At 39.3% G+C, this 51,133-nt stretch overlaps 1 protein-coding gene across 1 annotated transcript; it reads right to left on the bottom strand.

Moving 5' to 3' along the window:
* Positions 1 to 4,867: 4,867 nt before the first annotated feature.
* LOC124872360 (lipoxygenase homology domain-containing protein 1-like) lies at positions 4,868 to 46,387 on the bottom strand. Its single transcript, XM_047372252.1, has 42 exons — positions 45,656 to 46,387; positions 44,304 to 44,418; positions 44,075 to 44,086; positions 42,734 to 42,814; positions 41,196 to 41,380; positions 38,749 to 38,847; positions 37,670 to 37,818; positions 37,446 to 37,569; positions 37,038 to 37,288; positions 36,825 to 36,960; positions 36,544 to 36,704; positions 36,338 to 36,424; positions 34,414 to 34,549; positions 34,133 to 34,287; positions 33,881 to 34,041; positions 26,109 to 26,185; positions 25,802 to 25,998; positions 25,530 to 25,722; positions 25,297 to 25,457; positions 24,081 to 24,414; positions 23,805 to 23,956; positions 22,850 to 22,983; positions 22,362 to 22,510; positions 22,054 to 22,158; positions 21,848 to 21,976; positions 21,599 to 21,766; positions 21,330 to 21,511; positions 21,072 to 21,188; positions 19,925 to 20,087; positions 19,601 to 19,755; positions 17,932 to 18,141; positions 16,743 to 16,866; positions 16,448 to 16,656; positions 16,122 to 16,307; positions 14,769 to 14,896; positions 14,544 to 14,661; positions 12,596 to 12,773; positions 8,592 to 8,777; positions 7,413 to 7,583; positions 6,493 to 6,625; positions 6,134 to 6,289; positions 4,868 to 6,039 (listed from the first exon to the last, which is right to left on the bottom strand). The coding sequence occupies exons 1-42, from the start codon at positions 46,371 to 46,373 to the stop codon at positions 5,559 to 5,561; spliced, it is 7,266 nt and encodes a 2,421-aa protein (XP_047228208.1). The 5' UTR covers positions 46,374 to 46,387; the 3' UTR covers positions 4,868 to 5,558.
* Between the last annotated feature and the right edge of the window lie 4,746 nt (positions 46,388 to 51,133).

The following is a 51,133-nucleotide window of genomic DNA, read 5'->3' as shown; positions in this document are numbered from 1 at the left end:
TCTGCAGATACTTAGGAGAACAATATGTTCTCCTATTTAGCTTCTTTGTCAATTGCTACACATGAAAAAGGGAAGTATTTTATTTTATTTGTCATTGATATAGAATAGTCTTCGTGTATTTAATTATTTATTGGGGCAATATGTAAGCTCAAAATGCGTACAGGGATGAACTGGGAAGTCATGCATTAATACGTTACTAGCAGGGTTTTTCGTGGATACTTCCAGTTTTGATTCTTCAGCCACAGTAGTTTTGATTCCTCGTTTGTTTGTAACATGAAAACTGAACCACCAATCACTTGTTGAAGCCATAAGCTAAACTTTATGTGGTAATAAGTTCAGCTATGAACAGCACCTCAAGTATTAGAGCTTTGCATTGATATATCTGTGTGTGATTATCAAAGGAGACAAAAACAAATATAAATTTAGCTTAATTGCAAACTAGTAACTTGAAAAATTTAAGTTTGCTGTACATGATTAGCTACCAAAACAAACCACTTCACTTTTACGTCCCTGTGTTACCAGAAGTTGCAGTCACAATCAATCCTACAGCAACAGCACCAGGAATAAAGGGGATAACAAACTGATATCTGGTTAAATAAGCCATACCTGCTGCTGTTATAAGGCCAGTATTTGGCAGCTTAAAAGCTGGGCTGTTCTAAGTTTGCTAACTGTAGTTTTAAAACTTCTTGTAAGCAAGGAAAAGTTGGTTATATATTGCTGCATACCGACCAGCAGTATGCAACAATAAATAAGAGAAGGGGAACACCACTGAGCTTCATTATACGCATCATCATAACCTCTTGGGCATTTTATTAAAATAACTTTTGACTGTAGGATGGACCTTTTAGCAGTTTTGAAACTGGAACCTTTTAAAACCTTGATACCAGAGACTGGCCCATGCCTACTATGCACCTCAGATGTAGGTAGAAGGATTTAGTTGTCTTTCTACCAGCATTTTCACCTGGAATAGGTCAAATGGCGAAACAAAGTGTACTAACAATGCATGTTTCATAGATGATTTTAATTGTCAAGTTGGGCAGCCTTACCTTAGAAAGGGGTGCAAAGATTCCTACGCATGACTTAGTTAATCTGAGCTCTGACTATCTTCTCAATGCTAACACAAAATAAAAAAGGTCAGTCAGAGGCTGCTCCCGACTCGTAGCTTGTGTTCATCCTGTGCCCTTCGATGACGACGACGGGATTCTCTTGATGTTTACCTTATTGCCTATGAAGAGCAAGCACATATGACAATAGTTATAGCAACAATATGTTCTCCTTGGAATTGCATTAGATATAGATTCATACAGTATTTAGATGGGAGAGAAGCTTTTTTTACATACTGATCCTGTGTCTTTGTGTGACAGATTTCCCTTTGTGGTTGCTTTGCTGGTTGCTATGCTGTACTCCTAGAACAAGTAGGGCGTGAGGCGACGAAGGCAGCCTCACTCTTGCAGTGCACACAGACACAGGGCGACGCAACAGCAAGAACAAAATCACTTCTATCCTTTTTCTTTTCCTTGTTTTGCTTCAGTTCCACAGAGCCATGTGTTAAAGATCACCTTTAGGACCCGCATCGTCCTATGCACTGTGATAGCAAAGGATTAGACCTTTCAATTCCCGTCTTGTGCACTGCGAGTGTTGACACTGCCTCCCCCTGTAGTGGAGACATCTGTGATGAAGTTTTCATAGTTTACACAGGGCGTTGTCAGCTGAAATGCCTTAAGTATTTAACAATCATAATTTATTACTAATTGTAGATATTGTGAGGATGTATTTAATTTTATAGAGTTTTTGAGAGAGTGACTGAATCATTATTTATTTATTTAGAAATAACAAAAAAAGAAATGCTATGAAAAAAACTATTACCTCATTTTGCATTGTTTTAAATAGGAATGCTTTGCATGCAGTTGTACTTTTTGAACACTAAAAGTATATAAAAAAAATACAAAATTCAAAAAATAGCCTTGCTGTTTGATCTCCACAAGCTGGCTATGCGATGTTTACGGTCCCGGACTGAGCTACTGAGCCTGTTCTCTGTCTGTCTCCCATGTGGTGCTGTGGATCTTAGTTACATTCCATTCAATGCAATCTCTCTGATAGCCCATGCTGTGATGTGGACAAACTGCAATGAAGTGAACTGGTCTTTTAGTTTGTGATCTGTTTTTGCACTCACTTGTTGATACACCGGATCCCTCTCACTGGCAAAAAAAAAAAAAAAAAAAGGTAGTTTAGATGAATTAACTGGCTTTAACTGTGTATGCCCTGCTTCTTACAGTTCAGTGTTATAACACCTTATTGAAGCATGTTCCTTTTTGCCACTTTTGTATCTGTCTTTGATTTTAGCAGTTTTTCTTTCCAAAAAACTTTGAAGACATAAGCATAACAAGTGCCTCGCTTTAGATGTTCTGAGATATGTCCATGACACTAAAACCACTAACAACAATCAGTCCATGAAGTCACCCTGCCTTATTGGTTGCATAAATAATTGAAGGAATGGAGCTTAGACATGTGAAAGACATTCTACTTAAAGCGATGGTTCAGACTTTGTTGAGGTGGGGTTCTGTGGAGAGATTTTGAGTAGATCTTAGCACCTTGTACAGTCTCATGTCTGTTCACTTTATTTTTCGGCACCTAAGCATTCTGAACCAAGTTCACTGTAACAATATGAACTAGTTCTTGGTCATATTTTAAGCTTGTTATAAAATAAAGTCTTAAATAATATATAGATCATGTCTGAAATTTACCTTTTGCCAGCTTACTTATATCCGTGTAGTTCTATGCTCTTTTTGATTACAACTGTAAAGGTATCCCTCTTTTAAAAAAATCCTAAATCTGTTTGGTCATGTCAGCTGAGAAAATTCTTACGTAACTTAAAGTATAAAGTATAAGTTAAAAGGGATTTAATGCATTAAGCTCTGACATTATGCTGAGTTTTACTTTCTGCCTACAGGAGGCTCACAGACATCAACAACAGAAACTAGCAGCAATTTAAATGGTTTAAAAGTCGTGAAGTCTGGCTGGGTATGCTTGACGCGAAGCACTTTTGGTTCTGCACTGTGAACTAACATGTTAGTAGAAAAAAATAAAACCCCACAGAGCTCTATTTAAATAATTGTCAACAGAAAAAAATTTTAACTAATTTTGAAAGTTGCGTACTGCAAGGATAATAAAAAAACGTGTGTAAAAATGCAACAAATTTATGGTATTTACCCAAAAGTTTTAAACAAAAATGTATAACATGATCTAATTCATCTCTTTTTAAACAGAAAAACTAATATTTTTCTTACTGTTGTTAATATAACATATTGATAACATTTTAGTTATAGCAACAAACATTTTAGCCATACCATTCTTCATCATCATTTATATTATTATACAAACACTTTATGAAAAAAACAAAATAGCAGTAGTTTTTAAAAGTGTATGTTGCATATACTTACTAACGCATGACGTGCTAATATTTGCTCATTAATTGGGCTAAATGCACAAGTAACTAGCCCGCAGTCAGCTGTTTAACAGACATGCCACGTTTGCAAACTGAATAGTCTTACCTTGCCACAAGTGATAGGCAGCACTCCTTTGTTTGGTACATTGTGATTGTCTGTACTTTTCATAACCAGAAACATTTTTAAAGACACAAATTAGTCTTGGTTTTAAACTAGGAAAAATTGTAAAATCCTTCTTTCAGCCAGCTGCACAGCAGGGGGGAACTACTGGAAGTGTGGTACCACTGCATTATTATGAGCTTGATATGGCCAGAGAAAACTTGCTCACTTAAGGACTTTATCTAATATCTCACTAAGAAGACTTTAGTTTTTCTGAAACTGTAACTTTTTAAAACCTTGGCGTATCTCGGGGCCTCATAACCTCTCCAAAGAACCTTGCTTCTAAAAAAGAAACAAAAACAAAACTTTCTTTAAAACTTTTAATCAAACTGTTGAAGTCATAATGCATTATTTGTAAAAAAAAAACTGTTTGAACAATGAAGAGGAACTGTTGGGTTTTTAAACACTACAGTGTGGTTTTTAGTAGATTTTTTCCCCATCTCCTATGCTTCCGATTCCTGTATGTTTTTACTCCTCCCATTCCTGTTAATTTTCATTTTCTGTCCCTCCTCATTCAGTCTGCTCCCCTTCTTCTCACAGTCTGAGTGAAAAGACATGGATTACAAAGCACAACGCAACTTTTTTCTAAAAATGCATGTTTTCTCAGGTGCCAGTACAGTCGCAATGGTTTAATAGTATATTGTGAAAATATATACAGAAAATATGAATAAATATGTAGACATTTTTTTGCTGCTTGAATCTGAAGAACAACCGCAAAGAGAAAATAAGCCAAAATCTGCCAGTGAAAGGGCTGCCGCCATCCTTGTGTGAACATCTGCTGTTTAGCTGTGACTGCGCAGTAATTCCAATATAGGACATTTTATCTGAAAATAGAAGTATTTATCTTTAATATTAAAGCAATAGTGCATTAACGGTGATGAGTGTGCTGTTGACGAAATGAGTGAGCATATTAGAGGTAAATGTTAGATTCACATGTGGTGGAATTTTGTACTTTATTTATTTATACTACTAATAATGACATAATGATTTCAAGGTTTGCAATGCTAAGCCCAAACCCTTTTTTTTAATTATTATTTCTAACTTCATTTCATGGCTTGTACATTATCCTTTTTTTATGTGCTCTTTTTGTAATAAACTGGATTAAATTCAAATGTTTTTGTTTTGTGTGATGTTTTTTTCTCTTGGATTTTCTTCAGTAGCATCAAAGCTACATTAATATCAGAATCCTGTTTGGTCAAAAAAAGGATAAACATTTTTTATTTTGGTTTATTTCTACAGTATTTCATTGTGTCTGCCATCAACCTATAAATATTCAGCAAAACAGTGTGTTCATGTAGTTTTGGCTGAAGAAGAAACTGCTTCTTGACTTATAATCTGCTTCTAAATTCAATAAGGTGTTGGTGGAAGATCTAACTAACATTATCTTTTTTGCTCAGTTGCTCCAGCTGTTTCTAATCCATCCATCCATCCATCCATCCATCCATCCATCCATCCCAAATAGGAATAGGACTGGGACCCTGCAAACTATATATGAGAAGACAAACAGAACCATCAAAGCAATTTGCTTATTAGATACTAAAATACTCCCACAAGAAACTAGTATCTGTTCTTTACTGGGAAGAGCTTTCATAGCAATATACTTTTATTCATTTGGAGTCATATAAAATTGCTACAGCTGGGATTTATGACTCCACAAGAGATCAGAACACATTGGAATGATTTTTAAGGTGATTACAAAACAATTTAATCTTTCATAAAACATATATTTACAAAATAAACATTCATTAGACCAGGAATTTAAAAAATGGCACATTCCAGTTTTCTTTTATCAAAGAAAACATTAATTTTACTTTTCCACAATTTAATAAATTCTATAAATGAAACAATTCTCTGTTCCTGAGACATAAACTTACCCGAATTAGAATGGTTTTGGTTATTTAATATATAAGGTAGGTCCTACTGTTTTTGGCTCTTCCAGAAATTATTTAATTGTTAGTATTTTGGGTAGAGCACCCTGGCAATCTGTCCGTCTGCCCTCTTGGTGTCCAGCCACTTCCCACAGAGGAAAATTGTGGTGACGCCATTGGCTGTGTTGGTGATTTCCACCCTATCGAGCAACCAGCCGGGGCAAAGACCAGAGTTGTCATGCTCCACTCGAACTCTCTGCAGATCGCCCATGTCCAGCATTTCTACCACAAAGCGATCCGTCTGCCCCCGTTCGAAGAGGTTTCGTAGCCTCTGCCACAGTTGCTGGCTGCCTGAATCTCCATTGGAGCCGTAAATAGTTATAGAAACATTGGCATCGGTTCCTGCTCCCTTCTCATCACCAGTGGTGATGATGATCTCATACTTAACGGGCACCAGACTGCGAGCTTTACTTGCAAAGCTCTCAATGGTCTTTGTGCACTCAAAAGTCAGGTATTCATCCCTTTTTGGAGAGAGCGGGATGAGGACATTGCAGCGGAAGATGTATCTAAACAGAGAAGGAAGAAAAAACGGGAGGTTTTTAGTGTACATATAACAAACTAGAAACCAAATGATTCCTGAAGTTGTAGCAGTTCTCTTACTTGTTTCCAAGTTCTTTTTCAGTCACAACAACCTCTTCTACATGCCAGTAAGCCTCCCCTTTCACTTTTTTCCCATCTTTGGGTATGTGGCCCAGGCAGATGGCAGCAATATCACCCACATTCTTTGAGGAAAACTCAAATCTGTCAACATTTCCCCTGAAAACAAAAGAGTTTTACTGAAATTGATTGAAATACCATAATTTATTTTCATGCCGCTTTCATTTTTGACAGCATACTGTAATACTGCAATTAAAGTGAATAAGTTTGGGTTGTTTTGCAGGTGGGATTAACATAAATTCAAAGCAAATAGAGACAGCTTTACCGGCAATAGCTGCCTAGCTGGTCGGGCAACTACTTACCGCAAAAACCTCTTCTTCTTTGAAGAGTTTTCCATTACAAATTCTTTTGATCTACACTTCCTCCCCTCCAGTACGATCCATGCATTCTCCTTGGTTTCTTCTGCGTCTCCAGTTGTAATGCAAATTTCATACTCTTTTAGAGACAAAGCCCAGAACAGAGTCAGAGTACATTTTTTCAAGTGTTGTTCAAGCTTTAATATACAACACCTTTCACACTTATTTATTCCCTGTATAAGGGTGTGTTATGTCTCTCTGGGTCATCCAGAGGCCTTGGTTTTACTTCATGCTCACCTCCCTTTAGCTCTCCCCACAGGTTTTCTAAGGGTTTTAGGTATTGGGGCTGAGGTGACCATGGAGGAAATTTAACATTGTATCATTTTTATGTTGATTCACTTTATGTTTTGGATCTTTATCCTGCGTATCCTGCTGAAAGACTTGGTGATGACCCATTTTCAAGTTCCTAGGAGAGGCCACCAGATTTGTCTTGAAAAATATTCTGGTATTTCAAATAGTCCATGCAGTCTAACAATATTCCCAGTGCTTTTGGGAGAGCAACTGGCCAACAGCTTCACAGAACCTCTCCTAATCTTAACAGTGGGAATTAAATGCTTTTCTACATATCCATCCTTTGTTTCACATCAGACCCACCTGTATTGTCTGTTGCTATAAACTCAACCTTAGTCTAAATTGACCAAACTGCACAGTTAAAGTCCCCACTAGTGTTTTGCAAACTGTTCATGTTTATATTTGTGATGGTAGGACAGAAAGGTTAGCCTTTTTCTGACATGCATCTCAAACAAGGGGTACCAATAAGCATGAAGGGTGATGTATAAATACACACAATTCTGCATAAAAACAAATGATGAAATGATTGTAATTGACACCAAATAGACTCGACTGGTGTCATAAGGTAAGCTTACTTGTCTTCTCGCTGAGGTCTAAATAGTCATTGTTTGCACAGGCCAGCTCTCTCATTATCTGCCCATCATCGTCCTTCTTGGAAAGCCAGCGGTCACAAGGAAAACGGAAAGTTTTGTCCATGAACTCATCCTTCACATCAATGTGCTCCAAGTGCCAACCTGGAGCAATACCTGCATAATGAAAGAAAAAAGAATAAGTGACAATAACCTGTCTAATTTTAAATGGTTTGAGATAAATTAATAAATCAAAGGCTCTAATTTTGAAAAGCAAAAAGTACAAAAAAATATTTCAATTATTATTTGATTGGAAAATATAAAGTGTTAATTGATGGAAAATTGTATGTAACGTCACGTCATACAAAAGCTCTGACTGGTTCAAAAACAGACTAAAAGCGAGTCAACATTATCAGCTGATCTAATCTGAGTTAGAGTGGAGAGATAAATGCCCTTATCCCTGTTGCCAAATTTTATGATGAATCAAATCTTCCATTGCATTTCTTTCTTTCTTTTAGTTTTTAAAAGAAAATCAACTTTATACAACTGATTTATAAATTTTACTCAGTCAGGTAATTTTTACCCAGAAAGGTATTTTTGGACTATAGCTCCACTCCTTTGAAGAAGGAGCAATGTAATGTAATGTAAATAATGTGTAATAAATAAAATAACAGTATTTATCCATAACAATAAATGCCTTGAGTTTGTAAATACCATGGCAACATGAAAAAAATTACATTTTGAAATAAATATTTGTTTTTTCAAATACATTTTTTTATTATTCAAATATTTTATTACTTACATTTATTAGACAAATATGTGTATTTAGTTCTCATTTTTGTTAATTTATGACACATTCAGTAAATAATGTACGTATGTCTTAGTTATTTTTTAAACCACAAAATTATAACCTGCCTTGTAAGTGATGCTTTATTCATTCTGCACATTTATAAAGTGCTGCTCTTAGTGCTTCACATACACAACACATGTATAAGAAACACATGTATAAGAAAGAACACTAATCCCCCAATTAATCCCGTTGATTTGCAAAAAAAGACAGATAAAATACTAAAATAATTTCAGCAATATGAGACAAAAGGTGAATAAAGTCAGAACATTCACCAAATTTCAGGTAGTCCGATTCCAGCAAAATGTATGAGATCCATCCAATTTCAATCAGCTCACCTGTGTTGTCATGCCAAACTCTGACTTTAGAGAGGTCTCCAAGGCTGAGGATATCAGGGAAGCGAAATGTGTCCACCTGCTTACGTTCAAACTTGTTGGATTTACTGGACTCCTTCAGTGCCAGAGTCACTGTGTCACCGTTCTCTCCGAAAACAATGACCCACACATTGGCGTCGGTGCCTGCCCCTGAGCAGAGAGAAAGGAGAGTTATAAAGAACATAGTGCTCACTTTTATTTTGATCTTTTTTTTGAGCGTCGTTTTTAATAGGGTTAGCCAATCAGGCCATTTTAGAAGCATGACGTGTCTATTTCAAAGCCAGTTTTAAAGTGTTTTTGGGATCTTTGTCCTGTTCATTCTGATAGGTATACATTTAAGTTTGACTAAAAACCTTGCAGGTACCCAATTGGACAGTTGGTTTGCTGGTTGGTCAGAGATGGTCTGGGGAGGCATATCCATCAAGGGACCCACAGACCTGTACAGGATAAACAATGGCACCCTGACTGCCATTAGGTACTGGGATGAAATCCTTAGACCCATTGTTAAACCCTTTGCTGGTGCAGTGGGTCCTGGGATGATAATGCCTGGACTCACGGTGGCAAGAGGTTGCAGGCAGTTCCTGGAGGATGAAGGAATTGATGACTGTCCTTCACGCTCCAGGGCTCAAATTCAGTAAAACATCTCTGGGTCATCAGTTAGGTCCATCTGATGCCACCAGGTTGCACTTCAGACTGTCCAGAAGCTCAGTGATGCCCTTGTCAATATCTGGGAGGACATGTCATGGGACACTAGCTGTCATCTCATAAGGAGCACGCCCCGACCAAGTCAGGCATGCATACAAGCACTTGGGGGCCATACAAACTACCACCATATTGAGTTGCTACAAAAACATTTTAGCAAATTGTACTTTCCTGCCGCATCAGTTTTTAAGTTTAATTTCTCTGGGACTTCAAATTAAGCCACGTGTTGCCATCTTTGTGTTACTAACACATCACCCATTCCATATCAGTACTGATGTCCAGCATGATTTATTTTTCCATTGAGATCTGATGTGTTTTCAAAGTGTTCCTTTAATATCTTTGTGCAGTGTATACAAGTTTCTGTAAAAACTGACCAAAGCTTGTATTTTCAAAGTCCAGTTGTGTTTTAAATACATAGATATTATCAAAAGTGATTCTAAGAATTTATTTTGAATTAGTTTGATGATTTTGCCTCCACAGTTTGTGTTCAAACTATATTTTTAACCATATTTGCATTATACATAAATACAACCACAAACAGTATCTAAAACCCCTCATATGATTAGAAAACACAGTTTCTGCATCACCTATATCATTTCATTAGCATGCATGCCTGTGTCTCTATCATGCAGGCAGCTTTTCTTTCCAGCCTCAACCTTTGGTGCAGGGCTGCATCCTTGTTTCTAGTAAATGCTAGAGGCAAAGAGCAGTCTTTTAAAGTTGGCTCAGACGTCTTGCTATGCTATCATATTGATCAGCAGTGCAAGTGTGAAAATACCGCAGAAAGAAGAAATGACACAGCAGTGTGAATGACTTCTAAACAGGATTTCTTTCATCACATTGTGGGAGTCAAAATGCAAAATATAGCAGTTTTTCCTCCTGCAGAAAAACCCCTGAACAAGAAACTCGAGAAAGAACGTGAAACACAAATATCTAACTCAACCGTGAGCTTTTGATTGTAACTGATAGGATGATAGGTATTTCGGGATTTTTTCAGGAGTGATCTATTTTAGAATTTGTTTGCATTGGGGGGGTGATATAAAAAAAAGTGATATATAAACTAAAAACAAATTGGCACACTTGACAGATGAAACGTTCGTGTTAACTTGGAATCTTCCTGGAGGAGCTGAGGGATGTTAGTGATGAAAGAGGTTGTCTGAGCTGCTGCCCTCAGTTTGAACACCCCAGAACTTAACCTGGTACTGACCCTGAGATGAAAGGCTGGCTGGATGGATGACGGTGAGCCTGATAGGTAGACCTGAAATGGCCTCATACGCTGTCTGCCTCTGGGTCAAATCAGTTCTTTCTCCTCTCAAGCGTGATCAAAATGTTAAAATAAAAAGTGTTCCAAACAAATTCATCTATGATTTCATCAAAATGCTTAAACCTTTAGATCAGTTGCTTACAACTTGGAACTTGATGGTTTTAAACATATGGATTAATAACTTAACAGTAAAATAGGCTAAATTAAAACTGTGTTTCATTTATCCCTCTGAATTAACAGTGCTGTGCGAAAGTATTCAGCCCCCATGAACTTTTCAACCTCTTGCCACATTTCAGGATTCAAACATAAAGATATAACATTCAAATTTTTTGTGAAGAATCAACAAGTGGGTCACAATCATGAAGTGTAATAAAATTTATTGGATGTGTCAAACTTGTTTAACAAATCAAAAACTGTCTTCATGATGCGCTCTGCGCTTTGAACAGAACCCTGAGACTATCACAGAGCAGGTGCATTTATACGGAGACTTGATTACACACAGGTGGATTCTATTTATCATCATCAGTCATTTGGGACAACATTGGATCATTCAGAGATCCTCACTGAACTTCTGGAGTGAGTTTGCTGCACTGAAAGTAAAGGGGCTGAATAATATTGCACGCATGAAAAATGGTTGAAATTTGTGAAAGCAAATAGGTAAAGAGTGGAAAACACTTTTGCCACAGAGTTATAAAACAATTGCAAATCTGGCTTTAAGGGGAGGATGAAAGCTGAGGGACAAGGACCCAACAAAGTTAATGCCACAACTACATCAGATAGCTATAGCAATGAGAAAGCAGCAAGACCATTGGGGTGGTCATATGTGTTGCTTGTGAGCATAAGGATTCTAAGGTAAGCACTGTTTAATGTTGATTTTTACTTTTTAACTGTGGCCTGTCAATATAAAACATCTTCTGATCGCATTGTTAAATTTAATTAATAACCACTCCCTTCAAAATGCTCAACTTGCATGTTTACACAGCATGATTAGCTGCAGAAGCAACTTATTTTCTCAGTGTCTGACCCACATCAAGTACAGATTGTATATCAGTGTTTTTGCTTACCTACCAATCAACATCTGTGCATTAGCATGATGTGGCTTTTCAGTGCAAAGCAACATGGTTGTAAGAAAACTATGTATAGATGGATTTGAAGAATTTTAGTTGCGGGACTGAGAGTGTCCTCAAAACAGTGTTTGACAGTTGAATGCAATAGTATAGTGAAACAATCACAAGCATTCACTGCTACTAGAATTTACACAACAAAACTCACAAATCCAAAGTATCCTGGTGACACAGTTGCTTGGAGAAATGCTCATGTGGATCAAATTAACAAAGCTGGTCATCAATGGAGTAGAAATTACATCTTCCTCAATCCTGTCATAATTTTAGCTTTTGGAAATAAAAAAAAGATTTTAAGTAGTCAATTGCCATTGTGGCAAGTTATTGGCAGACTTTGCTCAACCCAGACAGGTTCTTAATTCCTGGGTAGGGTGCTGGTTTGTCAGGTCTCCATGCCAATTCACTCAGAAGAATATTCTTTAGACCTCTTCCTCCTCACTGGATAAATCATCAAATAAATGTTCAACCTTATGAACTCACATTTGAGATGAAGACAGTGATGTCCTGGCTTTATTCTGTAGCCATTGTGCCATACACTGATGCTTGACTTTGCTGTTAGTACACAACATCAACACCCTTTTGGTAACTTTAGGCTAAGTCCTTGGCTGCCTTGTGCATATTTCTTGACCTTTGAAACTAAAATGAATATAACCTTTGTGAGCTACTATCCTGAACACAATTAATAGGAAGAACTGTAAATGTGATGAAGTAAGACCTCTAGAGCTGGATTTACCAGCTTACATTCAGGGTTTCCTTAAAAATTTATATTAAACTATGTCATGTACTCAGAAACTTTAAGCGAACAAGTGCAACTCCTCCTGCTTCTCTTTGTCTCTGCTTGTGGAGAGTTTTGAAACTCCCTGGAAGGTTTTGGAACTTACCTGAAACATCACTCGTCTTGACTTGTATGATGTAGGTGGTGAGCTCCACCATCACTTCCTCATCCACCACAGCAGGCATCTCACAGATCATGGTCTTCTTGGGTCCACACGTCCTGGACAGCCACTCCTCATAGGTAAACACAGACACCTCCTCTGTGTTCAGGTTACGCATGAGCACCTGGATTCACAACGGTTACAGCAGGTTTTGAAATTAGGCCGACATTAAGCAGGAAAGCTGTCAGTCAATGTAAATGGTGTCAGAGGATGTGACATTGGATTTTCTAATGATGTTTGCATTAGAAAAGAAAACTAAACATTAATTCAGTACTGTTAATTAATCTGAATGGGATCAACGAGAAATGAAATATTTCCAGCAATAACCAACATCTGGTTGTTGGAAATGCACCACTATTTAAATAACAGGGTTGAATTATTGCTAGATTGTGCCATGCATATACATGAGGACATTTATCACTGCAATGTCCTCTAAGCATTTATTGTTAGACAAAGACTTTGCCCACACAGGCTCTCTCTATTAGCTCAGCTTTTTGCATGTGTATTTGGGCTGATTACTATTCTGGATGTTTGCTCAGTCAGCCGTTGAGTTCATTTCAACACACAGGCCCAGCTTTTTCATAAAGGTAAATTATCTGCTTGTGATGCTGAACACACAAGGCTCTGTGCATGTGCAACTCAAGGAGATGCTCACAGTTGCAGAGTCCCTGGCGCAGATGGACAGGGCATGGGATTTATCCCGACTTCTCTTTTGCCCTGCATGCACCGTTCCTTTAGCAGAGACAACGATAGCATGGGAGAGATGTTCCATCCTATTAAAGCTGTCAGCCTGCAAGTTCAAACAGATTGGGGAGGTGGCCGCTGATGGTGTTCTTGCAGGGTAATTCAGGGAGAAAACTATTTTTTACTTGTGTGTCAATGCATGAAAGGTATAGCAGGCAAATCTAAATTATTAAACATCACACAGAGTTGTATTGTGTTTTGCTAAATTATTCATACCCCTTAAATGTTTTCTAATTTGGTTATATTATAAAAAACTACTTTTAGTGTATTTTATGGGGTTCAACACAAATTAGTGCATAAATCTAAGAGTGTAGTCCCCATTTAAATTTACCTTCTTTGAGTCAATACTTTGTAGTGCATTAGATTATCAGTTGGATATAAGTCCGGACATTGATTAGACTATTTTAAAACATAAGCACGTTTTAATATAAAACATTTCATTTGCTGTATGTTCAATGGTTGATGTGCTGCCAACATGGGATAGTGTGTCAAGGCTGTGGGGGGTGGAGGGACTTGTGGGTTGGTGGCTTGTTGCAAGTAGGTCCAAAATAAGTATTAAAAATGGAATGTATCTTTTTCTATCCATTTCTTAATGATGAGCTACTTTGTCTTAATCTGTCACATAAAATCCCAATAAAATACACTGAGGTTTTTGATTGTGATGTGACTAACCTGAAATAGTTAAAGAGGTGTTCATTCATTTGCAAGGAGCCCTATAATGAAACCATTACGCTATGAAATACTGGGTCTGTATGAATGTTTTTGTCATCCTTGCAAAAATCTAACATTAAATAAAATGGGTCAATGTGCTTATCCAGACGTTGTGGTTCCCACTGAATATGTATGTATGCCTTTGCGTTAGTCTGAGTGATATAACAGCCTGGATGATCCTGTGACCTAGAGCCTGCAGTTGTAGGATGAAAATGTGAACTGGCTCTGTTATATTGATTTGGAAAGAAGCTATGAATTACTGTTCTGGTTTTATTACTCCTGTCGTTTTAGTTTTATCTTCAGGTTCCAATTAACCCTGGACAAGAATAAAGAAGAACACAATGTCTCCAATGAAAAATATCTGGTCCCCTGTTACTTATTGATGTGCTGAATATGTATGTGTGTGTATCCAGACGCAGGGCCTGGTATGTGAGCTGACCTTGTCAAGAAACCAGTCAGGTCGACTGCCGGATCCGTCGATACGAAGCCTTATTTTTTTGAGTGGGGCTATGTCATCAATCTCCATGTTGAAAGTGTCTTCCTGACCACGCTCAAACCTGTCTTCCACAATAAATACCTCACAGTTCATAATACTGAGAATTATTTCTCAGTATAATAATAGAAGAGTAGACATTTGAAAAGAAAATAACTATATTTAGGTCACCTGTCCTCATTCTTCTGCAGCAGAATCTCTTCCGTGCTGCCGTTGGCACCAAACACAGACATGAAGATCTTGGTGTCTGTTCCTGCATTCTGCACATCTCCAGTTACTACTGTCAGCTCATAAATAGTCTAAAAAATAAAACATGTTTCATAATCAAATGACAAAACAATGCCCAACAAGAATCAAGATATTTTGTAACATTTAAAGAGCTGAGAAACATCACTCCAAATGGCCCTGACTGTTGACTCATTGATCCAACACTCTAAAATTAGACCTTTGAACACACAATATGCAAACGCTACCAGGTTGTACTGCACTGTGGTTTGGAAATTTCTAAGACAGAGTTCACCCTCCGTCTGTTGTAGAACATGCTGGGTTTGGAGAAATTGGAAGCCTTTTGGAAATCTCAGAGCTAAGACACCTTTTCTAGGGAGTACTAACATGGACTGCTGTTTTCATAATGCTCGCTGTGCTAACTGAGCTAATTGAGCTACAAATAAAGAGTTTAAAATAGCAACTTGTAATCACATAGTCCCTTTAAAACGATATTAGTAAAACTCTGTTTTACAGCAACTGCACTCTCTCTCAGACACGGTACAATGTCTCTGCTCCAAATACAATAATTAATGGCTGTTCATGACAGAAAGGGAGGATTAATGATTTTGAATGTTGTTGTTACAGCTTCTTATATTATAATTTATATTCATGTTTCATATATGATAGCAACATTAGTCATTTTATTATGAAATTATAAAAGAGTGAAGTACTGGAAGTATTTGTAGACATAATTGTGTCTGACAAAATTAGATAATTTCCCAATGAAAAACAGTGGATTTGTTTTTCTTAAAACACCTATGGTCAGAGGAGAAGATTGTACCCAAGTTCTGTCAAAAACTGATTATGGCACCCAATGAATAATTTATGACCCCAATGACTTTATTAGTCATAAATATGCCAATTAACTGTGATGCATAGCCCCATAACAATAAAACCTGTAAAAATAAACATGTCAAATTACTGTTACAGGACCCATAAATAATAAACATTGACATACTAATGACAGATAAAATCATTAAAGGCCATAGAAAATTAGTAAGTTCCATATATTACTGTTTGACAGAACAACACAAATACTTGTAGCAATCCCTGTAAAAATTGAAAAGGTTTTGAGTTATATTATATTGAACCATTCACTCTGCTGTTCAAAAGCAATTTTGTACTTGTACTCATGCTTAGGGGCCACATTACAAAAATGATTTACAAGTTATGTAATTATATACTTGAGGAAGGGTGAAATTAAGAATTTTATTTGTGAAGGTATAACTGACTGTCATTTTCTCTCCATTTACAAACCTTCTGGGAGATAGCAACGGCCTCTGCATCCAGTACATTGAATACTCTAGCAGTCAAGCCATCTCCTCGATCTTTGGCCAGCCAGCACTTGCAGGGAAAGGCGTATTTGACCCCCTTGGTTGGCACAGCAACGGACAGCTCGTCAACGAGCCAGCAGCTCTCTGGAGTAGCCCCATCGTGGCCCAGCTACAGGGAAGGGAAAGAACAATCACTTCAAACAACAAGGCTTTATTTTTCCTGCACTTTGGTGGATGTGTGGGTGTGTGAGAAGGCATGGCAGTGCCAGTTCCTGACTAAATGTCTAAAGGCTTCACCCGTTTACTCACCTCTACCTTTTTAATCTCCCCCACATCTGACCCATGGGCTTCGAAGCTCTCTAAAGAGCCATCCTGAAAGCCCTTCCTTCCATCAAGCAGGTCAAGCCACAGCCTCTCTGTCTGGGTGTGATCAACCCCAATGATGATCACATATGCCCTGCTTGTGGTACTGGCATCACGCTCCAGCCCAGTGCAGATGGAGATGTGGTATGGTATGACTGCAAGGTAAATACAGTATATTAACTTCAGGATGTGATTGATCCCAGAATGATAAGGGAATGGTGCAGTTGTGAATATGTCTTACTCGGTAGCTCGACGTCTTTGTCTCTCTTCTTCTTGTTTTTTTTGTTCATATTACTATCAACACTCTTCACTGTCAAGGCTGAGGTCTTTTTACTGTTTAGGCTCACTCTGACACCTTCATAACCCTAAAACATAAGAGAGAAACTATGTGATACAGATACACAGAGATACTGCTGCTATGCAACAAGGAAAGTAACAGTAATAAAGTAAAAATATATGTATTTGTAACTGCCAGTTGGTAGAAGACAGCACTAGACAGAATGGCTACTGATGTCTTACTGAGCGAGAATTGCCAAATGTGGGACAGATTGCTGCATCAAAGCAAAATCTAACTATGACCGACAGCATTGAAAGATGCAAAGATGGTCATTTTTAAATGCATATTCCTAACAGAAGCAAGAAAATATTTTGCTATTTTGGTGCTAAATTGAAAGGTTATTTTAAAGAGTCTAGAATGCTTTTCACCATCTCTTGCTCAAAATCTATCATATTTATACTAGTCAGAACTCAACTGGATTATTCTGCACTGGACCAAGGTAATTTAAAACACATCTTGGGAGAAATGGAACCTTTCTTCTATTTGTGAGATGAGTGTGAAAATCACGATTCATAGACTGGCCAAACCTAAAATGAATTTTGATATAATAGGATAATAATTGCAATATGGCCTTCTGCCCTGGGTGGAGGCCAGCGAGGCACCATGGGAAAAAAAACAAAAACACATATTTATCAGTTGCGCAATGAAGCACACTGTTTGATAGCAGTGGCACGTGGTGTGATACAATTTAAGTACTAGTTGGCACTTTTGGAGTACCCAGTGTTGGTCTGGTGGTACATGGTGGAATGATAAATAAATATCTGGCCATTGGGACTACCATATTTCACCACTGGAGATTAGTTTTTGAACCTGTCAGAGCCTTAAATTGTACATTTTCATTTGAGATGAATTTTCTACTGTGGTTGTTCATTTAAACAAGAGTTTAGTAAATCAGAATTTATTGATTCCTTTAGAATACATAAGATGAATCAATCAAACAAAGAAGTTACCTAAGGAATCAATATTTTAAAACTAAGGCACAGTATGCACCTAACTTGAATAAACTGTCCCATTAATAACTTGAGATTTAAGATTATACTTTATTTCATTTGTTTGCATAATTTGAGAGGAGTCCAATTGCTGTGCATGTTACCTTGATGTAGAAGACTCTCTCTATGAGTCTGTCCTCCCTCTTTCTGGAGAGCCAACGCTCACATAAGAACAGGTAGACCTCTTCGGTATCAACATCGAACACCTCCACTTGGTCCAAGTACCAATCAGCATTCAACATGCTGTTATCATGGCGGATTTTTATCTTAAAAACCTGGCCAAGGTCAACTGCTTCTATTGTGAACTTATCAACCTAGGAGGAGAAGATGATCATAAGGCAAATATAATAAATACAGAACCGATTCATATTAATACCAATTTAACTTTTTCACATTATTTGGATTTTATGTGTTGGACCAACACATCAAAGTGCACAATGATAAAGTGTAAAGCAAATTACACTAACAAGTTTTCAAAATGTTTGCAAAAAAACTATGAAAAGCAGGATGTGCTTTTGTATTTACTTCCAACTTACTCTGTGCAACCAGCTGTCTTCAGGAGTCACCTATGTGTAATGTAATCTCTGTTAAAATGCAGCTGTTCTATGACAGCCTCAGAGCTTTGTTAGAGAACATTAGAGAACAAACAACATCATGGAGTCCTGGAAACACACCAGACAGGTCAGGGATAAAGTTGAGGAGAAGTTTAAAAATGTGTTATGTTATGACCAATTGGGTTATGAATATCTCACAGATCACAGTTAAGTCCACCAAATGGAAAATGAACTGCAAACCTACCAAGACATGGGTGTCCACCTAAACTGACTGGCACATAGCCCATTAACCAGAGAAATAGCCAACTGGCTCATGGTAACTCTGGAGAAGCTGCAGAGACTAGCAGCTCAGGTGGGAAATCTGTGGCCAAGTAGTAGTCATGCACTCCACAAATCCTCCTTTATGAAAGACGGGCAAAAGGAAAGCCATTGATTTAAGAAAGCCATTATAAGTCCTGCTTAAAGATTGCCATAAGCCATGAATTTGACTCGGCAAACATGTGCAAGAAGGTTTTCTGGTCAGTTTTGGCCAACAAGTATCAGTGGGATGGAAAAGCATCCTGCTGTATGGATGTACTTCTTCAGTAGGACAGGGAAGCTAGTCAGACAAGAAGATGGATGACACACCATACAGAAAGAAATCATGTTAGAGCCTCCAAAAGATTTGGGACGGGGGCAGAATGTTTCTTTCAAGTAGGAAAATGACCCTAAACATACAGCCAGAGCTACAATGGAATGGTTTAGATCAAAGCACATTCATGCATTAGAATGGCCCAGTCAAAGTCCGGATCTTAGTCTAACAGAGAATTGGTGACAAGATTTGAAAATTGATTTTCACGGATGCTCTCCGTCCAATCAGGCTGAAGAAGAATGGGAATAAAATTAGTTCGTAGATAAGCAAAAGAGGCATACTCAAGAGACTTGCACCTACAATTTCAGCAAAATGTGTTCCAACAAAGTATCAACACAGGACAGGGGTGGGGGTTGGACTGGGGGCTGTTGTGGGGTACAAATGCATATTACACTTTTCAGATTTTTTAGTCATGTATCATTTTCCTTCCAGTTCACAATAATGGTCTGCTTTGTAGCCCATCACATAAAATCCAACTAAAATACATTGACGTTTGTGGTTGTAATATTACAAAATGTGGAAAATTTCAAGGGGTACAAGTACTGTTGAAACTTGTCAAATACTATAGGTCAAAAAATGCTTTCTTACACATCCCCTTTCAAACTTGTTGGTGTTTGTTTCAGACTTTCTCAGCTTTCTCTCTCCAGTGTCCCCTAGGTCTCCATAAATTGTGAGGAAGACGTTAGCATCAGTTCCAGCCCCGTTTACATCACCCGTCATCACTGACACGTTATATGTGTGAGCTATGGAGGGAATAACAGCAACAGACAAGCACAGAACACATCAGTCTGAGGGATTTTCAACATAATATACAGAATGAAAAGCAATTTACCATATTTTGACACAGCTGACATGACAGAGATTTATTAAGGGAAATAAGCAACAAAAAAAAAAAAGCAGGACGCAACATACTCTCCAGGGCATCTTCCACTTCAACCTCAGTCACTTTCAGGCTCCCATCTCTGGAAAGTTTCTCAGTGATGATGTCAGAGGGCTGCAGCTCTCGCATCGTTTCTCCATCATCTTCTGACTTGGCAAGCCAGCGCTCACATGGGAATATGGCAGTTTCTGAACCCTAAACAGAATAAGAATTATTATTCCTAAGAATGTATATTAGTGTCTTAGAGAAGACCTTTCTTAAATCTGTGTTTTGAATTGGTATTTGAGATCATAGTAAAACCACATTATTGGAGTACTGTCAGTTTTCTATGTGAAGAACATCACCACCTGCTGACCAGAAATAGAGCTGGATTTGAAGAAGAAAAGGCTGGCAAATGTAGGTCTACTGCTACATGAAACAGCTGCCTTCTGAAAGCAGCAACCAGGTTTGTTTGTATTAGGTCGACCAGTGTCTACACAGTGCATAGGGTTATTCTTCAATTCAGATCTGTGAATTAAATGTTTTACAGAAACTTGTACCAGTGCTTAACATCAGATACAGTTTTTTTAAAGCAATTAATTAACAGCTCTGGCTACTTCTTAGTCAACTGAATCATATATTTTTTAAAGCCCCTCAGATTATGGCTGAATGCCCTTTTGCCCCCAGTTCTTACCCGTTAACATTAGAGGTACGGTGTCCACTCTGTTTCAGTTTGAGAAGAGGAACTACTAAGGGGAATGACTTTGCGGCCCTAAAACAAAGACTTTTCAGGCCCACTCTTAGGAAAAAAGGGTTAGGAAGGCATACACTCACAAATGTATACATTTTCTCACTCAACTTAGGTTTTTAACAGGCCAACAATCATTGAATTGAAATGTTTATATTTATATACTCGTCATTGTATATATCTAGCAGAAGGCAACAAGTACGAACATATATATATATATATATATATATATATATATATATATATATTTATATATACTTTATATATAACTTTATCCTATATATATGAAGTCTTGAATGGACATGGGGAGGAGAGATTGCTGGGAGAAGAAGTTAACATTGTAAAAGGGATTGTAAGGCTTACTATGCCTACATGCAAAAAAAAGTATTGTTGACCAGATTTTACTGATATAAAAGACATTTCACCACTGTGGCAGTCACCCGCAGAAGTACCTTTCCCTTCCTGAGCAGGCGTCTGATCTCCATTCTGTCCAGGTGCCACCCTGGGTTGACCCCCCGGTTGTCATGGCCGATACGAATCTTCTCTATTACATCCCCCACATCTTCTAACTACAAAGAGAATAAAATGATTTGCTTATCTAAAGGGACATTCACCACAATGAGCCACAAACGGACTAATGCTGTTTTAGAATTCCAAGAGATTAAAGAATCCTAGTTTATTAATGTATAACTTCTCATATTTTAACTTACTTCAACAATAAACATATCTTCAGCTCCTCTTTCAAAGTACATTCTCCTTTCCCTCTTGTTGACACACAGAGATTTCTGCTGAGTGCACACTCCATCTCTTCCATACAGAACAACAAAGACATCTGCATCTGTTCCAGCTCCAAACACATCGCTTGTGAAGGTTTTAATCTCATACGGAACAACTAGAAACCAAAAAAATCAAAAGTATTTTAGGAACATCTGAAAAAAATCTCTTTCACGCAACTGCAATGTTAAACAGTGAGTATTACATGGTGTGTAAAACTCTGTCTGAAGAGGGTTAGGAAAGAGGTCCCTGACAATGGCTCCATCATCTTCTCCTTTGTCCAACCAGCGGCCGCATGGAAAGCGTAACTTCTGCCCAACAGACTGGGCATCAATCTCTACCCAGTCGAGGAACCACCCTGCAGATCCTCCTCCTTAAACATTCATGGAAATGTTATCATTGTGGATGCATTCTGAATCTATTTGCCAATATTTACAAAATTGTCTTAATGTACCGCAGTTGTCATGTCCAATACGTAGCTTTGACAAGGGTCCAAGGTCCACAGCTTCCACTGTAAATTCATCAATCATGCCCCGCTCAAACTTATTTCTATGAGTCTTTGACGCCTTCAAAGTAATCATCCCTGCAGATATGCACATAATAGCTTTAAACATTTAGATACATGCAAATCTAACACAATATAACAGATTAAAGTGTCACCTGTGTCATCTTTGGTGCCAAACAGGGTCATGAAGACATTAGCATCTGTTCCTGCATATTTCTTGTCACCGGTTTTTATCCTGATTGTGTACGTTGTAGACATGGCTGTAATAAAGAAAGTAAGTAAGTTATTTCTCATTCAAAGTATCTAAAATACAAAATAACACAAGGTGAAAAGAACTATACAGTAATAAATGTCATGTGTAGATCTTAAAATGTACAATTGTAATATTGTTTTTAGTTGAACTGCCAGGTCTAAGCTGTCAGATTTCTGAGTTATATCTCATCTTTTCAGTAATTGCTCTCACCTTTCTGTTCCAAACCAAGTGTTGCTTCAGAGTCATCTTCATCTTCATCCCCCTTTTTCATGAAGGCTTCATCCACAGGAACCAGCTCTCTAGCAAGCTGCCCATCATCTTCATCAACAGCAAGCCACCGTTTACATGGAAAAAAATACCTGAATCCAAGTACATGTTTTGTTCTCAATATTTTCAAGATTCGAAGATATTCAGATCTTTTCAGTCATCACATAGCACTGGTGAATATTTTTATCCAAGTCAAATACCATTTCACACCACATAGTGGAGCTCTACTGACATCCTATGTCCTATCTGTTGTATGAGCTAATGCTGTTTTTCCAAACATTCTATTAAAAGTTACCAAACGTCTTCAGTATTGTTGTCCTTATAAACATTTTTCAATTGAAAAGAAAAAAGAAAACTGGTTTGTGTGAAAGACCAGACACCTAATATAAATAACTGACAGATGCTCTCTTTCTATTGTCCTCATGACTCACGTAGTGTCATCTTTGGTGTCTACAATTTCCACTCTGTCCAAAAACCAGCCGGGGCTGGCCTGGCTGTTGTCATGTCGGATCCTGAGCTTCTTCAGGACTCCGAGATCAACTGCTGTGAGGCTGAAAACATCCTCCTAGGTCACACACAAACAATGTGTTGACAATGGATAAAAAAAACGGGGTGAGGAGCTGGACATGTACAAAAACCTTGTTGCAAATGTAGCTAATCTTTTTGTATTCCTGCAAAACTCATGAGATGCTGCATGATGAGGGATCAAGCTATGGTAACACTAACTCATTAAAAAGTAAGAAAATTTGGAGAAACAAAACCCAGTCGCACTTTATTTACATTTTATCAGAAAATGTCATGTCAAAAAATATTTATATCCTTCTCAATAATCAATAGAAAAATCGTTACTGATATTAAAGCAATCAAAACCAGCCAGCTGCATGTTTTCACTGGTATTTTGATTATTTATCTTTGGTGATGAGCTTTTGGTGTCTGAGATTGGAAGGCCTTCCTTGTCATCACCTTAATCTTTAGCTACATCCTTAAAATAGTCAGGACTTTGACTGGGGCAAATGTTACTATTAATTCCAGTCAAACGAAACACGCTGGTATAATGTCTTGCCCACCAACACAAATGTAAATTTGTGAAGAGATTATACTTAGTAGAATGGTCAAAGATCCATCTCTCTGTGTGCTCTAACTGCTGTCTTAGTGGCAACGCTGAGTTGTATAGAGTACAAACAACTGGAGTGAATTCCCATTCAGAATTCAGATTTTTTTATTCACATTTTAAAACCAGGCTAAAATCTTGAGATAATTTTTTTTAACTATTGGATCATAAGCATAAAATAACAACATTCAAATGGAATTGGCAACATTTTCCCTTGACAACAAAAGTCGAATGAAAATTCAAGTTAAAATCAAGTTCCACTGAACAAAATGTACCTGTCCTTTCTCAAATTTATTCAGGTGATTGGATTTCCTGAGCCATCGCTCTCCTGTATCGCCAATCTCTCCATAAATGGTGATGTACACTTTGGCATCAGTCCCAGCCCCCCACATTGTCCCAGTGTACACATAAACTTCATAAGAGTTCACTGTAAGGAAAACACTGTAAATCTTCACTGACATTATAACAATGCATGTAGTGGCTAATTACACTACTTCCTGTCAGGCTTGACATATTAGTAAGTGAGCAGAGTACATTCATGCTCCACTTACTCTCCAATTCCTCGCTGGCCTCAGTCAGCAGCTCAACCACAATCTCTCCATCCTCCTCATCCCGGGCCAGCCAGCGGTTACAAGGGAAAGTAAATGTCTCCACCACTTCTTGCAGCTCCTCAATTATTTCCACCTCCTCCTCCTCTTTCTTTTTCTTTTTCTTGTCCTTTTTTTTGTCTTTCTTTGTCATCTCCTCTCTTTTTACCTCAATTTGCACCATTGCCATCGTCAGCCTCCTGATGTCCACCATTTCCAGAAACCATCCATCTCCAATGCCCTTTCCATCATGGAAGATTCGTATCTTATAGATTTTCCCGACATCCAGAGCTTCAATCTGTATTTTAAGGGAAAAGTTAATGTTCAATCTAAATGCTTCAGTCTAATATTCTGTGCCGTGTATTTATGTATGTATGTATGTATTTATATATGTGAATTTATGAGGCAAATCAACACAAAATTGTCTAAATTGGGGTAAAATGCACATTTTTTTTCATTTCTTTACAAATAAAAATATGAAAGGCATGTGTGAGCAATTTTAGTGTAGATCCAGCTTTTCTGCAATTATAGCAGACTGATTGCATCTAGAGACTCAAGATTTTGCCCATTCTTTTTTGCAAAATAGCCTGAGCTAAGTTATATTGGATGAAATGTGTCTGAGAACATCAGTATTAAAGTCTTACCATGGATTGGTTTTTCATTGTGCCATTATAACACATTAATATGCTTTGATCTAAAACATGTCATTATAGCTCTGGCTGTGTGTTTAGGGTTCATGTCCTTATGAAAGGGGAATCTCCATCCATGTCTCAAATGTCTCTGTTTTCCTGTCACTGCTGAAGCAAGGCATGCCCACAGCATAATGCTGCCACTATCATTTGCCACCATGGGGATGGTGTGTAAGGGTGATGTTCAGTGTTAGTTTTCCTCCACAGATTGCTTTTTTTGAGTAGGTCACTTTTATTTATACTGCAACTAAATTACACATATATGGACTTCTGGAGGCAATTGGTTACACTTGATTTTATTTAGTGGTATCAAAGTTAAGAGGACTGAATATATAGGCCACACTTTCAGATATATTCGTAAAAAAGTTTGAAAACCCTTAATTATTTTTCTTCCACTTCACAAGTGGTTGTTGTGCGACAGAACGTTCAAGTGGTATGAATATTTATGCAAGGCACTTGGATGTTACAATATCTTGAGGCTTAACACAGACCTTGAAGATTTCAGTGGTGCCTCGTTCAAAATTGTTGGAGCGGCTCTTCAGGGCGAGGATTTCAGTTTTCCTTTCATCTCCATATATCTGACAGAAGACGTTGGCGTTGGTTCCGGCAGAACGCATATCACCAGTGACCACTGTTATTTTATAGTTGATCACTGTTAAAGAAAAGCTGTGAGTTCACTTTGACAAGTTGAAAAAAGGCTATGTACTTTTTATTTTTCATTTACATTTTTCAATTTCCAAGACCTCGCTGGGATAGATTTCAACCTCTACTTTTCCATCTGCTTCATCTTTGCAAAGCCAACGGTGGCTCGGGAACATATACTGCATCCCATGAACCGGCACAGAAATCTGCACACTGTCCAGAAACCATCCGGCCCGCAAGCCTTCATTTGTGTGACCGATCAGAAGACGGTTGATCTACACAGTACATTGAATAGATACAGACATGAAACCCAGTGTCTGAACCAGACTTGTCTGTGAGATAAAACAAACTTGCCTTTCCAATATCATAAGTGTCCAGAGTAAAGATGTCAGTTCGTGCTGTTTCAAAGTAGTTCCTGAGGTCATTGTCTGAGACGGCCAGGATCACTTTGTCAGTATCGCCCTTCTCCCCGTACAGCTTCACAAACACTCTGGAGTCAGAACTGGCACCGTTCACGCTGCCTGTCTTGATTGCAATGTGGTAGCTGACGTCTGTAAACATAATACTTTACTTTCACTCCAATTTTAACACGAATGCACAATAATTTGTCATAAAAAGATCAAAATAAAATAATGTGAAAATTCTCTTGGTGGTGACTTACTAAAGAGACGCACCCCATCTCCAGCTGGAACCAACTCACGGATAATCTGTCCATCATCCTCATTGCGATCTAGCCACCTACAATAAAGTTTTTTATCAAAATGTTGTCATGAGAGTGAATTGATTTGAGTCTCTCAGAGTAAAAACAAATCAGTATTAGAGGACAAAACAAAACAAGAAACAATACATCAAATTTCACAAACTTTTCGCAAAAATACTAACAATATACACACAACAAAATTCAAATCTTTGTATTATAGAAATTATATTTTCCCAGCTTTAAGTTTATTGCACAGTTAATTCACCTAATGTCCAAATATGAAAACTATATTTATAACTATATTTATAAGAGTCAAAGTTTGCACATCGATGTTAATAAAGTGGACTTGAATGGATAAAAACAAATGGCTGTACAAAATAAACTTTACCTTCCCTAATGAATAAGACAGACAGGCAGGAAGAACCATTTTCAGGAAGTAACACTGCACCAGCCTTGCGGTTGGACTCCAGTTACAGAACGAGAGAGCTGGCTGGCTGCATGCATTTAGTGTCCATTTGTCATGGCAAAGCCATCCAGCTCTTACCTAACTACTTAAACACATGCCACTGGAAACCTCCTGACCACAAACATGGCCAATTTGCATCTATAAGAAGTCTTCTAAAAGTACTGGAAGGATTTTAGCCATCTGACATCTGGCTAAGTGGGAATCAGACAAGAAAAGTAATATGTAGTTTTATAATTCATATAAAAAAAACAAGTCACTTTCTTAAATAAAGCAAAACTATTTCTGCATTTTATTAAATGCAAGGCTTTAAAAACAAAGTTACAACCTCACTGCTCATTTTCTAATAGTCTGAAATATACACTGCCGGGTCATAAAAAAGTTGCCATCTGGATTTAACTAAACAAATAGGTACAAGCCTCCCATTGGATAATTACTGCATGTTTCAGCTGGAAACAAGTTATTTAACCCCAACTGATGCAATGAGTTGCTTCTCATTTCTCAAACAACCATGTCAAAAGACACATCCCATGGTTGTGGAAAAGATGTCAGTCTGTTTCAGAAGGGTCAAATCATTGCCATGCATCAAGCAGAGAAAACATCTAAGGATATTGCAGAAACTACCAAAATTAGGTTAAGAACTGTCTGACGCATTATTAAAAACTGGAAGGATAGTGGGGACCCATCGTCTTCGAGGAAGAAATGTGGCCGGAAAAAAAGTCCTGAATGATCATGATAGGCGATCACTTAAACGTTTGGTGAAATCAAATCGAAGAAAAACAACAGTAGAACTCCGGACTATGTTTAATAGTGAAAGTAAGAGCATTTCCACATGCATAATGCGAAGGGAACTCAAGGGATTGGGACTGAACAGCTGTGTAGCCTTAAGAAAACTACTAATCAGTGATGCTAAATGGAAAAAAGGCTTCAATTTCCCAGGGAGCATAAAGATTTGATTCTGGAGCATGGATGAAGGTCATATGGTCTGATGAGTCCAGATTTACCCTGTTCCAGAGTGATGGGCTCATCAGGGTAAGAAGAGAGGCAGGTCAAGTGATGCACCCATCATGCCTAGTGCCTACTGTACAAGCCTGTGGGGGCAGTGCTATGATCTGGGGCTGCTGCAGTTGGTCAGGTGTGGGTTCAGCAACAGTATGTGTCCAAAGAATGAGGTCAACTGACTACCTGAATATATTAAATGACCAGGTTATTCCATCAGTGAATTTTTTCTTTCCTGATGGCACGGGCATATTCCAAGGTGACAATGTCAGGATTCATTGGGCTCGAATTGTGAAAGAGTGGTTCAGGGAGCATGAGACGTTATTCTCACACATGGATAGGCCACCACAGAGTCCAGACCTTAACCCATTGAAAATCTTTGGAATGTGCTGGAGAGGCCTTTGAGCAGCAGTCAGACTCTACCATAATCAGTGCAAGGTCTTGGTGAAAAATTAATGCAACACTGGGTGGAAATAAATCTTGTGACATTGCAGAAGCTCATCGAAACAATGCCACAGCAAATGCGTGCTGTAATCAAAGCTAAAGGCAGTCCAACAAAATATTAGTGTGTGACCTTTTTTCTTTGGTGGCGACATTTTTTTTTTGGCCAGGCAGTGTATATGTTAGTATATTTTATCAGTTGAATGTTGGAATGATGTTCTGATGATGTTAGTTTTACACCAGATGTAACTTTTATCTCAACAGTCCACAGAATATTTTCCCAAAGGTTCTGGGGATCATCAAGATGTCTTGTGGGAAATGTAAGATGGGTCTTTGTTATCAGCAGTGGATTTGACTTTGAAAGTCTGCCACTTTTGCTCAGTCTCTTTCTTATTGTTGAATCATGAACACTGATCCTGAGCAGACAGGATTTTGCATGTATTATAATTATGGTCATGAGATTATTCACTAAAGCAAGTGAGCTCCTCCAAGCTTTAGAAGTTGTCCTGGGTTCTCTGATGACCTCCTGGATAAGTCATCAAAGCAATATTTTGGTCAGCCAACCACTCCTGGGAAGGTTCACCATTCTCCCATATTTTCTCCATTTTTGGATAATGACTATCATTATCCCCTCCCTGGGCTGCCACCTTACCGTGGTGGAGGGGTTTGAGTGTCCCAATGATCCTATTAGCTATGTTGTCAGGGGCTTTATGCCCCTGGTAGGGTCACCCAAGGCAAACAGGTCCTAGGTGAGGGATCAGACAAAGAGCTGCCCACAGACCTCTAATGATGATTGCGAAAAATGGACACAGTTTCCCCTCGCCCGGACGTGGGTCACGTGGGCCTCACTCTGGAGCCAGGTCTGGAGGTGAGGCATGCTGGCTAGTACCTGGTGGCCGGGCTTTCACCCATGGAGCCCGGCCGTGCACAGCCCGAAGAGGAAACGTGGGTCCCCCTTCCGATGGGCTCACCATCCGTGGGAAGGGCCAAAGGGGTCGGGTGCAATGTGTTATGGGTTGCGGCCGAAGGCGGAGACCTTGGCGGTCTGATCCTCGGCTGCAGAAGCTGGCTCTTGGGATGTGGAATGTCACCTCTCTGGTGGGGATGGAGCCTGAGTTGGTGTGCGAGGTAGAGAGGTTCCAGCTGGAAATGGTTGGGCTCACCTCGACGCACGGCTCTGGCTCTGGAACCAGTCTCCTTGAGAGGGGTTGGACATTCTTCCACTCTGGAGTTGCCCCTGGTAAGAGGCGCTGAGCTGGGGTGGGCATACTTGTTGCCACCCATCTTGGCACCTGTACATTGGGGTTCACTCTGGTAAATGAGAGGGTAGCCTCCCTCCGCCTACGGGTGGGGGGACGGGTTCTGTCCATAACTAACATCATGTTCAAGCATTAGGGTGTCCATATTTGCTCTTGGCATCAGGACACCGTAGGCCGCAGTTCGGAGATCGACTTTGTTGTTGTGTCATCTGATCTGCGGCCGCATGTCTTGGACACTCGGGAGAAGAGGGGAGCAGAGCTTTCCACTGACCACTACCTGGTGGTGAGCTGGCTCCGATGGTACGGGAGGATGCCGGTCAGACCTGGCAGAGAGTCTCCCGTGAGGCGGAGCTTCAACTCTCACCTCCAGGAGAGCTTCAAACACGTTCCGGGGAGGTGGGGGACATTGAGTCCAATTGGGCCATGTTCCGCGCCTCCATTGCCGAGGCGGCTTACCAAAGCTGTGGTCGCAAGGATGTTGGTGCCTGTTGCGGCGGCAATCCTCGAACCCGCTGGTGGACTCCGGCGGTGAGGGATGCAGTCAGGCTGAAGAAGGGGTCCTATCGGGTCTTATTGGCCTGTGGGACTCCAAAAGCAGCTGATGGGTACCGTCAGTCCAAGCGGCATGCGGCTCAGGTGATTGCTGAGGCAAAAACTCTGGCATGAGAGGAGTTCGGAGAGGCCATGGCTTCGAGGTGTTGGAATTATGATTATTGATTAATTAATATTTACCAATAATTATAATTAAAAATCATAATTTGACCAAATTAATTTCTTAACCAAAAATTCTCATTTATGAATCGAGACCAGAAATGTCTTCTGGTGTTGTAATTGTGGCTCAACGCCTTTGATAATTACAACCGTTAAATAGTCAGTAATAATTAATAACTATTACCAGAGATGTCACTGTTTAATCGACCGTTTCTGCTGAAACATGCGGAACTTTAACCTTATTTTCACCGACGAATCACTCTTGCACAAAATAAATACCCACGACTTCTCTTTATCTATGTGAACATTTATTAAATTGATCAGCCAGATACACTCGCTCTTCCGATTCAATGATCTTCACCTACTCAAACATGCAAAGTTCTACACAAAAAGGGGTAAAATATCTAACAAAACAAAATAAAGCAAAACAGCAGTGGGTGTGTATGGGATCAAACCAGCAGTTATGGCAAAAATGATAACATGACAAAGGGATGTGGTGGTGAGCAGAGGTTGGGAGCGTAGCCCAAACTGTAACTCGGTTATACTCAGTCATAAAACATCCCCCAACTCTGGGCGGGGGTGAGCACACAAAGAGTTATAAAACTTTTGGCGGCAAGCTAGTAAGCAGTAAAGTTGAAGACAAAGAAAATGGTGAATTTCCCCATGAGGTTATTATAACAGTTCAGTTCCACAGCGCACCTGCGCTTGCTCTCAGGTGTTAAATAACCCCGCACAGCACACACAAAGATGGGTAGCACAGCGGCTTGAAGACATCCAACACAGCACATTAAAGTTTCAATAAAAGGTTGCATGCACATATAATTCAGAACGCATTAGATTAAATGGCGAATCTAATTGCACTAAAACGTCCTCTACCCTGCCCAGACTATTTCTAAGAGAGAAATAAAAATAAAGGATGGGTTTTACTTGTTGATGTCTCCTCTCAGCAGAGGGAGAGAGAAGGAGGGGGAAAGTTGGAAGTTAACGTGCGTCCACAGTTAACTTCGGGAAGAGCGGTCAATCTTCGTCCTTTAGCCTCCTTGACGAAAAGGAAAAATATGATCTGACCGTCAGCAGTCGACTAGAACCAAGCAAGGAGGGAAAGTTGCATCTCCTTGAAACTCCGTGGTTTTGGTTACGTGTTAAACTCAGGTCTTCAATCGGCAAAGTTAAATTTCTGGCCTTCTCATTCCAGAAACCTCTTTCATGAATTTTTCGTTGGCCAACAAAGGAGAATAAATGAAGACTCCACGTGGGACCTCTTCTTCTCCAGAGGATGCTTCAGTTGCGTGGTAACCGTGTCAAGGTATCCAGCTGAAGGCGTTCTTTAAAGGGGGTCACCTTCCTTTATAATCTCCTGTGAGATCAGACCTGGGACGCCCTGTCATATCAGCCGCAGTGGCCGATGGGATTTGTAGTAACGGACTGTCCTGGATACAAAACGGCCGATGACGTTGGAAAGGCATAGTGGCGTCCAGCAACGTGCAAATGGTCCAATATTCAGCAAACAACTGGTCTAACAGAGGCGATTCTGGTCCACCAGCCGGTGTCTCGGGGGAGTAAGAGGTACACCAACATTGTTTACAGTGAGGAGGGTGTGCTTTTGACCTCGACTCGGGACGTTGTGGGCCGGTGGAGGGAGTACTTTGAAGACCTCCTCAATTCCACCAGCACGTCTTCCACTGAGGAAGCAGAGCCTGGGGACCTTGGGGCGGGCTCTCCAATCTCTGGTGCTGAGGTTACCAAGGTGATTAAAAAGCTCCTCGGTGGTAGGGCCCCGGGGGTGGATGAGATTCGTGCAGAGTTCCTTAAGGCTCTGGATGTTGTAGGGTTGTGTTGGCTAACGCGTCTCTGCAGCATTCCCTGGACACCAAGGGCAGTTCCACTGGATTAGTAGACTGGGGTGGTGGTCCCCCTTTTCAAAAAGGGGGACCATAGAATGTGTTCCAACTATAGGGGAGTCACACTCTTAAGCCTCCATGGTAAGGTCTATTAGGGGGTTCTGGAGAGGAGGGTCCGATGGATAGTCCTGGCCATGGAACACTGAATCAGCTCTACACCCTCAGCAGGGTCCCGGAGGGTGCATGGGAGTTCGCCCAACCAGTCTACATGTGCTTTGTGGACTTGGAGAAGGCGTTCGACCGTGTCCCTCGGGGAATCCTGTGGGGGGTACTCTGGGAGTATGGGGTACCGGGCCCTATGATACGGGCTGTTAAGTCCCTGTATGACCGGTGTCAGAGCTTGGTCCACATTGCAGTAAGTTGGACTCGTTTCTGGTGAGGGTTGGACTCCACCAAGGTTGCCCTTTGTCACCGATTCTGTTCTTAACTTTTATGGACAGAATTACAAGGTGTTGAGGGGATCCGTTTTGGTGGCCTTAGGATTGGATCTCTGCTTTTTGCGGGTGATGTGGTCCTATTGGCTTCATCAGGTCGTGATCTACAGCTCTCACTGGAGCAGTTTGCAGCAGAGTGTGAAGCAGCCGGGATGAGAATAAGTGCCTCCAAATCCGAGGCCATGGTCTTGAGGGTAGACTGCCTTCTCTGGGTCAGTGGCAAGGTCTTGCCTCAAGTGGAGGAGTTCAAGAATCTTGGGGTCTTGTTCATGAATGAGGGAAAAACGGAGCGGGAGATTGATAGACGGAATGGTGCAGCGTCAGCAGTGATGCGGGCGCTTTACCGGTCTGTTGTGGTGAAGAGAGAGCTGAGTCAAAAAGCGAAGCTCTCGATTTACTGGTTGATCTACGTTCCTACCCTCATCTATGGTCATGAGCTTTGGGTCATGACCGAAAGAACAAGATCGGCCGAAATGAGTTCCCTCTGCAGGGTGTCTGGGCTCTCCCTTAGAGATAGGGTGAGAAGCTCGGTCATCCGGGAGGGACTCAGAGTAGAGCCGCTGCTTCTCCACGTCGAGAGGAGCCAGTTGAGGTGGCTCAGGCATCTGGTTAGGATGCCTCCTGGACGCCTACCTGGTGAGGCTTTCATGGCACGTCCCACCGGGAGGAGGCCCAGAGGAAGACCCAGGACACGCTGGAGGGACTATGTTTCTCGGCTTGCCTGGGAATGCCTTGGGATTCCCCTGGATGAGCTGGCTCAAGTGGCTGGGGAGAGGGAAGTCTGGGTCTCTGCTTAGGCTGCTGCCCCCGCGACCCGACCCCGAATAAGTGGAAGACAATGGATGGATGGATGGACTCTCATTATGGTTTGTAGGAGTTCCAAAGCTTTCGAAATTTCTAACCAGACAGGCAGATGACAGTGGCTTTGTTTTTTTTTTTTTATCAATGATTAGGCTTTGGTGTGACAGGTGTGACAGATGGAAATTCCCAAAAAAATTATTTATGATAGTTGTAGGTTGTTTTTTTTTTTTTTGGCATGGCTTTAAATGTAAATATTGGTTGATGAAATTTTGTATTTTCTTAGATGATATTTATCTGATATCAAAATTTGTTCCATGATCAAAAAATTAAAAGCAAAAAAAATCTGTAATAGGGAATGTTTTTCACAGTATTGTATATCCGGTTATGTCCATTTTAAAGTTTGTCTTATTTCTGCAAATCTTTTAAAGTCATCTTGAGCAATAGTTGTTTTTTTAACCCTAACCCTATCCCTTGGCTTTCTTGAGGTCCTTCAACCATTTCCTTTGGACTGTGGCTGCTTTGTTTCCCCTCGTTTGCTGTTCAGTCCTTGTAACTGAGTTAGAGGAATTAGGAATAAATCCAGGAAAGACCTTAAACAGGACCTGAGAGATGCATGAATGTAAGGTTTTCCAACTTACTGCTCCACATTAGTCAGCATGTCTTTACATACATTAAAGTAAGGGGATATATTACTTTAAGAGTCATGTGTAGAGTATTGCCTTGCCTGAAACATGGAAACTCAATAGCAGAGGACTCAGGCTGTCCCTCCTCTCTTACCAACACCTTATCAAGATACCAACCACAGCCTCCACCGCGGCCATCATGACCTACTCGGACTCTGCACACCTGGCCCAGGAAGACTGACTCGATAAGAAACTCATCATGCTGTTGTTGAAAACACAGAGCAAACTGACACTTAAAGTAAAGTTTCAGAAAGCATATGCAGTTGTGAGATTTAGTTTCATAATTTACTCACGTTTCCTTTTTCAAATTTGTTGACATTGTTTTTGCTCATAAACATGAGACGCTCTCCTGTGTCACCCATGTCCCCGATGATATTGAGGAACACCCTGGCATCAGTGCCACTACCACTGACGTTGCCAGTGCAGATTGTGACTAGATATTTGATCACTGCAAAAAAGTAGCAGAGAAGAGCCAATGTTGCACTACAAACTGCATGTACACTGTTCTTGACCCCTGTTGCAGTTACTTAAATGCTGTAAGCCCTTGTTTTTAGGAAAAAGTCTGGTTTCTTACAGGGCAACGGCTCATCAATGAGTGTTCCTTTTGCGGGAAGTTCTCGGACAATCTCGTTGTCATCTTCATTGATGTCCAGCCAACGGCCACATTCAAAAGAATATTTGTCCATGGTTAGCGTCTTGAACAAAGTGACCTGCAGAAAGTTAAGGTCTTATCTGTCATCAAACACATCTTTAACTGCACTCTGGTTTGTGAACTTTCTTCACACTAAATGATCAATTATCAGTGACAATAAAAATGACAGTAAAGCATGAAATGAGAAATTGATTTAGGAGGATGTGCTGTAGAACCAGTACATACATGAAAATGTCAGCTGATTGATGATTAGGTATACATAAACTTCAAGGTTTTTAGGTGTTTTCCACATGCTAATAGAGATTTTCCAAAAGGATCTTTGCATTCATCCTTTTGAAAAAGTGCCTCATGAAGGATTTCTTATAAATATCTCTATCTTTACAAATACTTGCCTCAAATTCTATGGCAGGCTTGTATGTGGTGATGTAAGACAGGTGTCTCCAGTTCAGACGTAAACATTGAACAATAATTTAACACCTAGGTTCTCAAATTGTGGAACAAGTACAACTGGCCGGTTGCTTGTAATGGTACAGAGAAAAATGTTTTGCATCAACCCTTTGCAAGGTAAATGCAAAGCTAATTAACCTAGCCAAAAAGGTGAGTTGATCACTGTTTCAAACTGAGTGCAGTGGAGAATATTTCAAGAACTCCCAATGTAAACTGGAGCATACAACAGTTAACTAGGAACAAGTGTAAAAGTATATCTTTAAAGTCAGTGTGTAGATCTGGTAATGACACCAACCTCCTTACCCATGCTCCACTAGCAAGTCAGAAAACCAGTAGGATGTACTAATTGCTGTGCTCAGTGACAAGCTAACAACTATTATTATTATTGGCCAACAACAGGGTATTTCTGTACATCGTATGTGTTCAAACACTAATAGGAACATATTTACAATGGGAGGCTGTACTCTAGACTCTGTGTGTGTTTAATGGGATACAAATCATCAGAAGTACAAAGAGTGGGTTTATTAGTGCAGTTTGATATTAGCATATAATCAAATCACAAAGAACAATTTGGTCTGCAGAGGGAATTATCAGGGCTGACACTCCCTCCATCCTGCAATTGTACAGGTCTAGGATCAAAAAAAGAACCACTAACACCTCCACAGAGTCCACACATCCTGGACACAAACGGTTTAGACTTTTTCCTTCAGGTAGGCGCTACAGAGCAAAAACCTACTGCCACAGAGACAGTTTTGTTCCCCAAGGCTGTCTCTCTGATGAACACAATGAACACCTTACAGCCTGAGTAGTCAGCTACTGTGCTGTGAAACAAAATAAGTATATTTGCACTATCAAAACCTACCTACTGTTAATTTAGATTTATTTTAATACCTCTGCAGTTTATATAATCATACTATATGTCTGTACGCTGTGAGTGCTGGAAACTGAAATCTAATTCCATGTTTGTGTGCACTATCCCGGCCAATTAAGCTGATTCTTATTCTTCTATCATAGCAACTATCAGTATGTTTTGAACAAGCAGCAATTTTATATTTTGAGGTTGGGGTTGGTACTGTCTTTATCTTTACAAATAATTACCCTAAATCAATGACTTTGTCAATTTTGAATTTTGGATAATTGCTGCCTAGTTTTACAACTTGGAATTTCATATATATATATATATATATATATATATATATATATATATATATATATATATATATATAACCCCAAAAAACTCTATGCTGTATTTCTCTCTTAAAATGTCTCTCACTATAGTCATACCTGAAAATATTAGCATTTATTTAGGTATTACATAGGTTGCAGTCTAGCCTTAATCAGAAGTGACAGTGATGAACAATACTGACTTATGATGGCAAACCAGACAGCTGTGGCTCACCTTCGCTAAATGCCAGCCAGCAAATGGATTTCTCTTCTCATGCCAGATCCGCAATTTCAGCAACCTTCCGATGTCTGGCATTTCAATCTACAGTGATCCCAAAAATGTTAGGTATAAACAAAAACAATAAAATGACCACCTAGGAACATTTTTTAGATCAATATGGCAGATAAACCAGATAAAGAATTAGATGATCTCAGACTTACCATGAATTTATCAATCTGCCCTTGTTCAAAATTGTCAGAATTGTTTTCCAGTTTTATCTCATCTGACTTTCCCTTTTCACCATAGATCTGCAGAAATACCTGGGCATCTGTGCCAGCGCCTTTTATGTCTGAGGTCCAAATCCATAAGGACCATGGGTACTCTGGAGTGAACAAAAGGAACATAATGTCAACAGAAAAAAAGTGGTGTAAATAAATAAAAAAATTAAAAATTTTATTCTTCACACTGTGCATGATTTGCGGTTATTTCACTGAGTACCCACTTTTGTGTTTTTTCTGCCTGAGAGAGACCATCTCATACAGTTCCCTTTCAATCAGTCCATCCCCCTCATCCTCATCCAGCCACATCCCACATGGAAATGTCTGCTCAATGCCCGTGAATGGACAGTATATCACCACCTGGAAGCAAAATGGCTACTTAATAGATTAACCACACTATTAGAATATCTATGTTGCCAACTAGAAATGTGTAGTACCTTTTCACAGTACCACCCAGCACCTACGGCACCGTTGTCGTGACCAATGGTGACCCTGCTGAGCGGGCTGATCAGTTCACAGATCTCTACATTGAAAATGTCAATGAGGGCTCGCTCAAAAGCACCACCCTCCAGGAAGATTTTGCCACTGTTTCTTAAGCCCTTGGAGCCATGCATGACCATGTGGATCTTAGAGTTGGTTCCTGCTCCCCTGATATCTCCAGTCATTACTTGAACATTGTATATAATTCCTGAGTAGGTAAAATAAAGTATTTATCCATAAATTGCTTAAATAAAAATACAGTTTGTTCATAGAAAATGTTCTCTCTAAATGCCTTTAAAAGGGTTTAATTTGAGATTTAGCCAAAACCTTAAAGCATAGCAAACACAAGGCATATATTCTCCCACCCATTGGTTGCATTGATCCAACCAAGACATCTCTCTGTATTTTGCCATCATCTTCATCCATGGCAAACCAGCGATTCACCGGAAACACATATACTTCTTTATTCCCCATATCATCTATCATCACCTGTAAGGTAAAAGGCATTAGGCACAGTTACCAGAGTTTTTATTTTTCAAGTGCACATCTTTGAAGCCCATAACTCCATTAGTGACCGTGATCTACATGCCTTGTCTAGAAACCATCCAGCTGAGGAACCTCGGTTGTTGTGCCCAATGGTGATTTTTCTTAGCCTTCCTAAGTTTGGAGTCTCTATTGTAAACTTGTCCTCTGAACCACGTTCAAAGTTGTCTTTGTCACTGTCCAGTCTTCTTTCCCCTTTCACATCAAAAATGTGGTTAAGAATCACGGAGTGGAACTACAAAGAGCACAAAGCTGCAGTTGTTGAAAGTAAAGTCCTCAGAAGAAAGGTCATCAGTAGGTATCATTTTGGTCAACAGATATTTCATCACAAAGGTTTTTTTTTATGTTGAATTGATGTGTAAATGATTTGACTGAAAAGGTTAAGCACAAGGAAACCATGGTTTATTCTGGGTGTTATCTGGTGCAACTGGAGGAAGGAGGTATAGATTTAAATGACTTGGTTTGCAAGTAGCTTGCATAGATAGAACAAACAGTAGAATTATTGGTATCACAAGTGGAGTGGCAGTGTTATCAGGCAGTTGCCAAAGCATTCAACCATCATGACTCAGAGCATGCCTTGTAAATGCATTTGACAGCATTACTAGGACTTGCCCAGGAGATTAATTGGGAAAGTCTTGTGGGTTTACATGAGGCTAGGTGGAGTGTGCAGATGCATGACTGGCCTAATGTTGGACTCAATGTATAGATGAGGGCATCCACAGATCCATGGCCAGTCAGATTCTATCATCATTCCCCAATCAAACATGTGTGGCACCAGCTCAGACATCAACTCCAACCCAGTTTTAATCCGTAGGGTCTTGAGAGGCAGTAACAACACATGTAGGCCAACTTACCACATTAGGGTATGACTCAATTTCACACCAAACTGCCGCTTGTATCCAGGCCAGAAGGGGAGCCACGATCTTCTTCTGACATGGGACCATGAGTGCTCCCATGCTGCCATCGATTTGATCTAACATTTCAATGATTGCAATACAGACCTTTGTGCGCTTTCATTTCCACCACTCTCCCTTGGTGTTTACTTTTTATTGTCAGTGAATGTATTTGAGGACCCAACCTTAACAGTCCTGTGCAACAGTCCTGCATTTACACACAAAAAATTACCTGTGTCACCATTTTCTCCAAAGATATTCAGGAAGACATCGGCATCAGTCCCACTTCCCTTCATGTCAGCAGTGAATACACTCACAAGATATTTATTTACTGCAAGACAGAAAATAACACATCAAGCCAAAAAATGGTAAGATTTATAAAGGACACTGAAAAATCTTAAAAAGGAGCACAGGCCATGTACAATTAACAATGAAGAAACATAACCATATTTAATGAACTGCTCTATCCCTTATCTAAAGGTTCCTTGAACATCACCTCTGAGATGGCTTCCAAATTAAATATTAATAACTCTAGGTGTCTATTTGAAGAACAGCTTTGTTGCTTCGACTATCCAAATGTCTTTACAATGCTGGACTTGATTGTCATCAGGCGCTAAGATGTTGGATCACATTACAGCAGAGGTCACAAGGACCGGTTTTACCCGAGGATTACACTCGCATGGCAGTCAGTTACATCCTGAAACTATAGGAAAACATGCAGGCTAACAAACACCTTAGTGTCTAGCTTGTCAGACATGTTATTGCTACAGTCAGTTTTTGTTAAAGGTTGGTTAATTTAAAAAAAATATATTGTTAGCATTAGAAGTGTTTGGATAACTTCTTCCTGCTGTATCATAGAGTCTGTAACACTTCTCAGCAAGCAAATTAGTGGATCTACTGGCACGGGTTTACTTATTGCTTTACTGATGAAAACACAAAACGCCTTCCAGAAAGTCTGAACGATGCTACATTCCCAAAGACAGTGAAGTCTTGTTTCAACTTGGATCTTACATTTAGGACAATTTGGGGAAACTCCCCTTTTATACTTACTGTAAATATATGGTGAAATATACAAACATTGTGCAATACAGTACAAACCCAAAGTTTGGAAACACCTTCTCATTCAAAGAGTTGTCTTTATTTTCATGACTATGAATATTGTAGCTTCACACTGAAGGCATCAAAACTATGAATTAACACTTGTGGAATTATATACTGAACAAAAAAGTGTTCTTCAAAGTAGTCACCTTTTGCTTTGATTACTGCTCTGAACACTCTTGGCATTCTGTTGATGAGCTTCAAGAGGTAGTCACCTGAAATGGTTTTCCAACAGTCTTGAAGGAGTTCCCAGAGATGCTTAGCACTTGTTGGCCCTTTTGCCTTCACTCTGCAGTCCAGCTCACCCCAAACCATCTCGATTGGGTTCAGGTCCGGTGACTGTGGAGGCCAGGTCATCTGGCGCATCACCCCATCACTCTCCTTCTTGGTCAAATAGCCCTTACACAGCCTGAAGGTGTGTTTGGGGTCATTGTCCGGTTGAAAAATAAATGATGGTCCAACTAAACGCAAACCGGATGGAATAGCATGCCACTAGTCTTTCTTTACTTAGCTGCTTTTTTCTTGCCACAATACAAATTCTAACAGTCTATTCAGTAGGACTATCAGCTGTGTACTGTATCCACCTCCTGCACAACACAACTGATGGTCCCAAACCCATTTATAAGGCTTAAAATTACACCTGACAGGGCACACCTGTGAAGTGAAAACCATTTCAGGTGACTACCTCTTGAAGATCATCAACATAATGCCAAGAGTGTGCGGAGCAGTAATCAAAGCAAAAGGTGGCTACTTTGAAGAACCTAGAATATAAGACATATTTTCAGTTGTTTCACACTTTTTTGTTCAGTATATAATTCCACATGTGTTAATTCATAGTTTTGATGCCTTCAGTGTGAAGCTACAATATTCATAGTCATGAAAATAAAGACAACTCTTTGAATGAGAAGGTGTGTCCAAACTTTTGGTCTGTACTGTATGTTAAATAGTAATTTCTTAAATCTATTACATATTGACATATTGAGATTCTGGAGGGCAGCAGTAACAACTTATCTCAAACATCATTCTGTATTTCACACTTAAGTAATGTACAGCAGGATTTTCTCCTTTTTATCTATGATCAAATTTTATATCTCAGCATGAGAAAAACTATTATGGTGAAGTGGGTCAGCTATGAGCCTCCTTATATAAATAATCAACAATTCTGGATGTTCTTGTTCTGCTAATACTAGGATATTATGCTGATGGAAGTATGGACGTTTGTTTGCAAAAATGGAAAAAAAACCATTTGAGGTCACGGGATTTATCTTTGACTTGGACTCTAGGATACTCTGTGCATGATTGTAAAGTCATAAAGTCGGGCAGATCCATGTTGTTTGAAATTAATTTTCTCTGTTCTGATTTGTATATTGATGCCTAGTGATATATGTATATATATTTATATATATATATATATATATATACACATATATATTGTTTTGCTTGGATTGGCCTGGGTTTACATTTACATTTCACTACTACAATCAACAATGAAATCCAATATATTTCTACTTGTAATCAGTTGTTTTGTGGTTTCCAGCAGTCACCTGTCACTGTGTCTGTTTTATAAAAGGAGTGACCTACATTTTGGGACATCCATGGGGTTTAGGCTGCCCAGCAGATCCCTGACGAACAGGTTGTCACCCTCCTCCCGGCTCAGCCAGTTGTTGCAGGGGAAATAGAAGCGCAGATGGGGCCGGATCATGTCCGTCACCACTACCCTGTCCAAGAACCAGCTGGCACTCATTCCTGTGTTGTCATGTTCAATTCTAGGGAAATCAAAAGTCAGATTTACTTTATATATACTCTGTAAGTGGTCTCTAATAATCTTGCCACACTAGATAAAGTTCCGTAGTTGAATACTTAACTAGACCATTATTTTCATACATTGCAGCTTAGAGATAACAGACATGTCATGCAGACTGAGTCAGATAAGGTATAACAAGAGTATGAATAATGCAGCCAGTTTATGAGTACCTGCTGGGTGTATTGCAGAAGATACATTTCAGAAACCTCCTACAGACTTCTGCATATTGTTTATTGCAGAAAACTAACTCTGAATATTACCCTGAACACCCCACTGCTACAGTGAAACATGGTGATGGCAACATCGCGCTGATGAGATGCTTTTGTTTCCATTTTTTTTTGTCATGGAATATTTGACAGATGTTTACATATCAGCAGGACAGTTGCCCTTAAGTCCAGAGCTAAATACAGTTGCAGTTTTTTGGTAGACTTGAATTTTGCTGTTAACAGGTGCTCTCCACTTAACTCTCTAACTTGAGTTATATTTCTAAGAAAATTGGGCAAAAACTTGTCTTTGGATGTATAAAGCTGGTTGAGAAATGCCCAGAGTAGACTGTATATGAAACTGCAGCAAAAGGTGATACTATATTAAATTATAGTTTTCTAAATATAGATCCACGCTGGCTGAATACAACTGCTTGCCACACTTTATTATAAGACTTTTGGCAATCACATAAATCCTTTTCTGTCTGTTTTACATTTATACGCTAATTTGTGTCAGTCCATCACATAGGATCCCAATAAAAGCATTGAAGTTGTTGGTAATATAACCAAATGTGCGAAAGGTCAAAGGGTATAAATAAAGGATATCACATCACACATCTTTGCAGTAATGGAGAAGCATGGCCGCTGTTGACTGCTAATTACGTTCCACCCATTATCCTCTTACAACAGCTGTTGCAAGGTTAAATAACTAAAATTAAATAACCTTTACGTAATTGTTTTCTTTTTAATGTGTCAAAAATTATTACAGCCTTCATATACATTGCATCCAAATGTCAATTAGGTGTCTCTGTGGTAACAGTGAAAACTCTACCTGTTGGTGACTGTGATAAGAGATGAAATGTGTGTGAGGGGATGGCTTTTGAACTGGCAGAGATGGTCATTTGTAACGCATGTTGGTAAATTTGTTTTTTTTAGAATCCAGATCCAGATGTAGGTAGCAACTACTTACATTTACTCAGTTTACAATGAGTAACCTTTTGAAAAATGTGAATTTCGCACATTTGATCTAATGATGGAAACAGTTAGATTACTCTGCAGTGTAGCAATAAAGAGAGGTTTATAGTGACAAACATTTTCATATTATACAGTACCTTAGCTTTTTAATTGGGCCAACATTTTGTGTTTTGACACGGAAAACATCCGTCTTATTCTTCTCAAATGCATTCCGGCTCCTATAAATTAAAAAAATGTGAGAAAGTATTAAAATTTGCACAAAATGTGGATTGAGCAACTTCCACTATTAAATCCAGAGAGATTATAGCAGACAGATGAAGGAGTTTATCTGCGATTCTGTAAATGGCAGCGCCCCAACTGATCCAGCTTAAGAGACCCTTGTGGGTTGATAGCTGTGGTATAATCTGAATCCTTACTCAGGCTATGCCACTTCATCGCTCTCTCCTTGTTTCTCATGCACTGTACGTCTGCCCCTTGCAGAGAGGAAGCATGCCCCCAACTGTACATCAGCTGACCTATCCATTTACAGAGAGCTCATGACTGACCCACATCCATCTTTTCTTTTTTCTTTTTATTATTACACAGATAAGGCCAAGGATTATATAATTAAGATTATATATTTAAAGTCTACTATAGTAAATAAATTGCCAAAAATGAATACATGCTCTCATACTTCATATTAAATTGTCTGCAAAGATGAAAAGGAGATGCAAACATTGGAATTCATGTAATTTATACATATTGTAATCACACTGAATTTCCAAAGAATTGCATTCTTAATGTGCCTTGGAGGCTTGAAGAAATAAGCATCTCCCTTACCTGTATCGTGCTGTGAAGTATAAATCTATCATGACACAATACAGGCAGGACCTGACGCATATCGGAGTAAGGTGAAACTCCTAACTCTGCAATAAGTTTGTCATGTAAATACCAAAACAATCAATGACATCTATGCCCAGTATTTTATCAGATTAGGTATACAGAGGTCACACAGTATGGACATACTGAATACAAGACCACCACAAGGTGTGGGTGACATGGTCCAGAGAAGTTGACAATAAGTTGTGTGAATCCTTTATGCTGTGCAGGTAACCCGGTCTGTCAATCAGCGTGGGTGGACATAAAGAGAGCCTGCCGCTGATAAGATCTCCTGAGAGTCATTTGATCATCTGCATAAATGACATCGTGGTCTTCTTTCATTCCTTTCTGAATGGAAAAGAAGACCAGCCATGTCACATAGTTCCTCCTTACTCCAGATATTCTGAGTCCAATATTTGTTTACATCTGTATGAAGGAGAGATTCCAGCTTCACAAGGAAACCTTTAGTCTATTTTCTAATATCAAAGATTTTAAAAGCTTTTAGGGTGATCAGTGTACTGTTGAATAGGACTTCTCTCCCATACAGCATCATATGCACAATACAAGCCAACACAAGTAGAGAATGATAACCATCCTGTTGTAGACTAATTAGCAGATACCTCTTTTCTGTGCTGAGGAATTAGAAAAAAACAGAAAAAATTAACAGTTAATGACTCTCTTTGAAAATGTGCTAAACCTGTAAACATCACTGGTTTTGTACATTATATTGAACAAGGAATCGTACAACATATTGAAGACAGTTCTAATTAGGACATGAACTGGAATTGTTGGTGCAACATGGTTTTTTTTATATTTCAGCACCATATTTATGAACACTTTCACACTTACTTGCTTGCCAAGTGAACCTTGGGTGAGACGCCAAACTCTCCAAAGAGGGTAACAAAAACATTGGCATCAGTCCCAGCTCCCTTTACATCACCTGTGACTGTAACCACCTCATATACTGTATGAAAGAGGAGACTGGATATTAAACACAATGTCATAAAATCTGACACATTGGAATTCATGAGACAACCCTGATTAGAAGCCCAAACCGCCTCAGCTGCAGTCCGCAGAATTGGTTGTTTTTATTATGGTAATCCTGCCTCTATCTTCAAATGTAAGCTTTTCTTTACCTGACTTTATGTAAGGATACAAATTGTTTAGAATAGAATGATCAGGCCCTCTTAAATACCTCATCATAGATGCTGTAAATTAATAAATAATAAAACAAAGCCATGATGGAGTTAAGAAATAAAGATAAAAGAAATGTAAATAGGCAAGGAAGAAAAGAAAAATGCGCTGGCAGGCTGAAGATAGATAGCAGAAGAATGAGGTCAACCCATCAAAAACAGGGATTCCTAATTAACAGCAATCGGAGCTATTAAGATCCGATTAAACAGAAAGGGAGACACCTGATAAAATCAGATAGACAGTGGCTTGGTAAAACTGGGCTTTGATAGACTCATCTGGGTGTAAGCAACACAGCTCCTCATGCACCTCATTCAGGTAAACATGTGAACAAAAGCTTGAAAACCAATTGAAGTTACAGAGATTTGGTGATGCCACACATTTTATCTCTCTCGCCATACGTCTAATTATTGTTTGGTCATTTTCTCATGGTCCCAGTTGTTTTAGTTTACAACTGGTATGACTGGTTTGTTAAAAAAAATCCTCAATGTGGGATTTTGTTCCTGCACTGGATGTACTCCAATTAAAGGTGCTGAATTAATTGTAGTTTGATACAATCTTGATTCATATTAAGGCTTCTACACATCTTTATGAGGGTTACTAATTATGTTCACATTTTCTAACTCATCACTTTTAATTTTAAGCTCTGAAATAACTTCCTGAACTTAAGTGTATGCTGTAGGATTAGACTGTTTACTGTTTAAAATGAAACATGTCTATAAAACCTGCACGCCATTGCACAAAAATAATAACCTTCCTCCTGATTATTCTCCTGACTCTCAGTGGACCTAGTGGTGCTCCCAGTCCCTCAGACTGGGACAGCACCCAACACGTGTCTGCTCTGGGGCCTCCGTTTGGCTCCATTCATGTGGAACATAACTGAGCTTTCATCCAGAACAATCAGAGGGAATCCCCTGTTTGATCCTGGTTGGAGCTAAAGGTGGCTGAACTCCACCGTGTGTCAGCCGGGTGAGGGGTTTGTTTCTCAGACGTCAGTGTGTGGCCCTTACCTTTCTTTTTGTAGTACTCATCTTCATATGCATCCGAAGAGTCTGTGTGATAGTTAAGCAGCTCATTCTGGTAGATTGCAGCGTAGTCCACTTGTTTGCTTTTTGATTTTTTCCCTTTTTTCTTTTTATCATCATCACTGTCTCCAGAGCTCTTCTTTGCCTTTTTCTTTTTCTTTTTCTTTGAGTCCTCCTCCTCTGCTTCCTGCTCATCGATCAAGGGCTCCTCAGCATCATCACCATGAGACCTCTTCTTCTTCTTCTTGCCATCTTTGGACTTTTTATCCTTGGACCCCATCTCTTCCTCTCTCTCTGGATTCTCTACAGATGACTTCTTTTTCTGCCTCTTTTTTCCCTCAGTCACTTCCTCTTTAAGCCTCTCAGATTTGTCCTTTTCAGGTTTGGTTGTGGACTCGTTCTGCTCACCCTCAGCATCCTTATTTGAAATTGTAGCATCAGCTTTAGTATCAGCATCATCTCTTGTTTTATTTTTCTTCTTTTTCACCTTATCTCCTTTGTCCTTCTTGTCCTCATCTGGCAGCTCATGGATCTCTGAGCCTTCAGTGCTCTTGTGTTTCCTCTGACTCTTTCCTCTTTTTGTGGCTTCCCCATGGGTCAGCCCGTGGCCACTCTCCTTTAAATTTGGCTCAGTTTCCTCCACTTCATCATCAACCTCTTCGGTTTCTTCCGAAGCTGTGGATTTTTTCTGTTTCAACGGCATCTTTTATTAATCCACTTCCCTAGCCTTTAGTTTCGTAAGTGCTGCCTTGAGTTTCTAATGGTGTAAGACAATTCATTTGACCCTTGACACAGATAGATTCTGGGACTGTGAAATCTACAAGACCCCGAGCATGTAGAGATGCAGATGGATAGACTCCAGGCACTGAAAAGGGGGAATATCCACCTGATGGTGTGCTACCTGGGTGGTATATGAACATACAACCCACAAACACTACTCATGAAAAATTACTGACACCTCTGTGGTCACGTGAGCCAAAGGGAGAAAGCCCTGTGAAAAAGGAGCCTTGTCCAGAGAACTTATCCTCTCTGCCATGACAGGCTCCATTATTTATGGTGTCAGGATCGCCTTACGTGCCTGGGGCATCTCGCTTTTACCTGCAGAAACACACACACAAATGCATACACACTTATTTGCAGCTACTCCTCTTTGTTACTGCTCAGAGTGATTTAGAGAAGCTAAATCTAAGTAACACCCTAAGCATTTCAACAGGCTGAAATGAATATCACACTTTATATACTGTAGCAGGGATTTTTCTGAGAGCTGCATGTGTCGATTTAGAGAGGAGGAGACTGTCTGTCTAAAGGAAAACAAATAAATCTGACTGAGCTCACAAATGAAATTTAACATTTTGGTTCAGCTGCATCTGGGGCTGCACAGAGGTTTAATCTCAAATGGATTTCTGTATGTGTGGATTTTATTCAGTTAAAAAACATACATCTAAGGTTAACCAGAAACTCTATATGAATTCATTCATCTGTATGTTTGTTTTTATTAATCCTTGAACTGAATTAATATTGATAAGAAAAATTAACATACAACATACAACAATTATTTAAATTAAATGTCTTTTTTTAACTATTATCAGTGTTTTTATCAATTGTAGTCAAATATTAAAATGAAAACATATTTTATCTTTGGAAAAAAGAAAATTAAAAACAGCACATCTTTTCTATGTTTTATAAAGGTGAAAGGAAATTAACAACTCTGTATATCTTCATTGCACTTCTGTCCCGCTGGTAGCCACATGTTCCCCTCACTATGAACCATATCATACCATTAGTCTTATTGCTGCCATCTGACACCTGATGAACTGTAACATCATGTGGAAGGGCAGAGCTTGGTCATATTGATCTGTCAACATCAAATTACCCTACCAAATGGATGACAGAAGACATCGTTTACCTTAGTGAAAAATCACTCCCCTCTGCTAAGAGACACAACACTCTTTCATCCTATCAAAAATAAAAAAGCATGGTGTAGCTAATATGATGTGTGTATTTACTTTGATGCTGTTAAACCATTTGGACCCAAGATGTTCCTTCTGAAATCTGCTTTGGTCTTTTAAAACAACTACACATAACAGTAGCTTTTATTGAGTCTGTCACAACCTTATTTGTTTTCTTGTGCAGAAACTATTAAAAGTAAGAAAGTGATTTTTTGACAATATTTTTGTTTACTTTCATCGTATATTTCATAGGAATGACAAAAAGAAAACATTAGGATGAAATACGCTAAAAAACACCAGTAAACATTCTTTTCCTGAACCACAAAGCTAGTGGGTCATCAATATGTGGTATATTTTAATTACTATATACTATATTTAAACAACTATGTGTAAAAAGTGACACAAAATATATTGTCTTACATCTAAACTTTGCATTAGTTTTTTAATCATTATCAATATTACCCAAGATCTTTTTTAACTGATATTGTTTTATTGATATGTTACCTTTTACCCACAATTATTGTGTCTTCCTTTATGTACAATAAAAGATCTCAAATATGCTTGTATATCATTGGCCTCAGATATCTTAGGAGGAGCTGCAGAGAATCACTGCTCAGGTGGGATCTGTCAAAAGGACAGCTCTAGATTCAATCTGATTTAGTTGCGTCTATTTTACTAAGAATAGGGAAAAAAATTATGTTAGATGACTATGTATACCAAACTTTTTTGTTTTTTTTACATGTTCAATATCTTGGAAAAATGTGCCAATGTCTTTCTTCTTAGAAATCATGCTCTACTTTGTGTCCTATCACATAAAATCCCAACAGTAAAAACTGCTATTTGTGGTAACTTAACAAAATAGGAAAATGTTTTAGGGGAATAAATACAGTGCTCATCACAACGTTTTAAGTAAATATGTAAAGCTTCTCAATTAGCTCCATTTTAGTTAGGAAAGTAATTAAAACATGATTTACCCAGTTATCAGCTGCATATACAGGGGTTGGAGAATGAAACTGAAACACCTGGTTTTAGACCACAATAATTTATTAGTATGGTGTAGGGCCTCCTTTTGCGGCCAATACAGCGTCAATTCGTCTTGGGAATGACATATACAAGTCCTGCACAGTGGTCAGAGGGATTTTAAGCCATTCTTCTTGCAGGATAGTGGCCAGGTCACTACGTGATACTGGTGGAGGAAAACGTTTCCTGACTCGCTCCTCCAAAACACCCCAAAGTGGCTCAATAATATTTAGATCTGGTGACTGTGCAGGCCATGGGAGATGTTCAACTTCACTTTCATGTTCATCAAACCAATCTTTCACCAGTCTTGTTGTGTGTATTGGTGCATTGTCATCCTGATACACGGCATCGCCTTCAGGATACAATGTTTGAACCATTGGATGCACATGGTCCTCAAGAATGGTTTGGTAGTCCTTAGCAGTGACGCGCCCATCTAGCACAAGTATTGGGCCAAGGGAATGTGTTAGGGTTTTAAAACTTTTGTATTGTTTATCACTCATCTAAGTGCTTTTCCCTCCTTACATGTTACAGGAAGGGAGATGGTCACAAGAATGAGTTATGCTTTTATGCTTTTATTCTTTTATTAGCAGCATCTGGGGGCTATTCACCAGGTCCCCACTTCCCACTTCGTCTGTTTGTTTATAATCAAGACAAATGAACCCTAACCTTTCTGACCCCACACACACACACACACCCTGAATGTTGTTTGAACTGTGTGTGACAAAGCATGTATAAATAAAGAGAGAGGAGTGCTAATACTTCGTAGTGTGTATTGCACAGCTACCCTTGCCGCAAGTAAAACTGACTCTGTGTCGTTCCTTACCTCTGAGTTGATTAAATAATACCTAACAGAATGCCATGATATGTCAGCCCAAACCATCACTGATCCACCCCCATGCTTCACTCTGGGCATGCAACAGTCTGGGTGGTAGGCTTCTTTGGGGCTTCTCCACACCGTAACTCTCCCGGATGTGGGGAAAACAGTAAAGGTGGACTCATCAGAGAACAATACATGTTTCACATTGTCCACAGCCCAAGATTTGCACTCCGTGCACCATTGAAATTGACGTTTGGCATTGGCATGAGTGACCAAAGGTTTGGCCATAGCAGCCCGGCTGTGTATATTGACCCTGTGGAGCTCCAGACGGACAGTTCAATTCAATTCAATTCAGTTTTAATTATATAGCGCCAATTCACAACACATGTTGTCTCAAGGCACTTCACAACAGTCAGGTACATACATTCCAATTAGTCCTCACCATTGAACAGTGCAGTCAGAGGTTTTTATTCAAATTGGATAAAAAGTTTTTCTATCTAAGGAAACCCAGCAGATTGCATCCAGTCAGTGACTTGCAACATTCCCTCCTCCCGGATGAGCATGTAGAGACAGTGGACAGTCACTGGCGTTGACTTTGCAGCAATCCCTCATACAGTTCTGGTGGAAACAGGAGAGTTGAGGTGCACATTTAATTCTGCCGTGATTTGGGCCGTGATTTGGGCAGCCGTGGTTTTATGTTTTTTGGATACAATCTGGGTTAGCACCCGAACATCCCTTTCAGACAGCTTCCTCTTGCGTCCACAGTTAATCCTGTTGGATGTGGTTCGTCCTTCTTGGTGGTATGCTGACATTACCCTGGATACCGTGGCTCTTGATACATCACAAAGACTTGCTGTCTTGGTCACAGATGCGCCAGCAAGACGTGCATCAACAATTTGTCCTCTTTTGAGCTCTGGTATGTCACCCATAATGTTGTGTGTATTTCAATATTTTGAGCAAAACTGTGCTCTTACCCTGCTAATTGAACCTTCACACTCTGCTCTTACTGGTGCAATGTGCAATCAATGAAGACTGGCTTCCAGGCTGGTCCAATTTAGCCATGAAACCTCCCACACTAAAATGACAGCTGTTTCAGTTTCATTGTCCAACCCCTATACCTCTAAATGCATTACGTAAATGTGTTTTTTAAATGCGATCCCAATTAATATCTTTACACAACCGGACTTTAAAGACTTCCTGTTATAGAAATGGTGGACATTTCTAAAAGCTTGCAATTTACAAATCACAGGAACAATCTTCTACATCACAAATAATGGGTTCAAAAACTATATTTCAAAGCAGAATAAGTAATTTTAAAGTATAAATGTTGATCCAATTATATTTCTATTAGTAAGCCTTGAATAAGGTATTCACAGTATTTTGCATGAACTACTTGAGTTTTTAACTTCTCTTCAATTTAATACCCTTTTTCCAGCTCAAGTGTCTGAACTCAGAAATTAATCTTTAATTCTGAAAATTCCTGAATCTATAGGCTTTATTCTTAGATCAGGACTAGCAGAAAACACATTTTTACATGACGAGGGACTTTAACTGACTAAGTGGAGCAATTAAAATAGGATCTGGAGAACATGTGAACCCTCAGCACCCTCAAGTGTTGGTCAAAGAAATAAGACCGTTTAAATGCCAGCTCCTTAGTGCTTCCTTACACTCTATAAC

Source organism: Girardinichthys multiradiatus, chromosome 8, assembly GCF_021462225.1.
Source record: "Girardinichthys multiradiatus isolate DD_20200921_A chromosome 8, DD_fGirMul_XY1, whole genome shotgun sequence".
Lineage (NCBI taxonomy): Eukaryota > Metazoa > Chordata > Actinopteri > Cyprinodontiformes > Goodeidae > Girardinichthys > Girardinichthys multiradiatus.
Note: the sequence above shows the minus strand (reverse complement) of the source record. Positions and strands in the feature narration are given on the sequence as shown.

Coding starts and splice junctions, on each gene's coding strand:
- LOC124872360 (XM_047372252.1), bottom strand. CDS start 46,373: ATGCCGTTGAAACAGAAAAAATCCACAGCTTCGGAAGAAACCGAAGAG. Junction 21,977..22,053: donor TGGCACCAAAGATGACACAG/GTGACACTTTAA, acceptor GCATATCTGCAG/GGATGATTACTTTGAAGGCG. Junction 16,308..16,447: donor GGGAGATTAAAAAGGTAGAG/GTGAGTAAACGG, acceptor CCTTCCCTGTAG/CTGGGCCACGATGGGGCTAC.